Below are 72,089 nucleotides of genomic sequence, written 5' to 3' on the forward strand. Positions count from 1 at the left end.
GCCTCAGAAAAAAATATCGTGACATGACCCAATACTTTAGGTCACTAGGTTAGTTGTTAGAGCAGCAAATGTTTTGGGGTTTCTTCAGGTATTCTTTCTCAAAGTGCCATTGGACTTAATCTGTAAATCGATTCATACGTTATACCTAACTCATTTTGGTAAATCTTTTTATAACATTGTAATTTCTTCATATTTTTTTAATATTCTTCAGTTCAAAATTACACCCTTCTATTGTCTGACCCGTTAGCTCAATCGGTAGAGGGTGCGCCTTGAATGGTGAATGGTACTTGTTCGAATCTTGATATCTGCCCCCACTTTTATGTGAAGAAGGGTAAAGAAATGTTTTTGGATTTTGTCCCCATTTTACGAACGAACATTGTGATTTTTTTTAAATTTAATTTTAATTTTCTTATTTTTTTTTTGATAAATAGGCACTGCGAACAAACGGGAACAAAAACCGCTGACAAAATTTGCTCCACCTGCTACCTATAACGCGTGATATATTCCACTACATTTAACAGTTAAATGACCTTTGAAAAATAAAACGGCCTCAATAGCCCTAGAACTCTGGCCATAGTATCCGTTTTTACTTCCATTAGGTAGGCCTCAATGTTTCAAATTGTGTAACTACATTGCTTTATTCATTTATGCATTATAAATGATCAGCTAAAGGATCGAACCCAAGTAGATCAGACCATTGATCATATGTGACCGTACAGCACGAATGAGCCGTAAATGTCCTCAATTGTATTCTGAGTTACAGTGTAAAATGGGCATGAAGGTCGTATTCATAGGTACCTCAATTGGGTGCTACGTGTACCTCATTTAATGAGATACACGTAGCACCAAATTGAAATACCTATGAATATGACCTTCATGCCCATTTTACACTGTAACTCAGAATATTAATTGAGATATTTACGGCTCATTCGTGCTGTACGGTCACATATGTGACTGGACGCGGCGAATCAGCCGTAAAGTCGGCCCGGTCAATTTTGTTCTATTTCGTGTTTAGAAAATATATACCATAAGCTTTAAAATGGTATATCATTTGACTTCAAACGATATCCAAAAGCGGGGTTATGATTTGTTGAACTCTGTTCCTTAGACAAAATTGTATTTTTTATCGGTTCTACATGTGCCTCGTTTTCTACACTTCTGGTAATAAATATCCAACAGTCATAATTGGCGGTCATTTCAAATCATCCCCAAGTCAACGAGGTACAGAAATATCCTCTCATTGTTCATTGTTGATTATACATACCTAGACAAAAATACAATGCTTTGTTATCTACCACTTGAACAGGATTTAGCCAAAGCAAACAAAGACAAGAACTATTCTATAGAAATAGGTAGAAGCTTATTATCCTCTTCAGCAGTAGTATTATTGATTTATTTAAACAGCGTTTGATAAGATACTTGTCGCAACGAATTGATACACTTATGAATACGACCTTCACATACATTTTACACTTTAACTCAGAACACAATTTGCCGAGTTTACGGCTGATTCGCCGCGTCCACTCACATATAACTATCAGACCACGAAGTAGTTACGTAACTCCGTGATGGTATCGGAACCAAGCACTGTTTGTATGGCGATCATTACGATCACGCTATTTTGGTATGCCTTTTTGTGTACTGATTGTTTCGATCGTGGTTCATTACTTAAGCGCGTGATCCCGTTGACATAGTAACATTACGTAACTTCGATACCGGGCTTCGATACTGAATAGTTGTTGAGTGCACATAATATGGAAAGCCATTGGGGTATTGTGTGCCTCCCAAAGCGCCTTATAACATGATCTTGTTGTGTTGTGGAATCCTAGCCAGTATTCAATGATAGCTATAGAGGCCTTGCGTTTATCGATTGGCTCCAAACAAAGGATTTGAACCGATTTCTTCCTTGTAATCATGGCGCAGTGCAGTCCATTCAATCAAATGTTGTCATCAACCTATTTGATGGTAGTGCATTTTGTTATGTGTGTGAGACGAACTGTCGCGGTAGATGCAATCATGCTTTTTTTGAATGCATTTGAGTAGTCCGCCATATTTACGGGATGATACGTCATATGCACCGACTCTATTCCGTTGGTCGTTGTATGATTTTGTTCGTTCACTCATTCAAATTTTATTTATATCATTTGAAGACTGAGCCTATTATGATACATCCTCCGTGGAACAGTTTCAAACAAATATAGCTATGGATTATTGGGGCAGAGGTTATCTTTTGAATCCTCTTAGAGGGCTATCATTTTTTCGGAAGGGGGGGTCCCAAATTTACAAAAAGTCTGCGTCAATAAAATTGCGCACCCCTATTTCGGCAACAAAAATTTATGACCCCAAACCCCAACAATGTATTGAAATCAGTCCTTTTGAATAAAATAACACACTTTCTGTGGTCATCGTGAGTCTCCATACATTATGGTCATAAAACATTTTATGACCCCCTCCTATTATTCTTTCCAAGACTTTATGACCCCCGTATATTTGGGACCCCTCCCCCCTTTCGAATAAAATGATATACCTCTTATGACCACTGATGCATAGGAAAGGACACTCGCGCGAATTGAAAGACTTGTCGCACGCGACAGTTCGTCTCACACACATAACAAATGCCTATACAATCAAAGGTTCATTACAACATTTGATTGAATGGATTGAGTTACTCTAAAATGAAACGATAAAAACAAAGAATCATGAAAAAAGACACATACAAGATAAAATAATAAAATTATATAAACAATGTTAAAGATAAAATCAAGAAAATAGAGAATAAAATTTCCTCAAATTAGAAAAAAAAACATTGACAGACATCATAATCTGTCAGTAATTACTGCTTGAGATTCGAACCATCAATCTTCTACACAAGTTATCTTTATCCTCGCACGATAGTCTAATGCTCTGCTCACTGGGCCACAACGTATCAGGTGAATGATTACCGCATTATCATGAACAAGTTTGTTCGATCTTGTTCATAATTGTATGTGTCGATAGATTTCACCATTTAACTACACGTACCCTTAATGACCAGTGATAATAGTCGGCTTTTACAGGGATGGCGCTCTCTTATTTCCATGAACTCCTTAGCGCCATTAGGCGAACGTTTACGGTATTCGTCATTATTCCAAACATACTAACTTATTCAATTTTCCATGCCACGATCATTATTTCGAATATCGCCGTTATTTCAAATATTCCAACTTTCTCAATGCATTATAAATTTTATATAATGAAGGTTTATATTTGGTCCAAAGATGTTTTACTTTAGTAAAACCTAGATACGCTGATGCCTATATACTGATGCACGGCAGTGAACGTAACCGTTCCGGCTGAAATCCAGAAATGACGTCATTTGTTCTGGTGCTGCCACTTCCGGGTAACGCGGGAGAAGAACATGCCTTTTGCAAACAAAATGGCCGACTCGTCCCGGCCCCTTTCCAGCGAAAATACAGCTTATTTAGCCAATGTGAACATGGGGTCATCGGTTATAATATTTTCCTATCATATTGGACTAACACGTCAGCTACATGGTATTTCACGATATAACAGTAATAAAAAGAAAACTGCAAACGTTCGTTCGTCGGATGTTTGACGAAGTGACCAGCTCTAATGACGTCATGATGTAAACAACGTCCGGGTCGTTAATAATTAATTAGGTAAATCCAAATATGGAAACCTCCAAACCTATGCAAATTAGGTGTTCGACGAATCAAAATACGATCAGCCCACCTCCAAACTTATGCAAATGAGTTCAGGCGGTTACGTGAACATGTACAGTAGTTCGGCTCTTGTGTATACCGACCTCTGTGATTTGGTCTAATCATGCATACTCCTTCCTGTTTATACACTGTCTTACACCCATAATAATGAAAGATGGGAAATATTAACATTTGTGGAATAAGTAATTATTTCTGAAATATCTTAGTCCATTGATTTTCGTTTTTTTTTTCTTTTAGATACAAATAGTGGCCACATCACGTAACGAAATAAACGATCAGAACGAAGGCATTGGAATTGACAACATTGTGATACATGGTTTGTAAATATGATTTGTAAATAAACCGACCCTTTCTTCGGTACCTTTGATTTTTAAAATCCTTCAGTTCAGTATCATTGAAAGATCTAAAATCTCCACTCTCTCCATATCTATATTTTAATGACGGGCCAAGTAAAATGAATGACAAAGAACTCGCAGCCAGTTACAATTAGGGGAACACCTGGCTCTCTGTATGCCCTACCCTAAGTAGGTATGTTCACAAATCAAACTACATGCATGCATGATTGACCCCTCATTTTTTAAGTTTATTGATTCTCTTTTGAATGAAAACAATTTCAAAATTTTATGTACATACCTATACCCTGGTACAGAACTTTGAAGAAGAGAACTAGCTAGTGAACACCAAAGAGGCACTGACTCTGGCAACACACAAAAATCAGCAGTCGCTGAGCATGTGTTGCAAAACCAACACGACATTGACTGGGACAATACCAAGATTTTGGACATGAACACCAAGTGGTCTGAGGAAGTTCATGGAAGCTTGGCATATCCATTCCACTCCAGACAATTTCAATAGGGTCAAAGGAGTGGACATTCCTCCTGAATGGAATAGATTATTCAAAAGGGACCTCTGACCAAGTTAATTACCCTTTTTGTTTTCCACACTTCCTGTCAATCATTTTGACATCCCCTTCGTGACCCATTATATCAATCACTTTGACATACCCTATTGAAAGTTCCCCTATTGTATATGCTCCGAAGATTGCACTCGCTAGAGTTCCGAAAGCTCAGCTTCAAAATGCTTCTCCTCCTACATGTTACAGCCTACAATTACGTCACTTGCACATACAGGGTGTCCCAGAAAAAATTACCGAGTGAATATAATTGAACGTAAGTCGAGAAATACACACCAGAATCAAAAAAAATGTAGCGCATAGCCTATGTTATTGTGCATCACATACGAAATTTTTATTTGATTCGGTTGACTGGTTACGAAGAAATTAACGATTACACAAAGCGCGCATCAATGCAGTTCATTCCAAGTTTGATCAACAGGCGCTTTTTTCATACTAGCTCACCGCTTCCTAAAAGTTTGTGTATCTCATTAAATTTAGCCCACGTTATCTATTTTATAATCCGACGGTGTTATGTTATTCATGCTTTCACTGAAGATGAATAACAGTTTGTCACAGAAAACTTTGATTTCCGCAATTAGAAGCTTTCCAACTTTAATTCTTTAGGTTGTGCAAATATGTTATAATTTTAACTTTCCCAAGAACATTTGAGTCAAAAATGACAATAATCAAGTGCTTACAGCTTTACTTGTGATTTTTGATACCATGCAACAATAATGGGGTTTTTTTTAAGATTTAAACTTGGCATTAAAATTTCTTGGAAATATTCCAAAAACATTAATTTGTGTGAGAAATTTTTTAAGCAAGCTGGAATTCTTTATGCAATAATTCTTTATGCAACATTTATATCAACATTAATGAAAAAAAGATACCGAGCATCATCTTTAATATGCAAGCTTTCACTTTCAATATCGTGCAGGTTTTCAAATTTGAACAAAACCTAATTCAATGTTTTGCAAGAAACAGATTGTTTAAAAAGAACAAAAACGATTTCGCAGAACAAAATATGAAGCCCATTGACAGTTAATCACTAGTTCGTCGCATTGTGTTGAAGTGAATTGACGCATGCGTTATGTAATCTCTCATTTCTTCGCAATTAGTCAACCGATTCCAGTAAAATTGACGTATAAGATGCAGAATAAGATGGACTACACGCTGATATTTAGATTTTTGGATTCTGATGTCTATTTCTCGACTTACGATCAAATTCATTCGCCCGGTAATTTTTTCTGGGACACCCTGTATGTGTCGGCTATATCTAGTGCGCATAGGGTGTAAATAGAATTTGGGTCAAAGGTCATTAAGTGCGCATTTCTGGTATTTAAATACCTTTAAAATGCTCCTCTAATGCCACATATTACATAAATGACGTCACTTGCACATATTCATCGGCTATACCCAGTGCCTATAGCTTGTTTTGTACACAGAATCGAGGGTCAAAGGTCATTAAAAAGGGGTAAAATCTATAATGGGTATGGGGCTCAAACTCAGTGACAATAAATCACATGACCATGGGAACGTTTTCAAAGGCCATGCAGAGGCCAAATCTTAGAATTGCATTTGCTGGACATCTGTAGGGGTACGGGGCTCGAACTCAGTGCTGTAGCGACGGGAGGGGGGACAGAGGCGGCCACGTGCCCTGAGCGCCACGCTTAAGGAAGCGCCGAATCGACCAATTCAGCATCAATTCTGCGCCCCCTCGAACATGCCTAGGATAAATGTCAAAATGTTCGCGCGCTTCGCGCGCATTTCAGCACAAAATCATTTAAAGATCAATTTAAGACCGATATTCAACTTCATTATGAACAAAATAAATGAGTATAGGCCCTATTTGTGCACATTTTTGCGCGCTCCGCTCGTACTTTTTGGGGGAGGGGCCATTATGTATTGTTAGCCCTTAACGCCACGACCCCTAGCTACGCCACTGCTCAAACTCGTTGACAACAAACTTCATGACCAAGGGAACATTTCGAATCATTTTGCAGGGGTCAGGTGAAAGCTCATCTGGGGTCAAATCTGAGAAGAATTTCATAATCTGGACATCTGTATAGGTTATGGGGCTCAAACTTGGTCACAACAAACCTCATGACCAGGGGGACATGTTGGAACATTTTGCAGGGTTCAGGTCAAAGGTCATCTGGGCCAAATCTTAGACTTGGGTTATCTCGAACTCGGTGACAACAAACCTCGTGACCAGGGGAACGTTAAAGAACACCTTCCAAAGATCATCTTGGGTCAGATCTTAGACTTGTATTAAATCTTAGACTTGTATTATCTGGACATCTGTAAAGGGTACAGGTCCAGTCTCAAACTCGGTGACAACAAACCTCATGACCAGGGGGACATGTTAGAACATATTGCAGGGTTCAGGTCAAAGGTCATCTGGGCCAAATCTTAGAATTGCGATATCTGGACATCTGTAAGAAGTACGGGGCTTGACCAGGGGAACATTATGGAACACCTTGCTGGGGTCGGGTCAAAGGTCATCTTGGGTTAAATCTTAGACTTGTATTATCTGGACATCTGTAAAGGGTACGGGGTTCAAACTCGGTGATAACATACCTTGTGAACATGAGAACATTTTGAAACCATTTGCAGGGGTCAGGTCAAAGGTCATCTGGGGTCAAATCTTAGAATTGTATTTCCTGGACATCTGTAAGGAGTACGGGGCTCAAACTCGTGACAACAATCCTCATGACCAGGAGAATGTTTTTTGAACATTTTGTAAGGGTCAGATACCTCCAAAACACCAACACGCCCCAGCTAGGTTTGTGGTCCATGATCACCATTTGTAACTAGTGTCTAGAATTGTAACTTATTTGATGTTTAGTTTAAAAAAACCGTAACCAATAGAAGCCGATTTTGTATTTGAATTGTTTTTGAGTGATCTTGCATCCATGTAAACACCATGACTACCGCATCAAAAAGTCACTACGCTCTAAATTTTGCAACGGATAATGTAGTTGTGCAAATGGTTGAACCGATTGTTGCACTGTCTTGATGATACGTACTTTGTATAAATCAGTGAACATTACAATACAATATAAATCCAATTAAGCAGCCATATGTGCAATTGTCTTTTGGAAAAAGACTCGTAATTGGTGAAAGTAATTTCTTGGCTATTTATACTGCACTAACACATAATTGTCCCGAAAATACAAACTATACTTTCGGGACAACTATGTGTTTGTGCACTTTGTCACAAAAATACATGATGTAATTTGTATAAATTGTCTTTTACCAATCACGAGCTCTTTACCAAAAGACTACATGTGGCCATTTAATGATAATGATATTATATAAGCACTGCGTGTACACATGTTTATTCAAAGTACGCAGCATCAAGAGAGTTCAACAAACGGTTCAACTATTTGTTCACAGCTACATTAACCGTTGTAAAATTTAGAGTGTAGTCATTTTTTAGGCTTTACGGTAAATAAACAAAAAGGTAAGTTTGGTTTTGTGATAAAATAAACGAATGTTTCCTTTACAGGTGCGAACATTATTCAGCCTTCGACAGAAAGTATGAGAACATCCGATACATCAACTACCAAAACGACAACCACGCCTACAGCCAGCCAACCTCCGCATACAGCTACGACATCTCAACCGTCAAATAAATCACAAATACTCGGTAAGAAGCTTTCCTTCTTTTGTCAAATTTGATAATTTTCCACCCGTTTTCTTAGAATTTGTTTTCCATTTAAAAAAATGCAAAACTATTTCTTTGCCCAACAATATTCACTTATAATTAGTAACAACTGTCAAGAAATATTATAGCACATTATTCAACAATGCTCTGTTATTCTTTTTGCACGCTGAATTTGGCTGAATCCAATTATGTGTAAACTTTACATGTGTTTGTTTTATTTTTGTTGCAGCAATTTCATTAGGAATAGGAGCAGTCATTCTATTACTCCTTATTGTTCTCCTAGTTTACATATTCTATAATAAAAGTCGGTAAGTTACTTACTGTTTAAAAAACATGCAAATACAAACAACAGCAGATATGTGACTATTGGAGTCGCAAAATCGTCTAAAAAACTCGCGTTCAACTGGGCAAAGTCTAAACACTGCTTTACAATGCGTTAGGCATGATAGGAATTCTATGACTTGAAAGTATCTTATCATTAATCACATTCACATGCTTTTGTGGACGTAGCCAGGAATATTTATCCATTATACATGCATGTAAGTCAGTCATCATACATACACATTACATTCATTACCGCTTGCAAACTATCAAGTGAACTCGTTCAATGGAAACCACTTTCAAAGACATTCAAAGAAGGTGCTACCCTGATAGCATTAGGTTTAAAAGTTTCTTGGTTGAATTATGACGTATTTGTCTTTTCTGACAGGAAACGTACTACTAATAACAAGGAGAATCATGCGACGACAGCTTCAAAGGGACAAAACCATGGATACAGGAGCAAAATCGACACATCTTCGGGGAAACAAAACACAAATATGACTCACCATTTTGATCAACCTGAGAAAAGCAAGTGTCAAATTGTAGACGACACTAAAAGCGGTGATCAGAACGATCAAAAAGTGGTCGCGGAAATGACCAGTCCTGTTATTTATGCGATGCCAGAGAAGGATAAAGCAAAGACCGGAGATGGCAATCATGGCAATAAGGCATCCTTTTCAGAGCCAACTGTCACTATCCGAAACGGTGAAACGCAAAACGGTGCACATAAAAATAGGGATCCAGAAAAGACAGTGTCGGTTATTTATGCAATGCCAGAGAAAAATAAAGCAATTGAAGAAAATAGAGGTGACAATCAGATATTATCCCATTCCGAACCGACTGTCAAAATCCGAAACGGAGATACGCAAAACGATGCACATAAAAATGAAAATTGTGATCCTGAAAAGACAATGTCGGTTATTTATGCAATGCCAGAGAAGAAGAAGGGCGAAGAAAAAGATGGTGTTGACAACAGCGCCTTTGCTCATTCTAAGCCGATGAAAAATGCCTCAGAAGGATACGAGAGCGTGCAAGCAAATTCTGCATCTTCTAAAGCAATTGGTGATTCTCAAAAAAGTACCAATTATTTGTCAGAAAACGAGATGGCGCCTGAATATGCCTATGCTGCAGTGTCCGAAGATTATCGCGTCAACGAAGATGATTCCACTGTTCTTTATGAAGATGTTGAGCAATCTACTACACAAAATGCGTCGTGCGTCATATATCCACCAGGACCAGCTGATGATGGCCAGTCTGGATGGGTTGAAAACTCTATTTATTCTAGCAAATGACTGGTTTATATGATTTGTGCTTCAAAACGGATTCTACAAACCGTTTTACTGCCGGGTATAGGCATCAGATAGCAACGTATGCAGAGTGTTTTTGTCGGACCTGAGAGCACATCAGACACACCAAATTGTATTTCGAATACGAGGAATGTCGTTCCGATATCAAATAATTTATTTTTTAATTCGCAATTTAATATAAATTGTATGGCAAATTATTAAAAAGTGATATTTTTGATATTTTTGATATACCGTATAACAGTCCTCGAAGTAAACGTTATAAATAAATAAATAGTAATATCATTTTAATACATATTATGTATATAGCTAGGAGAAAAAGTCGTCCATCATTTAAAAATGTTGACCTTTCGTATTAAAGATAATTTCTTCTCCCAATACCATGAATACATTAGATTCAAAGAGTTTACATTGAGGATTGTCAAATGTCAAAATTATCATGTTTTAATAATTTGCCATAACATTTGTATAATATCGCGAATTTCAAAAATCCAAATTATTTGATATCAGAGGGACATTCCTCGTATTCAGAATACAATTTGATGTGTCTGTGATGTGCTCTCATGTCCCATACAAATTCTGTGTAAACGTTGCTATCCGATCCTCTGTGGCCAGTATGTTTACAGTATTATAGTCAGACGTTTATGTGTGCTTTTTTCCAGACGTTACGTTTTCGGGACTCCGTAACAAGTTTCAATGTACTCAATGAGTCCCCTTTTTACCATCTTCTACCCAATTGTCACCATTCTTTTCTGAGCGTTATACCTGATTTTTTTTAATTTCAAATGTATGCATTTATAAATTGATGTAAAACCAATAGCCATGATACCATTCACACACTCCCAACAGCATATATCCACCCGCACACACACCCCACACACTCAACACACCCCAAGACAAACAAGAAAATAAAGCAGATGATATAGATGATTTCTTCACATCTGCTCGTTTAAATAATATAAATTATTATGTTAAGTTTTTTGAGTCTCTTTTAGGTAATGACAATGGGAATTTGCGTATCATCCTTTAATAATAATAATAATAATAATAATAATAAAATGCATTTATAAAGCGCATAAAACTAAAAGGTCACTATGCGCTGAACAATTTAATTACACTTAACTTACACTACAAAAAGCATGAAAGAGCAAAATATAAAACAACAAACAAAATAAACGATAATGATTTTAAAACCAACAGCCTCAGGAAACGAGCAAATGACACAAGAGGAATGAAACAGTGGATTAAAAGCATTAACAGCATGACAAGATTAAAAAAAACATCAACAGTAATTTTAAAAACAGCAATTTTAGATTTAAAAAATTGGTAAGCAAATATATACAACCAATATAATAATATACACAATTAAAATCAAAAAAAAAAACAGGAGCTGCAACAGACAAGCGGAAGACATCGGCAAGTAGTTTAACTACTGTATTTAGTATATAGTATAGTATAGTATAGTATAGTATAGTATATAGTATACAAATATATACTGCCATGAGAGGTTCTGGTTAAAACTATGGGCCCGAGGTGAGATCAATAGTACTATTTTCCTGAGGGGCGCAGCCCCGAAGGAAAATAGTATTAATTGATCTCAATGAGGGACCATAGTTTTAACCAGAACTTCGAATAAAGGCAGTATATATTTGTTTTATATACTTCATTAATATGTTCTTTGTTCATTGATTGGTTAAAAGAAAATTATTTTACGTTTTGACTCTCCCGCTTCTATCCTGAGTGAACAGCACGGCTAATTTAAGCACAACCTACCCTTCAAAAAATCGAATAGCCTAAAATCGGGCTAACCAATTACAGCAGCGCGAAATGACGCTATGGCAGTTTCGCGTGCGTGAACTGTTCCGTCGCATCGAATGCGCGCACGCGGAAGGCATGGTCAAAAGTACTATTTACGGCTTGGAGGTACTATTTACGGCTCATCCGGGACATTGAAAATACTATTTACGGCTTAGAGGTACTATTTACGGATATAGGAGTACTGATGGTAGAACTATTTTTGGTCATGTGATCTACTTTTAACCAATCAATGAACAAGAATATATTAATGAAGTATATAATATAGTATAGTATAGTTTAGTATAGTATAGTATAGTATAGTATAGTATAGTATAGTATAGTATAGTATAGTACAGTACAGTACTGTACAGTATAGTATAGTATAGTATAGTATAGTATAGTATAGTATAGTATAGTATACAAATATTAACTGTCTATGAGTGTGATGGTCGAAATATAATCACGAGGTGAAAGATGGATTGGAACAATACATCTTTCACCGAGTGATTATATTTCGACCATTACACGAAGTCAAGACGTTAATAGAACATTGCCTCTGATTGGTCAATTACATGATATCTCCACTTTAATCACCAATCAGAATAGAGCTTTATAAATGATTCACCCTAATTTTTTGCATGGTGAAATTATTCTAACAATGTTACTGATTGGTCCAATTGATAATAAAACCTTCTTTTTGGCCAATCGGCAGGTAGTCCTCATGGGATTATAAATACACGAAAATGTAAGTTTCCGATGATAAAATTCTTTCAGGGATATTCTGTATATTAGTATCTTCTCTTTTCTTTTTCGCAAATATGTAAATCAAGATACTCTACCTAGTGCCATTACTTTCATGCTATAGTGCTAATTACGTCGTACTTGTGACTCGTAAATACGAGTATTCAGTAGGCCTTACTATATATATAATAGTATATAATTACATAATTATATAGATTGACACTCTTACTTCTCATTTAATGAGTAACCTTTTACGAGTAGAATTATACTCATCAGCATCATTCAAGCCATGGAAGTAATCATTCAAGCCAATTCTTTCACGAACCTCTGTAAGAAAGAAGGAAATGAGATTAAAAAAGATTGTCAAACCCATTTTATTTGATTCGTTCCTAAATTAACAAGATACATACTTGGTGCATACGCACCAATATGAACCTCGCGCCAATCGATCCGTGTTCAACGTATAAGTGACGTATATTTCATTGCTTAAGCATTGGAGAAATAGGTAACCTTGAAAATAGGGACCCAAATTTTATGATTTTTCTTATAACTTTAATACTGTTAGGTGTACGACCCCAGGTTTGTTTTATTGTATTTGAGCCCGATCGGACAAAGTTTGAAATTTGAACCCTCTGTGATGACCTTTGACCTCGGTTGACCTCAATTTTATTTCGGGCATGTATTCCCCTCGTATCAAGGATTCCACCTACCAAGTTTGGGCCTGATCGGACAAAGTTTGAAATTTGACCCCTCCATAATGACCTTTGACCACGGTTGACCTCAATTTTATCTCGGGCATATATTCCCCTCGTATCAAGGATTCCACCCACCAAGTTTGAGCCCGATCGGACAAAGTTTGAAATTTGACCCCTCCGTAATGACCTTTGACCTTGGTTGACCTCGATTTTATTTCGGGCATGTAATCCCCTCGTATCAAGGATTCCACCCACCAAGTTTGAGCCCGATCGGACAAAGTTTGAAATTTGACCCCTCCGTAATGACCTTTGACCTTAGTTGACCTCGATTTTATTTCGGGCATGTAATCCCCTCGTATCAAGGATTCCACCCACCAAGTTTGAGCCCGATCGGACAAAGTTTGAAATTTGACCCCTCCATAATGACCTTTGACCACGGTTGACCTCAATTGTATCTCGGGCATATATTCCCCTCGTATCAAGGATTCCACCCACCAAGTTTGAGCCCGATCGGACAAAGTTTGAAATTTGACCCCTCCGTAATGACCTTGGTTGACCTCGATTTTATTTCGGGCATGTAATCCCCTCGTATCAAGGATTCCACCCACCAAGTTTGAGCCCGATCGGACAAAGTTTGAAATTGGACCCTTCCGTAATGACCTTTGACCTCGCTTGACCTCAATTTTATTTCGGGCATATATTCCCCTCGTATCAAGGATTCCACTCACCAAATTTGAGCCCGATCGGACAAAGTTTTGAATTTGACCTCTCCGTAATGACCTTTGACCTCGCTTGACCTCAATTTTATTTCGGTCATATATTTCCCTCGTATCAAGGATTCCACCCACCAAATTTGAGCCCGATCGGACAAAGTTAGTGACGTATTATGTTGCTTAAGCTTTCCAGGAAGCTTTCCTTTAAAGGAATTTTATCAAACACCCCAATCAATTTGCCCATGACTATCACTGACGTGCAATTCAGCCTCTACACAGCAAACAAAAGTCATAGAACGTCTAAAATATACAAAAACTCTGAAAATACTCAAATTTCACGTTTATTATAATACACATTATCATCGTTTGAATATTTGTTTTGACGTACGTGTCATAAATATTTAAATGAAGGTAAATGTAATTTACTATATTCAGGCTTTCCCCATGTCCCCACGTTCGATTCAGAAGTAAACACTAATAGCTACCGGCGCGAGCAATTAAATGTAACACCTAATAACATACACATAACAAGTTCTTTTTTATGTTCAATCCCTCTCGGCATGCTAGGGGGCAGGGCAGCTAAAAATGATTTCCTTTCTGGGAACGTGAACTGCTGTTTGGAATATTTTCTGCGAGCATGGAGCCGGAGCGTGAGTATGAAGAAGTGGTGTCCAGGGGAGAAGCCCCAGCGGGGGTGCAGGCACGTCGCACACACTCAAGCAGTATACAGACTTTTTATTGTACGTACAATATTGTATGTACAATATGTACGTTATTTAATCTATTGCCATTCTATTTCCAGTACTGTTTAAGTTTTAACGAATGTTTGATGACGTAAAATCGATAATATATTTCTGCTAGATATTGTATGTAACATCGTCGGCAGAGTGCTACACTATCGTAAGTGCAGTTTGAACGGTTTTACAGGAGGAGCATTTTTGTGTTTAGCGTAGCCGTTTGTTTCCAAGTAGCCATAAAATTACATGGGAATGTAAAGCAATTTGATTTTAATAATATAAACTATATAAATGGTGTTAAAGTTAATAAATCGATGAATTATTTACTGATTTAGATGTCGTGCCACATACGATAGTGTTGCACTCAAAAAGAAATAAGTGTAGAGTGCAACACTATCGTATGTGCCACATACGATAGTGTTGCACTCAAATAGAAATAAGTGTAGAGAGTGCAACACTATCGTATGTGCCACATACGATAGTGTAGCATGCATTGCTAAATTATGATATGCGTAATATTGGCTCAAATATCCAATATTTTGTCATTTTATGTTTCTTAACAAGTGTTAATTTATTTTGGCACATAATATTTACAATAGCAAGACACCTTTTGCTGTAATGTTATCTCTCAAGATTTATTACTGAATCTAAAACTAAAAACACCGGATTTATCGTCTCTATTACCAGTCATGGGAGCTATGAACTTAGCCAGCATGATGACAACGCATACTGCCGTCAGCGTCACAGCCAGTGATGTGTTAGAGACTGTTTGGCACTTACGATGGTGTAGCATTCCGTGATTTTGCTGTTAAGGCCTAATAAAGTAGCGTATGTGGCACATACGATGGTCTTGCAGCAAAATGAAAAACAAAATTAGCGTGCAAGACTATCGTAAGTGGCACATACGATAGTCTTGCATACATTAATTAAAATTGCATTGCACTTACGATATTTTATTTTATTAATTAAAAAATAATTAAGCAATTTTGAAACTTAAAACCTGGTTTAAAATGTGCGTTTTTATATGGCCTTCCATAATTCGTCAAAATCTCATTTTGGCCAAAAATGTCACTTACGATAGTGTAGCACTCTGGCGACGACATATTATCGATTTTTCGTCATCAAACATTCGTTAGAACTTAAACATTACTGGAAATAGACTGGCAATAGATTGAATAACGTACATATTGTACATACAATATTGTACGTACAATACTCGGAGTCTGAAGCCCGCTTTACTGACACACGACTCGTGATGCCATATTGGTCTTTTCTTTCGGAAAACATACAAGTTATAATGATTTATAAGATTTGTGAGGTTTGTTTTTTAATATACCAGAGCTGCGCTGTATGATTTACAATCCGGTACTTTGAAAAACGGGAGTACAAGACATTATTTTTCAGATTGTTTGGCATTCTATAGAAGAACTATGATCTAAGACCGCATACAATCATTTATTATTTTTTGTTCTTGACTCTCGTCCCCTCCCTCATCAATTTCTGGGATTGCCCGCATGAGAGCTGTCAATCATTCAATATCAGTTTTCAACTCATGAAGGATGTTTCCTGCATCTATATTAATATTCAACAAGAAAGAATTTCTTATAGCAATATTTTAATTGCGATATGTTATTAAAAGTAATAAAACCCTGAAAATTACACCTTTTATAACCTAAAATCTCCCCCAAATCTCCTCAAATCTCCAGGCTCTTCATGATCGTGTAAAGGTCAGAGGTAAAAATCTGATTTAAATACTATCTGCTTGATGCCCTGAGAAGTTTATGAAAGAACTTCCGTTCCTGCCTCTTGGTCTTTCACGAATCTTGCATGAAATCCATTGATTTGAACCCGTGCACAGTATATCTTCATATCTGTATAATTATACTCTAAACGTGTATTTTATTAGAAATATAGACGTCACTACAAATATGATATTTACCTGATTACCCCCGTTGTTTACCCGGGTTTTTAAAGTCCGCTATCACGTGAAGGGTCGAAGGTTACGTCAAATTTTTTTTTTCTGAAATCACCAACTCTTCACATGTCGCACATGCGCCAGTTTTGACATTTATGTATATTGTTAGCTACGCTATCCCGTATATGAGCTCTGTGGATCGGAAGAGATGTTTCTGTGGCTCACTGTATTTAGTAATTCCTGTTGATTTTATATGCGTTCAAAATCGCTTTCCATCCACCCTCAAAAGTGATCAAAATCAATATTTTTTGTAACAACATTTCTAATACCCCAGACAGCCAATGAAAAACCTGCTTTTCTTGGGGATCCCAGCATACTGCCCGTAGACTCGCGCGCACATTCTCGGGAATCTCAGGTACATCAGTTAGGCTCTACCACATGTTACTTTCTGGGATCCCAACGGTCGTACGTCTGGTCTGGAGTTCATGTTGACGCAACAGCGTTACTTAGAGACTTACTTGAGTCATACGAAATTAAAATCAACATACGGCGGGGCACACCACACGGCATCTGTTTATTTTGTTTACATAACATTCCTAGCTGCCACTGGTGTTCAGTTTTATTTTATATCAGTTTAATTATCAAAGTTCGCAGAAAAATATTTTACGAGTGATAGTGTTCACAGAATATTTTCGGAGCAGAAAATGGTATTAAAGATTTAGGACGTTTTAAAAAAAATTTGGCCTATTGACCATGACCATGATGACCCGATCCAGCAATAAAGGTCAAGCCACACTGCAGCCTATTGACCATGACCATGATGACAAAATCAAGCAATAAAGGTCAAGCGCCATTGCAGCCTATAGACCATGACCATGATGACCTATCCAGCAATAAAGGTCAAGCCCCATTGCAACCTATTGACCATGACCATGATGACCTATCCAGCAATGAAGGTCAATCCCCATTGCAGTCTATTGACCATGACCATGATGACAAAATCAAGCAATAAAGGTCAAGCCCAATGCAGTCTATTGACCATGACCATGATAACCTTTTTAGCAATAAAGGTCAAGCCCCATTGCAACCTATTGACCATGACCATGATGACCTATCCAGCAATAAATGTAAAGCCCCATTGCAACCTATTGACCATGACCATGATGACCTATCCAGCAATGAAGGTCAATCCACATTGCAGCCTATTGACCGTAACCATGATGACAAAATCCAGCATTAAAGGTCAAGCCCCGTCGCAGCCTATTGACCATAACCATGATGACATAATCAAGCAATAAAGGTAGAGCCCCATTCCAGCCTATTGACCGTAACCATGGTGACAAAATCAAGCAATAAAGGTCCAGCCCCATTGCAGTTTATTGACCATGAGCATGATGACCTATCCAGCAATAAAGGTCAAGCCCCATTGCAACCTATTGACCATGACCATGGTGACCTATCCAGCAATGAAGGTCAATCCCCATTGCAGTCTATTGACCATGACCATGATGACAAAATCCAGCAATAAAGGTCAAGCCCCATTGCAACCTATTGACCATGACCATGATGACCTATCTAGCAATGAAGGTCAATCCCCATTGCAGTCTATTGACCATGACCATGATGACAAAATCAAGCAATAAAGGTCAATCCCCATTGCAGTCTATTGACCATGACCATGATAACCTTTTTAGCAATAAAGGTCAAGCCCCATTGCAACCTATTGACCATGACCATGATGACCTATCCAGCAATAAATGTCAAGCCCCATTGCAACCTATTGACCATGACCATGATGACCTATCCAGCAATGAAGGTCAATCCACATTGCAGCCTATTGACCGTATCCATGATGACAAAATCAAGCAATAAAGGTCAAGCCCCATTCCAGCCTATTGACCGTAACCATGGTGACAAAATCAAGCAATAAAGGTCAAGCCCCATTGCAGTCTATTGACCATGAGCATGATGACCTATCCAGCAATAAAGGTCAAGCCCCATTGCAACCTATTGACCATGACCATGATAACCTATCCAGCAATGAAGGTCAATCCCCATTGCAGTCTATTGACCATGACCATGATGACAAAATCCAGCAATAAAGGTCAAGCCCCATTGCAACCTATTGACCATGACCATGATGACCTATCGAGCAATAAAGGTCAAGTCCCATTGCAACCTATTGACCATGACCATGATGCCCTATACAGCAATGAAGGTCAATCCCCATTGCAGCCTATTGACCGTAACCATGATGACAAAATCCAGCATTAAAGGTCAAGCCCCGTTGCAGCCTATTGACCATAACCATGATGACATAATCAAGCAATAAAGGTCAAGTCCCATTGCAGCCTATTGACCATAACCAGGATGACAAAATCAAGCAATAAAGGTCAAGCCCCATTGCAGCCTATTGACCGTAACCATAATGACAAAATCAAGCAATAAAGGTCAAGCCCAATGCAGTCTATTGACCATGACCATGATAACCTATCCAGCAATAAAGGTCAAGCCCCATTGCAACCAAATTTACCATGACCATGATGACCTATCGAGCAATGAAGGTCAAGCTCCATTGCAACCTATTGACCATGACCATGATGACAAAATCAAGCAATAAAGGTCAAGCCCCATTGCAGTCTATTGACCATGACCATGATGACCTATCCAGCAATAAAGGTCAAGCCCCATTGCAACCTATTGACCGTAACCATGATGACAAAATCCAGCATTAAAGGTCAAGCCCCGTTGCAGCCTATTGACCATAACCATGATGACATAATCAAGCAATAAAGGTCAGGTCCCATTGCAGTCTATTGACCATAACCATGATGACAAAATCAAGCAATAAAGGTCAAGCCCCATTGCAGCCTATTGACCGTAACCATGATGACAAAATCAAGCAATAAAGGTCAAGCCCAATGCAGTCTATTGGCCATGACCATGATAACCTATCCAGCAATAAAGGTCAAGCCCCATTGCAACCTATTGACCATGACCATGATGACCTATCGAGCAATGAAGGTCAAGCTCCATTGCAACCTATTGACCATGACCATGATGACAAAATCAAGCAATAAAGGTCAAGCCCCATTGCAGTCTATTGACCATGACCATGATGACCTATCCAGCAATAAAGGTCAAGCCCCATTGCAACCTATTGACCGTAACCATGATGACAAAATCCAGCATTAAAGGTCAAGCCCCGTTGCAGCCTATTGACCATAACCATGATGACATAATCAAGCAATAAAGGTCAAGCCCCATTGCAGTCTATTGACCATGACCATGATGACCTATCCAGCAATGAAGGTCAAGCCCCATTGCAACCTATTGACCATGACCATGATGACCTATCCAGCAATGACGGCAATCCCCATTTCAGCCTATTGACCGTAGCCATGATGACAAAATCCAGCATTAAAGGTCAAGCCCCGTTGCAGCCTATTGACCATAACCATGATGACATAATCAAGCAATAAAGGTCAAGCCCCATTGCAGCCTATTGACCGTAACCATGAAGACAAAATCGAGCAATAAAGGTCAAGCCCCACTGCAGCCTATTGACCGTAACCATGACGACAAAATCAAGCAATAAAGGTCAAGCACCATTGCAGCCTATATTGACCGTAACCATGATGACAAAATCCAGCAATAAAGGTCAAGCCCCATTGCAACATATTGACCATGACCATGATGAAAAAATCCAGCATTAAAGGTCAAGCCCCATTGCAGCCTATTGACCGTAACCATGATGACAAAATCCAGCAATAAAGGTCAAGCCCAATTGCAACCTATTGACCATAACCATGATGATAAAATCAAGCAATAAAGGTCAAGCCCCATTGCAGCCTATTGCCCGTAACCATGATGACCTATCCAGCAATAAAAGTCAAGCCCCATTGCAACCTATTGACCATGACCATGATGACCTATCCAGCAATAAAGGTCAAGCCCCATTGCAACCTATTGACCATGACCATGATGACCTATCCAGCAATGAAGGTCAATCCCCATTGCAGCCTATTGACCGTAACCATGATGACAAAATCAAGCAATAAAGGTCAAGCCCCACTGCAGTCTATTGACCGTAACCATGATGACAAAATCAAGCAATAAAGGTCAAGCCCCATTGCAGTCTATTGACCATGACCATAATGACCTATCCAGCAATAAAGGTCAAGTCCCATTGCAACCTATTGACCATGACCATGATGACCTATCCAGCAATGAAGGTCAATCCCCATTGCAGTCTATTGACCATGACCATGATGACAAAATCCAGCATTAAAGGTCAAGCCCCGTTGCAGCCTATTGACCATAACCATGATGACATAATCAAGCAATAAAGGTCAAGCCCCACTGCAGCCTATTGACCGTAACCATGATGACAAAATCAAGCAATAAAGGTCAAGCACCATTGCAGCCTATATTGACCGTAACCATGATGACAAAATCCAGCAATAAAGGTCAAGCCCCATTGCAGCCTATTGACCGTAACCATGATGACCTATCCAGCAATAAAAGTCAAGCCCCATTGCAGCCTATTTACCATAACCATGATGACAAAATCAAGCAATAAAGGTCAAGCCCCATTGCAGCCTATTGACCATGACCATGATGACCTATCCAGCCATAAAGGTCAAGCCCCATTGCAACCTATTGACCATGACCATGATGACAAAATCAAGCAATAAAGGTCAAGCCCCATTGCAGCCTATTGACCATGACCATGATGACCTATCCAGCAATAAAGGTCAAGCCCCATTGCAACCTGTTGACCATGACCATGATGACAAAATCAATTAATAAAGGTCAAGCCCCATTGCAGTCTATTGACCATGACCATGATGACCTATCCAACAATAAAGGTTAAGCCCCATTGCAACCTATTGACCATGACCATGATGACCTATTCAGCAATGAAGGTCAATCCCCATTGCAGTCTATTGACCATGACCATGATGACAAAATCCAGCATTAAAGGTCAAGCCCCGTTGCAGCCTATTGACCATAACCATGATGACATAATCAAGCAATAAAGGTCAAGCCCCACTGCAGCCTATTGACCGTAACCATGATGACAAAATCAAGCAATAAAGGTCAAGCACCATTGCAGCCTATATTGACCGTAACCATGATGACAAAATCCAGCAATAAAGGTCAAGCCCCATTGCAGCCTATTGACCGTAACCATGATGACCTATCCAGCAATAAAAGTCAAGCCCCATTGCAGCCTATTTACCATAACCATGATGACAAAATCAAGCAATAAAGGTCAAGCCCCATTGCAGCCTATTGACCATGACCATGATGACAAAATCAAGCAATAAAGGTCAAGCCCCAATGCAGTCTACTGACCATGACCATGATGACCTATCCAGCAATAAAGGTCAATCCCTATTGCAACCTATTGATCATAACCATGATGACAAAATCAAGCAATAAAGGTCAAGCCCCATTGCAGCCTATATTGACCGTAATCATGATGACTTATCCAGCAATAAAAGTCAAGCCCCATTGCAGCCTATTGACCATGACCATGATGACCTATCCAGCAATGAAGGTCAATCCCTATTGCAGTCTATTGACCATGACCATGATGACAAAATCCAGCATTAAAGGTCAAGCCCCGTTGCAGCCTATTGACCATAACCAATCTCGCGATGTCAAAATTGTGTTACATGTCTCACCTTGGTTTTGGGACATCACGTTTGGCTATTCCGGTTGAAATCCATACACCCCTTACAGAAGACATAGGCCTAATCTTAATTTTCCTCGCAGGGAGTGTGAATTTCAAATGGGGTTATGTGAATGGGTGACTCCATTTGAAATCCATACTCCCTGTCATGTTTTCCATAGGGGGTATGGATTTCAACTGGAATAGCCCATTATAAATCTTGAGTATAAATCAGGTGTATTCCTAATACATTTGGATGCATTTCTGATACATTTGGGTGTAATCCTAATACATTTGGGTGCATTTCTGATACATTTGGGTGTATTCCTAATATATTTGGGTGCATTTCTGATACATTTGGGTGTATTCCTCATACATTTGTGTGTATTCCTAATACATTTGGGTGTCTTCCTAATACGATTGGGCTATTCCATTATAAATGACGAGTCTCACCTGCACACGTACCGCTGCCCAGCAGTTGTAACAAAGCTAATCCTTGACTACCACGCTCAAAATTACGCTCCTCAAATAGGCATCTGCAAAAATTAACAAAAAAGGTGGGAAAATCTGTAGCATAAATAACAGAAATCCTTCCTATTTTTAATGCCATATTATAACATTTGCTGAGGAGAACGCCCTCAATATTTTTCAAAATTCTGTTTTTTACACGATTATATTGTACTTTATTAAACCAAAATGCCCTGCAAAAATCAAGACCCTAGGTACTGTCTCATTTGGTTCCTTTAACATTTAGGTGTATTTTGGGTGTATTCATAATACATTTGGGCTATATTCCTAATACATTTAGGTGTATTCCTAATACATTTGGGTGTATTCTTAATACATTCGGGTGTAGTCCTAATACATTTGGGTGTATTCCTAATACATTTGGGTGTATTCCTAATACATTTGGGTGCATTTCTGAGATATGACATAAATGGCATTGTACTATGATAACCACAAAACTAAATCCTTCCGAATTTAGTGTACTACTTACTTACGCGAGTGTAGCTGTATGAACATGACTACCCTGGTGTATGAGGCATTGGGGAATAGTAAGGTATCATGGATCTGCTGCAGTTGCAACATGCCTAACTTCTTTTTGCTCCCTTGACTCCATTAATTTGTCAAACAGCTTTAGCAGTCTTGATGATGAAGCAGCTATACCAACACCTGTAGCTACGTCGTCACCTGCAGCAAGTACCAGTAAGCCCAAAGTAAACACAAGTGGCACTAAACAGAGGAAACCAGAATACCCAATAGAAACCATCTCAAAGTTGCCATTATCAACTTTCAGGGGATACGCAGCAAAAAGGCTGCACTTCAGGTCTTCCTGGATTTGAACCAACCTGACATCATCATTGGTACAGAGACGCATATTGACAACTCAGTGCTTTCAAGTGAACTACTCCTATCTTTAGGAAAGATATATCGCAATTGCCGTGAAGGTGGAGTCCTCAATGCACTTAAAGGAGATCTGGTTGGCTCTCACAGAAGTGACTTAGATACCAACTCAGAAGTCTTATGGATACAACTGGAAATTATGGGAGCAAATCTCCTTCTGATTGGCGCCTTTAATAGACCTCAGATTACTACACTTTCTGAGCATGAGTACTTAAATCAGCTCCACATCTCACTTGACAAAATAGACTCCTCTAAAGGACATCAAATATGGCTCGGAGGAGATCTTAACTTGCCTAGAATCAATTGAGATTCCATTTCAACCATACCAGGTGGTTACAAAATCTGGTTTGTCTAGAGAATTCATTGACATGATAAATAACAAAGGACTTGAGAAGATGGTTTTAAAGCCTACGCGAAATGATAATATTCTAGATTTGTTCCTTACAAAGCATCTCTCTCTCGTGGAAAAAACTACAGTGCTGCCGGGAATGAGTGACCACGACGGGATTCCGTTTGTCACAGTGAGTACAAAACCTCGTAAAATCAAACAGAAGCCGAGGAAGATCTTTCTGTACAGGAAGACCGATGTTACGAACATGAAGAGTGCCACTTCTAAGCTGTTCACATAATTGAACAATATGAAAACAATGATCAATCAGCTGACAGTTTATAGTCTATATTCAAGGCTGGGTTAACAGACGCTATGAACAAATCTATCCAAACAAAGACCATCACTAATGACAAGCAGTCGTCCTGGATAAACCAGGAAATAAAGAGACTTCATAAACGTAAGCAAAGAGCTTACAATCGCTACAGGAAATCAAACAAGCCTGAGGATAAAGAGAATTTCCAGTCACTTAGGAAAGAAACAACTAGGAAGACTAGGAAGCGTCACAGGGACTACGTCAAACAGACTTGTTCAGCTTCATCTAAGAGCTTCTGGAACTTCATCAAAAGCCTGAAGCAAGATGCGTTTGGCATAATTATGTTCTCTGAAGGACAAAGGTGGCTTAATTTCAGATAGCACACAGAAAGCCAAAGTTCTAAATGGTCAATTCAGGAAAGTGTTCACGCATGAAGATACCAGGAATATGCTATGAATGGTGATCCATTCCCATCCATGCCAGAACTGATCATCAACTCACATGGTGTTGAAGACCTCCTTGTCAAGTTAAAACCTAATAAGGCAGCCGGTCTTGACAACGGATACCTTCCTGCTCGCATATTGAAAGAATATGCAACTGAATTGGCTCCTGCTCTGACATGCATATTCCAAAGATCGCTAGACACTGGTTCCTTACCAGAAGATTGGAGATGTGCGAACATTAGACCGATATTCAAGAAAGGTGACAGGACGAAAGCATCAAACTACAGGCCAGTATCACTAACATCGATATGTAGTAAGTAGATGGAACATGATTTGCATTCTAACATAATGGACAACCTAGACAAGTACAATATTCTCTGTGAGGAACAGCATGGATTTCGCAGCGAATCGCAGTTAGTCCAGACTATCCATGACTTAGCCTCTTCTCTTGCCAACAGGAAACAAACAGACACAATAATCATGGACTTCTCTAAAGTATTTGACAAAGTGGCGCACAACCGGTTAATCAATCACTATGGCATTCGTGGAATCACACATAAATGGGTCTCATCCTTCCTGAGGGACCGCCAGCAAAGAGTTGTTGTGGATGGAAATCACTCTGAGTGGGTGCACGTAGACTTAGGAGTTCCTCAAGGCACTGTTCTGGGTCCTCTACTTTTTCTCCTGTTTATTAATGATTAACGGACAACATCTCATCATCGGTGCGACTCTTCGCAGATGATTGCGTGCTTTATAATACCATATCAAGAAACCAGAGGATGCAGATCTGTTGCAACAGGACTTGGACACTTTGAGTAATTGGGAAAAGACCTGGCAAATGGAGTTTAATGCGGACAAGTGCTTCGTCATGAAGGTTACACACTCTAAGATTCCATCAACCTAAAAAGACCACCTTGGCGGTACTACACTCCATGAAAAAAAAGTCATTACCAGTACCAGTGATTTGAGGTGGAATCAACATGTCAACAAGATCACAGCTTCTGCAAACCGCACCCTTGGTTTTCTACGGCGTAACATCTCCACATGCTCATGAAAAATCAAAAGCCAACGCATTTAACACTCTTGTTAGGCCACACTTAGAGTACAGCTCGGCTGTGTGGGATGCTTACACCGAAGACCAGATAAGCCAAATTGAAACCGTGCAGCGAAGAGGCGCTAGATTCGTGTACAACGACTATGTCTACGCCAGCAGCCCATCATCCATGATCGCAGTACTGAAATGGGACTCCCTCGCTCTACGAATGAAAGAACACCGCCTTAATGTCTTCTACAGCGCTACTCGCGGTCTCCTCTCCATTCCGGCAGGAAACATCTTACGCCCGACCACACGCACTTCAAGATCATCTCACAGTGATACATACCAGAGACTTCAACCCAAGAAAGACTGTTATAAATATTAATTTTTTCCTCGGACAATCACAGAACAACTTCCACAAAGCATCACATCCATCCAGGAACAGAAAGACTTCAAACAACAACTATACAAGCACCTAAGAAATTAATCATCATATCAATGCGCACTCACCGTCCTACTCGGCTTACTCCACCTGCAAGACTGCAAAATAGGAGTGTTGAGCAGTAACGATACAGATCCAGACTCACCAGGTATACTGGATGTGCCACAGTTTTGGGGTACCTTTTCTGCGATATTGGTATATCAATGAGCAGGGTTTGATTTACTTAAATATTGATTTACTTTATTAGCGAAAGCATTATTTAGGTGACTTCTTCCTGATATTATCATAATTATGTTTTCATTGTAAAATAGCTGAAATTTAAGTAATAGGTTGTCCATATGTCCAAAATCATGAAAATGGGAGCATTTTGCTTTGCTATACTAGGTTAATCGAACGCTGTCGACGGGTTGGTTTTCAGTGGAGATTGGGCAAAAGTGCCCTTAAAAGCACCCGATTAGGGCAATTTTGTGTGCTCATGCTCTGACTTACCTGTTAGCGAATTCACGGGGTCCCGTAGCACAGATCGGTTGGTAACGTTTATCGGTACATTCGTAGCGATTACTCACGCATGTTGCTCTATCGTTGATCACTTTACATTTAGTGTAAACCGAACACTTCACATCGGGATGTTCACACGCACCTGATAAGAGAGACATATCCACAACTTATAGTCCGGTATCTACGTGAAGTTAATGATGACTCCCCACAGGACTCTACCAAACCAACTTTTATGTCCTTTTATGGTCCTATAACACATTCAAGATGTTAACAAAAAATAATTCCCGGCACTCCGGCCATATTCAAGGTTAAAGGTCAACACAGTGGTCAAATTTCAAAGTTGCTCAAATCTGGTTAACAAGCCCACCAAATTATTCCGTTCATTGCAAGGATTCAGAAAAAGTATAGTTTGACCTACCTGCGACATACCGTTCTTGAATTATAAGCAAGAAGGTCAAATTTGGGGGACACAAAGATATAGGGATGATGACGCTGTGGACCAAACTAGTCAGAATTTTGCAAGCCAATTAACCGATATAGCTTGATACGCCCAATATATGAATAAACACACCTAATAATAAATTCGATCGCACGACTTCAAGAATATTGATTTGCCACATTTCCAATATGTCGGCGCTCTAATCAGACACAATAGAATAACAAACCCTGCAGTGCGTTGGTCACAAGTCCTTAATCATTTTATAATCCCCCCATTTTTGGTGTAAAAAATATGACTCCCCATATTTGGTATAAAAATGCTATGACCATCAGTATATTCATGACCCCACTTCCGAAGAAAATAACAGCCTCCCAAAGTAATTTTAGTAGGGGCTGGCAGAACGGGACGAGAACGAGAATCCCATCAGCTCCCAGCAAACATAAAACGTTTTGGACATTATTCGCAAAAGGTTGCCAGAAAAAATGTCGGGTTATATAAAGGGTATATTCAGGGTATAAAACGTTTTCATAACATTCAAAACGCTTTTTTTTAATTTACTGCAAAATATTACAACATAAAGCCATGATTCACAGAATAGATTCATCAGGTTTGTAGATATACAGATTAAATAAATTTCGTTTGCACAAAACCAGAAATTTACTCACGATTGACGGTTTCGTTAGACATCTTCAGAATGATGATGGTAGATCCTCACCACTTACGGTTTGCCGGATCCCGACCGTAGATGGTGTATCAGCCAGGAGAGGATCATAGACGTGACTTAAGAAGCCTCATCTCCCCACTTTTCTCAAAAAAAAGTTGAGATTTTTATACCACTGGAAACCTCTGACTACATGTTTATGTACCAAAACTTTCTTGCAGATTAATTTGTTTAGCAATCGTCAAATTTGAATTTCGTTCTGGTATACCAGACATATTTGACATATTTCACGACATATTTGACAAAAAATATATGTCAAAAAAAAACCCATTTTACAATAACATTTGATAACATTGTAAAAATGTTGTTGCTGTGTGTTTTCATAAAACCGATACTTAATGTTATTAAAACGTTTTTATCAAAACCATAACCAACAATATAACCCGATTAAAACTTTTTTAAACGTTTTGTGTTTGCTGGGATGTGACTTACATCTACATTTGCCGGGCCCATCCACTTCGTCTGAGGCGGCACAATACAAGCCTCCTTGACAGTCCCCATCGGTACCGCATTTTTCATCTTTCTTTTTTCCACAATAACAAGAGCATTGTTGGTGATCTAAGTGCACGATCAATGTTGTATCGACGACATAACGACCGGTGTCAGAGTCGATAGTGTCGGTTTTTTGTGGCGGTCGACATAATATCTCTTCACAATAAACGTTCTGTAATGATATACACCAGGCACAAAAAGAAACTCGTCAGTTATAGTCTTCCTTGCTGTTCAACAACCTGATAATTGTGGATTATTCTGAAATATACATTTTGTTAATTGGACTTTGCTTTCTCATTTCATACCCTGTTTGTGAAAATCAGGGGCTATTTTAACGTGCCTCCTGGTACGTTCGTGCAAGGAGAATATATACGGGCTTAAAATATTTCTATACTAGTTTCAGCCCGAAAAATGACTAGGAAATTAAAGAAGTTTCTCCACAAAGTAAGACTGATCTACTCGGGAAATCCTATATCCTATATTGTATAGTTTGTGGTGATCAGTCAAACATTCAATTGGTAGGGGAAATCAAGCAAATATTGCCTCACAACGCCTCTGGTAACACCTTTTCCTTCTATTTTTTCGGTCACTCGTGGGGGAAAGCCTCTGGTCGAGAAATTCCGCAACAGGCGTGGGGGCAGCTCCATCTATTGGACAATATTCGTCTAGCCCTCTTCTTTTGTTCCATTATCTATTGTATTTCTTTTGTTAAAAGTCTGGTCAACTGTCGATTATATCAAGTAATGTGGACGGGTCAAGATAATCTTGGTCAGGTCAAGATAACCTTGGTCAGGTCAAGATAATCTTGGTCAGGTCAAGATAATCTTGGTCAGGTCAAGATAATCTTGGTCAGGTCAAGATAATCTTGGTCAGTGCAAAATAATCTTGGTCAGGTCAATAAATTTTGAACAAGAGAATTACATGTTCGCATTTAGAAACACTGGCCACATTATTTGACTTTTTGGACATTTCAACAAACTTAAATTGCATCAAAGTACATTTTGAAGTGATCAAACTATAGAGGGCTCTAATTTTGATTTTATTTATTTTACACGATCAGCATATATTATTATGCAAGTTTAATGCATATTATATTTAAATGAACATGGTAAACAATATTTGTGTATATTGAATGACATCAAGAACACCTCTATTGAATAATGCAAATTAGTTTGTATTATGTCTTTTAACGTAAGCCTGCATAATTAGGACGAGGGTGTCAATCTACCTTTGTCCCCCCTCTCCCAACAAAACGCAGATTCCGACAAATTAGGTTACAAAACAAGAGCCATGCGGTCTTACATCAGTTCAACCAAGGATATTTTGTGCACCTAAAATGCTGTACATTACAGGCCACAAGACTAGATGTAGGAAACCTACAACAATCTGCGGCCTAACCCCAACCAAAATAGGTCGAGGAGGGTACCCAGGAATATGTGTTGATTTGGTTCAGGACATTTATTCTATAAGTATATTAAAGATAAATATCTATTCTATATGGTGTTAAAAGAGTTACCTTTATGTCTAGGTAAAACCCACCCACTTTGGTGATTTGGCCTTTGATCTATTTACATATTCATTATTAATATTATGAATTAATAAGGAATTAATAAAGCTCTCGAGTGGGATAGGACCCCAAGTGAATTGAATAGAATCTCCCGTAAAATCAATTGAACCAATTCTGTATTGATTTGATTAAATCACTTGCATTTGTCACTAGATAAGACTCATAGACTCGAACGCAGGACACTTGGGAAGAATATTACACTGTCTCGGGGTGTTTTTATTTTGGGAAAAACACTAAACTTTTACAAGATAATACACCAGCTTGGAAACTATTACATGTACAACAAATTCGTTTATTTTGGCTCGCCGTATATGTAAGATAAACGGTTCAAAACAGACCATTACCATAAATAATCGGTGTCTTGTTGAGGTATGGTTCGCATGTTAGTCGCTCGGAAGGCTCGACCCCTTCGGTGTCTCGCCTTCCGAGCGACTAACATGCTCACATATAGCCAAACAAAGGAAGTATTTCCTTTTGTTTCCTCTTGTTTTGGGAATTCTTTAATTGTTCATATTTTTGGAACTGGTTGTTCAATTTCCATGGGGTTGTTCAATTTTCAAAATGCAGCTTTGTAAATGCATTTTACTACCCTATAAGAAACTGAAAATTTAATATTTCCGAGTTCCGACTGATTTAGCTTGATCGCATCACATATTTATTTATTTACGATATATTAGTAGAGAGGGGTCCAGATCAGCTTGACCATAATTGTGATAATTATTTGAAAAAAAATGATTGTTTTTCATTAGCTAAATGCATGTGAAATCAGCCTGTTTAAACTCTATTAAAAATAAGTGCAATAGGTCAACGAATCAATATTCACGTAAGAACCAAATAGAACTTTCCCATTATTGAAACTTTGTATAAATGCCACACTTTGGCATTCACCTTTTGTGAAAAAAGACAGTGAACCCACTAACTTTTATGAGTCATTTTACGGCGATACAAATTTTAACTCTTTGTAGACGAGGCACCATGTAATTTGAATGAGAGCACACAATGCGAAATAAAGGCTCATACTGCAGTTACTGTCCATTTTTATGGCACTCCGACAAAACCTTAAAAAACCCATTGAGGGAAAAAAAACACATTGAGAAAGAAAAAAACTCCACCGAGAAAAAAAAAAAAATCACGTCGAGAAAGAAAAAACTCCACCGAGAAAAAAAAAAAAGCACACTGAGAAAGAAAAAACTCGATCGACAAAAAAAGACATTGAGAATGAAAAAAACTCCACTGAAAAAAAATGCACTGAAAAAAAAAAAAAACTCTTCAAGAATAAAAAAAATATCATCGCCATACACAGGCATGCAATTGATATAAAAACGACATCGAGAGAGAGAGAGAAAAACCTAACCGAAAATTAAAAAAAAACTCATCGAGTAAAAAAAAATCGCATCGAGAAATAGTCTCCTCCGCAGCCAGTTGGTTCGAGCTTAGGCAAGTTTGGCCTCCTACGCAGTTTGTATATGGAAGGAGCGACTAGAGACTAAGGCATTGACTAAAGCTCATCGACAAACACTTTCCCGAAGGATCCCAGCTCAACAAAATATACAACAGGAACACAGTTAAGGTAAGTTACAGCTGTCCAACGTAGCCAGCATTATCAAGTCTCACAACAAGAAGGTTTCATCCAAGAAAGAAGACCAGAAAGGAAAGACAGGTAAGTTATACAATTGCCGCAAGAATATAACATGTCCCCTACAAGGTAAGTGTCTGACCCCCAGCATCATCTACAAAGCTGAAGTGTAAGCAGCCAACGAGGACAACACCAAGGTCTACATCGGACTTACTGAACTGACCTTCAAGAAGCGTTATTATATCCACCAGCAGTCATTCAGGGACAAGAAGCACATGTACAGCACTGAATTATCACGGTATGTATGGGATCTAAAGAAGAAGGAGAAGAAATACACCATCGCATGGTCTATCGCCGCAAAAGCACGCGCTTATGACAATGTCACCAAACGCTGCGACTTATGTCTAACGGAGAAGCTATTCATCATCAACGGGGACAAAGGAAGACTACTCAACAGAAGATCGGAATTAGTATCAAAGTGCCGACACCAGAACAACTTCAACCTCGCAAATTTCACCAAAGATATTACGTAAGTATTTCTCTCACGTCTCATGTCGCCCTCTCATCATCATCAGTCTGAAACAGCTTGATTTTTGTTTCAATTGGCAGGGACGGGCTTCTCCAAAGGCGTTCCAGTTTCCAGAAAGCTGCCCAGGCTAGTGCTTTTCTTCTTTTTAGGTCTCCAACACTAGAGCCCATCTTGGAACCCAATACTTGAAGTCTGTGAAATGATTGATGGTACTACCATAGACTTCAAGTGCTGGTTGGGCGTTACAGTTTGCATTCATATATTCTATCTTAGGTTCGCTGATGACAAGGCCTAGATCTGCTGCTGCAGTTGCAGTCCTAGTAAGCTGTGACTGGGCCCGGGCTATGGGGTATCTTGGCAGGATACCTGCTTGACCGACGTGGGTAGGTAACAATTCCAGCATCAATTCCAGAAGTTGATTTCTTCAGAAGGTAGTCTACCAAGATAATGAGCAGGAATGGTGCCAACACATCACCCTGATGCACTCCAGCTGTTACTTGAAAAGGCTCTGAGATACTGCCATCTACCATAACGGCACTATTGGAGTCTTTGTAGAATACCTGGATGGCATTGACACAGCCTTTGGTATTCCATAATGCCGCAGCACTGAAAACATGACGGACCTGTTGATGGAGTCAAAGGCTTTTTTGAAGTCCACAAAAGTGACTGTTAAGGGAAGTTGGTACTCCTTGAAGCCTTCCATGATCCTCCTCAAAATGTGTATTTGTTGAGCACAGCTGCGACCCGATCTAAAGCCAGCCTGGTTGCTTCTCAGTAAAGGATCAATGTGAGGTCGGATCCTATTCAGAAGGATCTTGTTGTATATTTTTGGACATAAGCGAAATACCACGGTAGTTTGTCATGAGAGAGATGTCACCTTTCTTTGGTAGAGGAATGATTACATTCGTAACCCATTGACGTGGCGGTGTCAGCGTTGAGAATGCTTCCATACAGAATTCGAGAATTATATCAATCATGCTATTTCCTCCTCTCTGAAGTGCTTCAGCATTGTAGCACAGTCCAATGCTGCTGCCTTGTTGGTCTTCATGGCTGCTATTGCTTTGACTACTTCTTCACGAGTTGGGGGATCAGTGATAATAGGAAGCTCTTCAACAGCTGGTGCAGGAAGTTCTGAAGCTGCTGTGCCACTGTCGTTGTTAAGGAGTGAGCTAAAATATTCCTCCCATTCCTCAAGCAGTTCATGGTCACTGGTTGGAGCTGATCCATCTCTCTTTTTGACTTTCACCCCTTTCCTTGAGTTCTTCCCAGAAAGCGAGTGTATAATTTTCCAGGTGGTGGTATAATTCCCCATCTCGTCGGCCCGCTTAAGATCTTCCATCTGCTTATTGAGGGTAGCAAGCTCATCAGATTTATAAGAGTTGTTGAGGCCGGTGTTCAAGTTCCTCCATCTTTCTCTAGATTGACGAGACTTTGAAATGGAGTACCGCTTTTTGGCCTCATCCCTTTCAAGTTTAAGTCTGATGGTTGCATCTGACACCCAACTTGTTTTTTGTTGTTGTTTTTTTTTGGTTTTTTTAAGCTTATTTATTCCCTGTACTTAGGTCCGGTGGGGGAAAAACATACAAAATGACCAGCGGACTCCTTCACAAAAATTTCATGACAGCAGACTTTAAAATAATAGGTATAAAGATAAACATATTACTACCACTACCACGACCTATATACATGTACATTAGGGCCTACACTAACTTATTACACATGACTTTAGACGCTTCATTTAAATACATTGAATGCCCCTGCTGATCGACTACACATCAGAATGTATTAGCTGCCAGGTTCACATTTCTATAGTATTCTATAATGGTAATCGCTGCGTATACATGTAAGTATAAGTATAGGCCTATAAAGGGTTTTTTTTTCACAAATGTCCATTTATCTTTTATTTTAAGAAGGAGATTGGCATAGAAATAGCGGCGGTGGAAGGGGGTGGGGGAAGATTCTCCCCTGTGAGAAGTCTTGAGAGGTGATATGAGGGAGGAAAAGGGATTAGGGATATGGAGAATGAGGGGGCCTACAGGAAGGGAGAAAGTGGACAAATGAAGAGAAAGAAATAACGAGAAGTAAATAAAATAATAGAAAGATAGGGACATATTTATATTGGAATGACAGGGAGAGTGAGAGAGGACAAAAAGAAAAGAAAGAGGGGGAAGAAGGCAAGAGAGAGAAGGATAGCGAGGGAGTGATAAAGTTAGTGTAGGCCTAGGAAAGAATAAATACAGAGAAAGAAAATAAAGGAAAATAAATGTAATAATAATTATTATAAAACTTAACACATAACAGCACTAAGCAGCCGATGACATCAATACCGTTGTGCGTTACGTAATTAATAAGCCCAGTCAGATGTATTTCGCACCTGCCAAGCACAAGTCACCCAATTTCGAAAACTGGACGTTGAATGTACACTCTCATGAATATTGAATGGCAACATTTTCCAATATGTCAGCGCTCTAATCGGAAACAATAGAACAATAGACCCTGCAGAGCGTTGGTTTATTATATTAAATAATCTTTATTTCTCTTTATATCAACAGCCTGTTATTGCTCGCCTGTTCTGTTATTGCTCGCCTGTTCTGTCCTGTTCTGCTGTTGTTTGCTCGCCTGTTTGTTACCAATGGATCTGGGATAAGTTGCTCGATCGATCTCTGTTGGTCCGTTAGCCTGATATTCACTCCCGTGTCCTATTGCTGGCGCAGTAGCTCGTGTTCACTTGTTGTACTGCTGCCTTCCTTGACAGATTTTAACAGCCTGTTGTTGATTAGCACGTGTGATGGCTATTGGTTTTTGAAGATAATAGTAGACTGCCCATATCAAAAAAATTAGACCTTTCCGGATAACTTCCCGATAGTCACCGGGTAGACACCGGCAAATTTCACATGCAAAGTAGATAGGTAGCGGGTGACTACCCGATAAATTTTCGGGAAACCATAGTGGATACCTTTCAGGTAATAGGTACCGGATGACTACCCGATGACTTTTTTGGGAAACTAGCGGGTAACTACCCGGTGACTTTTTTGGGGAACTAGCGGATAACTACCCGATTACTTTTCGGGGACCTAGCGGATAACTTTTGGTGACAATATACCTGATGACCTTTTTGGAGACTTCCTGTTGACCTTTTGGGGAATGCAGAAATACAAATTCATGAGTATGCACAAATTTATTAGACAGTTAGTAAGCTTTTTATTTGAATTGTAGTTTTTGGAGAAATACAACTCTGTAGGCATGGCAGTTGAGCTTATAAAGTGCTATCTTGCAATAAGAAACTTGAAAGTGTACAATGTAATTGTAGTTATTGTACAAAAATATTCTTCTGATGTAATTTGGTTCACACCTTTATGAGGTGCATACCTTAATTAACGTACTAACCAAATTGTTATGATTATATACATGTATTACAGTACCTAAATGTGATGACATATCTTATAATTTTTATATCAAATATTATAATTTATTTACAACAAATAGCTTAACATAAAGCTTATATCATGTTAATTGACACATTAGCTGATGATTAGTAATTTAATTGACATTAATTAACTGTCAAAATCATGTATGATTTACTGGAAAACATATAAACTAAAACATTCAAATGTGTCATATAGGTACATGTATAAAGTCTGCATCAATATACAAATCATTTCATACAAATTTTCTTACCTGTATTATCATATGAAATCAAGCATTCAATGCTTTATAATTCCTACAGCATGTTCCAGATTAATTAGTAAACATCTTGTAATGTCCTACATGTAAATCCATACATTTTGGACCACAAATAACTTGTATATTCTGCACAAATATATTCCAACTGCCAACAGCTAGCTGCTCCATTTTGAATTAATTCAGTGACCTTTGACCATATACCCACCCACAATGCATTCTTAAGATGCTTTATGCTATTTTCAAGGTCAAATTAAAAGCGGATAACCACCGGGTAACTCCTGCAAGGAATCTATGTTTCTGGGAACCTTTTGGGTAACTCATTTGAAATATTTGAGTTTTTGGGAGACTTCCGGATGTCTACCCGAAAACTTTTGGATAACTTAATTAGGTATCCGCAAGGTATCCGCTAGCGGGCACTTTCGGATAACTCTGAAAAAGGTACCCGAAAGGTTTCTGATGACTACCGAATGGTCATCGGGTGGTCACCGGGAAACTTTTCTTTTTGCTATGGGTGAGAACCAGTAGAATGCTATAGTTATAGTAGTGCTAAGAATAAATAAGTACCAGTTGAAAGTAAGAACAAAGTATCACCGTAGATTTATTTGTGGTCCATCACAGACTCCTCCAGTGCGTAGCCGGATTCCAGCTCCGACAAACCCACCAATTAAACCACTTGCTACAGTACCTAGCCGCTCGGTGCCCCGCCGCCACATTACTCACTCGATCGCTCACATTCAAATAAGTAACAACATGGACAAAAAACAAAATCCGAATGTGTTTTTAAGCACCTTTTCGTGTCTCCGCATGCTAAATCGGCATCCCGGCTGGAAGATGCTGTGGGAAGGTGTGTATTAGACATCACATTCACGCGTTATATGGCAGTTTGACGTACGTGATGTATGGGTTATTCGTACAGTCTTTCAAGTAGATCGTCATACGCATTATTGTCGTGGCATTATAAAGTCTGCACAAAAAGTAACTCAGCTGTTATAAATACGCCTATAGATTCAGAACTAATAATTGTTTTCACAATATTTCAACATAAAAAGAAGGATGATTTATTTACGCGCATTTTGATACCCCATTTGTCCAATTTTGATCAATATTGACAATACAGCAGAGCCATTCCATGTCAACTCCAGGGATGTGCACCGCAGCACCTCTTTAATTTTTTTCTTTTTCTGTGTGGTAGTAGATATTAATGAGAAAGTAAAATCCTGAAAATTTGAGCTTCATACTCCATTTCGTTTTCCCGTGGCATCAATTTGAAATTTAGGGGTCAGCGTAAAAATGTGTCGCAACGCGAAAGACGATGTTTGGAGGTCCATAATGTATAAAGGGAACCCCCAACAACTTTGAAAAATATGCATCCTGTGGTACTTTTTTTTGAAACAGAAAAAAATTGAAGAGGTGCTGCTGCGGTGCACATCCCTGGAGTTGACATGGAATGGCTCAGCAGTGTTTTGAAAGAAACATACCATAATTTAAAAGTTGCAGTTATTTGTATTGATTTGAAGTAAGCGCGGAGATAATGGCGGTCTATACGTGTTTACAGTGCTGGCATTATAACCATAGATCGCTGTAAACTGCAACTTTTAAATTCGGGTATTTTTCTGTAAAAGCACTAAAGCCTGTGTTGATAATATTGAACGACATTTGACGAATGGGGTATCAAAATGCGTGTAAATAAATTATGCTTCTCTCCATGTTGAAATATTGTGAAAACAATTATTAGTTCTGAATCTATAGGCATATTTATAACAGCTGAGTTACTTTTTGTGCAGACTTTATATTGTAATTGTATACGTCAATTTGGATGAATTTGGTTCATATCTTATAAAGTTTGATTTTACACAGAAGGGGGACTGTGCAAATAAATATTAAATTATGAGCATAAAAAGGGGAAAAATAATATTCATAAAATAATAAGTAAATAAACAAATAAATAAATGGTTTATGTATAATTATAGTAGTTATGAGCTCTGGGGAAAGTAAAACGGGGGTTGGGGCAGCTGAAGGGGGAACATATAATATTAAAAAGATAAGAAGTTAGTAAATAAAAAAATAAAAAAATAAATAATAAATAAATAAATAAATAAATAAATAAATAAATAAATAAATAAATAAATAAATAAATAAATAAATAAATAAATAAATAAATAAATAAATGAAAATTAGTTATGTGTGTAGGGGGGGCTGTGCAATAATTATGAGTCCGGGGGTAACATTTGCCTGACCATCAATTCCTCCCCCCCCTCACATTTTCCCCCCTCCCCATGGCTCATAATGTTTGCACAACCCCTACATAAATAAATAAATATACAGGGGGCATAAATGATTAAATATATAAATAAATAAATTAGTCTCCTCTGCATATCATAATTATTGCACAGCCTCTATCTAAATAAATAAATGAATAAATATAAATAAATAAATTAGTCTCCTCCTCAGCCAGGTTTTTTCTGGGGGGTCGGCTACAGAAGAGACTATTTCTCGATGCATCTTTTTTAATGCTCGGTAAGGATTTTTTTTTCTCCTTTGATGTAGTTTTTTTTTCTCAATGGGGTTTTTTTAAAAGGTTTTGCAATATCCTATTTGTTCTCGATGAGGTTTTTTTTATTTTGCGATGATATTTTTTATTCTTGAAGAGTTTTCTGTTTTTCTCAGTGCGAGTTTTTTTTCTTTCTCAATGTCTTTTTTATTTTCTCTCGATGGAGTTTTTTTCTTTCTCAGTGTGCTTTTTTTTTCTCGGTGGAATTTTTTTTCTCAATGTGTATTTTTTTTTCTCGATGGAGTTTTTTTTTCTCAATGTGTTTTTTTTTCTCAATGGGTTGTTTTTTAGGTTTTGTAAACTCTGGCATGCCATACATTTTCCTATACACAATACACAGTGCTCTCACCATTGACATGTGACCTGTAAAAACTGTGTATGTTAGAGGTATAGGGCATTGCCGTTAACGTCAACGCCACTGTGTAAAAACTAACCCGCCAATATTTTTGTACCCTCTGAAATTCTAGAAAATATTGTTTTGTAACATATCCTAAATTTTTAGCTAATTTAGATGTTTGAAAATATTCGCACTTTTGTGTTTTAGTAAGGAAAGGCACGGCATGGCCTGCAAAATTCCCTGTGAAAATCGAATGCAACTTTTAGTGACTATCACTCACTTGTGGACCGCTCTCTTCCGAAGGGCATTAAAGCTAAACCATACGGACATTTTTTGTACTTGCTTTCAATCAAGAATAATGTATACATTACATGTAGGCTATCCACTGAGTAGGTGGGGCATCTGCAAATGGTCGTGCCTCCCTGATACATAAATGGCAGATAACAGCAAAAACAACTCCCAAATCTCCCAAATCTGTCCATAACTCAGTGGAGTGAGTCAGGGGGTTTCCAGTGGATATAATTGATTGGCAAGTTCCATATTTGGGCATAAGTGCAGCCAACCATTCAATGGGGTGGATAGACTAGACTTTATCGATTGATTTTGCTGGAGTTATTTCCTGTTAACCAGGTCTAAGTACTGCAAAGGTCGAATCATGTTTGCTGTATAGCATAACTGCACCATGTTTAACTTAAATCAAGGGTGATTTTTGCGTTCTTTCAATTCCCTTTTTCGTTCAAACCAACTTTCTAATATTACTGAAGTCCTTCATACCTCACCCAACTTCAGCTTTTGTAATTCAGGTCGATCCTTCATGTAATTATTTCGTGTAATCTAATCCTAACTCTAACCCTAATCCTAACCCTAACCCTAATCCTAATCCTAATCATAACCCTAATCATAACCCTAACCCTAATCCTAACCCTAATCCTAACCCTAAACTAACTCTAACTCTAACCCTAACCCTAACCCTAATTTCGTGTAAAATTACATGAAGGAATAACCGTAATTGATATCACTTCAATTTGCGCTGCACGTATTCCTTTCGACATTTGAAAAACCCGCCCATACATTTGTAGAGAATGTACATTTTTATGTAAGGGTAAATATAAAATAACAACAAATAAAAGTAATGTTTCCTCTACTTATACAAGACAAGGGACAATAAACTTTGGGTGCTACATTCTACTTCAGTGCTAATGAGGTTAAGAAAATGGCAGTTGTTCCAAATGTACCTTTATACGTAGAGTGTGCTGACATTCAAAATTTAGATGTCTCGTGGACAAGCATTAAAATTGGGTATCGTTGTAAATTATTGTGTTATAACAACAGAACGGAAAGTGCTAATTACTTCGTTTTTTTCAAAAAACGGCCACTAACGAATATATCATGTGTTTTAAATCCTAAAAGTTCAATATGGTCATAAAATAAAGATGCATGATTCTTTGCACTATTGCACTTTTTTTACTCACCCTGTATATTACTTGTAGAAAATAAATACCCTGTTTATGGACAGAACATCTTAGTGTTTTAAGTTGAGCACTATTACAATAGACATTTAGTTCATGAAGAGTGTGTTTAATATTTTGAAATGAAATTTGTATGCAACTATTTTATGCAATTTGTCGACAACTTAATTATGCACATTTGCATCACTTAAGTTGCAGAAATCTTATACATTTTGAGAACTTTACGCTACTGTGCGACAGGTTCAGAGATAGTAGGGACACGGTGCATTTCATTCAACATTTAATAAAGAGGTTCTGCTTTTATGGAGTTATCAAAAATGATAATTCAATTAAATGGAATGACATTCTAAATGAAACCTACCCTTCTAAGTAAATCAAAAGGATTTTTTTAATTATTATTAGGCCTACATTTTACAGATATTAATTTCATGCAATTGTAGGCACCTGTGTGCATTTTATGCATTTTTGTAGAGTTTGTATTCGTTTTTGCATATCAATACCATCAATACCATAAACTTAATGACATTAATGACCCTAGTGTGTACTTTCATGGAGCTGTAGGTTATTAAAAATAATGACAAGTCAATTAAATGAATTAGTGAAATACATTAGTGAAACAGACATGTATCAATTTTCAACTTTAGTGCATATCATTAGATTGATAAACTTTACTCCGAGGACTGTTAAATGTCAAAAAAAAAAAAAATAATTTGTCATAAAATTAGTATTATATCGCAAATTTCAAAAATTCAAAAGCTATTCCTCGTATTCAGAATGCAATTTGATATGTCTGAATGATGTACTCTCAGCTCTCAGCCTTAACGTCAAATATCAGTCAACAGTGGACTTCGGGTATATATATACACTACGCAAAAAAAGTTTCTTTATGGTTTGGAAATTTACCCACTATTAAAATCTAGCGACTAATTGTGTACGTTTGCTAAATAATCGTATGCGGGTGATTGTCCTGCGCATTTTGACACCTCAATCACTACTCTACGACAATCCTGAGAAAGGATATGAATGTTTAAGTAACACGAGGTCGAAAAATCAAAATTGCAAAAAGGCCTATTCAAGTTTTCAACATAAAAGAACACAAAAAACAACAAACATGCAGATAACAGTTTTTGTTTAACTGCTGAGCACATTTCAGGCATTATACTGCCGCTTCCAACTTCACTTTCTTTACCAGTCTTTCCATACTTTGTGTGTCCACCGTTGGCTTCCCTTGCAGCAGCTACGCGGCGTCTCATGCTCCTAATGAGGCGTCGAATGTTACCTTGCTCAACAACCCCGTTCCATTCGTTGATAACGATGCGACGCAATCCCACCAGAGTTGTATCTGCCTTTATCTTCTTCTTGACTCGTCTCTTGTGCTGATCCCAAAGGTTCTCCAAGGGGTTGAGATCAGGGCTGCTGGAGGGCCACTCAAGTGTCTCAATTCCTTCTGCTTCCAGGAATGCAGCTGTAATCATGACCTGTTTTGAATCCCTTTTCTAAATCCATCTCTCAAAACGTAAATGTCTTAGTACCCACTCACCTTTGTCTTTGATCATTCATCTGCACAATAAGCAAAGGATTATCTAACATGCATCCCTATCTAACATGCATCAATTAAAATGCTTTAAATTAAAATTGAAAAGGCGGGAATAATGAAACCGTCTTGGATCAGTGAATCAGCTCTAAAACCATTGAATAGGCTTCTTTGCAATTTTCATTTTTTGACCTCGTGTTACTTAAACATTCATATCTTTTCTCAGGAGTGACGTAGGGTAGTGTTTGAGGTGTCAAAATGCGCAGGACAATCTCCCGCATGCGATTATTTAGCAAACGTACAAAATTGGTTGCTAGATTTTAATAGTGGGTAAATTTCCTAACCATAAAGAAACTTTTTTTGCGTAGTTTAAATGCGCATATATAAATGCGCACGTGACATCTACAAGTCGCCATACCGTGTTCAACGATGTAAGGTACCCGGATGTGCACAAATTCCACACGCAAAAGTATAGGCGAAAATGACAGGTTACAAGGAAAATTGGCTTTGCAAAATAGTGGCATTGATTGCAAAGGGCAAAATAATTTGACCCGAAACATAAACTCTTTATTTGGATTTTCCATTACGGAAAAAAAAATTATGACGGAAAAGCTAGATATAGCTGATTTAAAAAGTTATATTTCATTATTTCCGTGCTAAATGGGCGTGGCAATTGGCCATATTGATGACGAAATGTGATTCTTACTGGCATTAAGGTCAGAACTGGGTAGCTGCCGATGATGTTATTTGATAATGTTTGCACGTAGGGAACTTAGGGGCTGTCATTTTCTTCGGAAGGAAGGGGTCATGGATTTATTTATTTGGGAGTCAAGATAAGTATCCCCCCCCCCCCGTAGTGCCGCCAATGAACATAACTCTGACCCTAATTATACCCGCATGCGAAGCATGGACGGGTATATTGCCATCCTTGGGTTTCATCTCCATCTCCTTATACCCACCCGCATGCAGCGCATGCAGGGTATCTTCCCATCCTGTGGTTTCTTCTCCTCCTCCTCCTCCTCCTCCTCCTCCTCCTTCTTCTCCTATCAAACACATCATTCTGTCAAGGCTAGCGCTAAAACTACAAGGGCCCCAGGGCCCATATGTGGTACACTTATGGGCCCTACCCCGTAGATGTGCCTTTTGTCCATCTCGGCCCCAGAGGTCAAAGGTCACGGGCCCCAGGGGCCCAAATGTAAAAACACAAACCATGCCGATTCTCATCAGATGAAGCAGCCTCAGGGCCATAAGTTGGTACACTGATAGTCCCAAGGGTACTCTATAAACACAAGTATACATGAGCCCCATATGTTATATATTATGGGCCCCAGGGCCCCAAATGTTAAAAATATGGGGCAACAGATTGACAAGCCTAGCTCTAAAGCTACAAGGGCACTAGGGCTCATATATTGCACATGTATAAGCCCTAAATTGTAGATGTGCCTTTTGCCCATTTTGGCCCCAGATGTACAAGGCTAGAGGCCCCAGGGGCCCAAAGGTTAAAACAAAGGGCCGGCCGTTTCTCAGCAAATAAAGTAGCTACAGGGGTCAAATTTGGTACACAGATAGGTTTACAGTATGATATTGTCATATGTACATATGTACCCCATATGTCACATAATATGGGCCCCTGGGCCCCAAACGCGAAAACATAGGGCCGGTCGTTACTCTGTAAATAAAGCAGCTTTAGGGCTCAGAGTTAGTACACAGATTGCACCTGAAAATCACATTGTTATATGTACATGTGAGCCCCATATATTACATTATATGGGCCCCAGGGCCCCAAACGCTAAAACGTAGGGCCGGCCGTTACTCTGTAAATAAAGCAGCTTTAGGGCTCAGAGTTAGTACACAGATTGCACCTGAAAATCACATTGTTATATGTACATGTGAGCCCCATACATTACATTATATGGGCCCCAGGGCCCCAAACGCTAAAACATAGGGCCGGCCGTTACTCAGTAAATAAAGCAGCTACAGTGCCTAGCTTGAGTCTACTGATAGCACTAGAGAATTAAACTTCAACATATGTCCATGGGCCTCATAAGTCAAATATTATGGGCCTCATGGCCCCAAATGTTAAAACAAAGGGCCGGCCGTTTCTCATCAAATAAAGCAGCTTCGGGCTCAGAATTTGTACACAGTAGCACCTGAGAATTATATTGTTATTAACACCCACATACCCCCTCCCCACCCTACACACGTAGGACTAAACAGACATATCCGTATTATAATTATTAATATAATAATTGGAAATACCAGCGTGAAGCGTTAAGGCTGTTCCAGCTAAATTACATACCCATTGGCTGTTCTATTTAATTTACATACTCCCTCTGAAATGGTCCCAAAATAGGCTGTTCCGTTTAATTTACATACTCCCTCTAAAATGGCTGGTCCATTCAATTTACATACTCCCTCTGGAATAGTTTTCCCCTAATCACATTGCATAGCCTCACTGTGAATAAGAGAGACTGACAACAGCAATCTATGGAGAGACAACTCCCCTGGCAGGGGACTTTTTACAAGTTCTTTATTTTAAGTGCTACGAGAGTGCAACCTGCATTAAATTAAAGCTTGTGACTTGGACTTTCAATTTTTTTTTTTTTTTCCACCCAATTGGGCGACTTTTTACAATGTCTATATTTTAAGTCCTCGGCAATTTGTACACAGATAGCACCTGAGAATTATATTGTTACTAACACCCACGCACGCACCCATCCACCCCACACACGTAGGACTAAACAGACAGATCGTATTATATCATAATTGGAAATACCAGCGTGAAGCGTTAAGGCTGTTCCAGTTAAATTACATACCCATTGGCTGTTCCATTTAATTTACATACTCCCTCTGAAATGGCCCCCAAAAAGGCTGTTCCGTTTAATTTACATACTCCCTCTGAAATGGCTGTTCCATTTAATTTACATACTACCTGAGTAAGAGAGACTGACAACAGCAACCTATGGAGAGTAAGAGAGACGACTCCCCTGGCCGGGGACTTTTTACAATTTCTTTATTTTAAGTGCTACGACAGTGCAACCTACATTCAATTAAAGCTTGTGACTTGGACTTTCACTTTTTACACATTTTCTGCCCAATTGGGAGACTTTTTACAATTTCTTTATTTTTAAAAGTCCTCAGCAAATAAGGACTGTAAGTTTGGGTACACCGATAACATGCGGGTATAGCCGTATTTGTGTACAAATATATAGCCTTCTAGTTATACCCGCATGCGAAGCATGGACGGGTATATTTATACCCGCATGCAATAGCATGCAGGGTATCTTCCCATCCTGTGGTTTCTTCTCCTTCTTCTTTTCCTCCTTCTCCATCAAACACATCATTCTGTCAAGGCTAGCGCTAAAACTACAAAGGCCCTGGGGCCCATATGTGGTACACTTATGTGCCTTACCCCGTAGAAGTGCCTTTTGCCCATCTTGGCCCCAGAGGTCAAAGGTCACGGGCCCCAGGGGCCCAAATGTGAAAATACAAAGCACGTCATTTCTCATCAAATGAAGCAGCCTCAGGGCCCTGAGTTGGTACACTGATAGCCCTAGGGGTACTCTATATTTACAAATATAAAAGAGCCCCATGTGTTATATATTATGGGCCCCAGGGGCCCAAATGTTAAATTATGGTGCAACAGATTGACAAGCCTAGCTCTAAATGTACAAGATCACTAGGGCTCATATGTGGCATATGTATGGGCCCTAAGTTGTAGATGTGCCTTTTGCCCATTTTGGCCCCAGATGTACAAGGCTGGGGGCCCTAGGGGCCCAAATGTTAAAACAAAGGGCCGGCCGTTTCTCAGCAAATAAAGTAGCTACAGGGTTCAGATTTAGTACACAGATAGGTCTTTAGTATTATATTGTCATAGGTATATATAATCCCCAAATGTCACATAATATGGGCCCCAGGGCCCCAAACGCTAAAACATAGGGCCGGCCGTTACTCAGTAAATAAAGTAGCTACAGTGGCCAGCTTGAGTCTACTGAAAGCACTTGAGAATCATACTTCAACATATGTACATGAGCCCCATAAGTCATATATATTGGGCCCCAGGGCCCCAAATGTTAAAACAAAGGGCCGGTCGTTTCTCAGCAAATAAAGTAGCTACAGGGTTCAGATTTGGTACACAGATAGGTCTTTAGTATTATATTGTCATAGGTATATATAATCCCTGTATGTCACATAATATGGGCCCCAGGGCCCCAAACGCTAAAACATAGGGCCGGCTGTTACTCAGTAAATAAAGTAGCTACAGTGGCCAGCTTGAGTCTACTGATAGCACTTGAGAATCATACTTCAGCATATGTACATGAGCCCCATAAGTCATATATATTGGGCCCCAGGGCCCCAAATGTTAAAACAAAGGGCCGGTCGTTTCTCAGCAAATAAAGTAGCTACAGGGTTCAGATTTGGTACACAGATAGGTCTTTAGTATTATATTGTCAAAGGTATATATAATCCCCATATGTCACATAATATGGGCCCCAGGGCCCCAAACGCTAATACATAGGGCCGGCCGTTACTCAGTAAATAAAGTAGCTACAGTGGCCAGCTTGAGCCTACTGATAGCACTAGAAAATTATACATCAACATAATTATGTGCATAGGTCTCATAAGTCAAATATTATGGGCCCCAGGGCCCCAATTGTTAAAACAAAGGGCGGGCCGTTTCTCATCAAAGAAAGCAGCTTCCGGGCTCAGAATTTGTACACAGATAGCGCCTGAGAATAATATTGTTACTAACACCCACACACCCATCCACCCCACACATGTAGGACTAAACAAACAGATCGTATTATATCATAATTGAAAATACCAGCGTGAAGCGTTAAGGCTGTTCCAGTTAAATTACATACCCATTGGCTGTTCCATTTAATTTACATACTCCCTCTGAAATGCCCCCAAAAAGGCTGTTCCATTTAATTTACATACTCCCTCTGAAATGGCTGTTCTATTTAATTTACATACTCCCTCTGGAATGGTTTCCCCCTGAATCATATTGCATAGCCTCACTGTGAGTAAGAGAGACTGACAACAGCAACCTATGGAGAGTAAGAGAGACGACTCCCCTGGGAGGGACTTTTTACAATTTCTTTATTTTAAGTGCTACGACAGTGCAACCTACATTCAATTAAAGCTTGTGACTTGGACTTTCACTTTTTACACATGCAATTTCTTTATTTTAAGTCCTCTGCAAATAAGGACTATAAGTTTGGGTACACCGATAACATGCGGGTATAGCCGTATTTGTGTACAAATATATAGCCTTCTAGTGTTATCCTGTGGTTTCTTCTCCTCCTCCTCCTTCTCCTTCTCCATCAAACACATCATTCTGTCAAGGCTAGCGCTAAAACTACAAAGGCCCTGGGGCCCATATGTGGTACACTTATGGGCCCTACCCCGTAGAAGTGCCTTTTGCCCATCTTGGCCCCAGAGGTCAAAGGTCACGGGCCCCAGGGGAACAAAAATAAAAACACAAACCATGCCGTTTCTCATCAGATGAAGCAGCCTCAGGGCCCTGAGTTGGTACACTGATAGCCCCAGGGTACTCTATAAATACAAGTATACATGAGCCCCATATGTTATATATTATGGGCCCCAGGGCCCCAAATGTTAAAAAAATATGGGGCAACAGATTGACAAGCCTAGCTCTAAAGCTACAAGGGCACTAGGGCTCATATGTTGCACATGTATAAGCCCTAAATTGTAGATGTGCCTTTTGCCCATTTTTTGGCCCCAGATGTACAAGGCTAGAGGCCCCAGGGGCCCAAATGTTAAAACAAAGGGCCGGCCGTTACTCAGCAAATAAAGTAGCTGCAGGGCTCAGATTTGGTACACAGATAGGTTTTCAGTATTATATTGTTATATGTATATATGTACCCCATATGTCACATAATATGGGCCCCTGGGCCCCAAACGCTAAAACATAGGGCCGGTCGTTACTCTGTAAATAAAGCAGCTTTAGGGCTTAGAGTTAGTACACAGATTGCACCTGAAAATCACATTGTTATATGTACATGTGAGCGCCAAATATTACATTATATGGGCCCTAGGGCCCTAAACGCTAAAACATAAGGCCGGCCGTTACTCTGTAAATAAAGCAGCTTTAGGGCTCAGAGTTAGTACACAGATTGCACCTGAAAATCACATTGATATATGCACATGTGAGCCCCATATATTACATTATATGGGCCCCAGGGCCCCAAACGCTAAAACATAGGGCCGGCCGTTACTCCGTAAATAAAGCAGCTACAGTGCCCAGCTTGAGTCTACTGATAGCACTAGAGAATTAAACTTTAACATATGTCCATGGGCCTCGTAAGTCAAATATTATGGGCCCCATGGCCCCAAATGTTAAAACAAAGGGCCGGCCGTTTCTCATCAAATAAAGCAGCTTCCGGGCTCAGAATTTGTACACAGTAGCACCTGAGAATTATATTGTTATTAACACCCACATACCCCCTCCCCACCGTACACACGTTGAACTAAACAGACATATCCGTATTATAATTATTAATATAATAATTGGAAATACCAGCGTGAAGCGTTAAGACTGTTCCAGTTAAATTACATACCCATTGGCTGTTCTATTTAATTTACATACTCCCTCTGAAATGGTCCCAAAATAGGCTGTTCCGTTTAATATACATACTCCCTCTAAAATGGCTGTTCCATTTAATTTACATACTCCCTCTGGAATAGTTTTCCCCTAATCATATTGCATAGCCTCACTGTGAATAAGAGAGACTGACAACAGCAATCTATGGAGAGACAACTCCCCTGGCAGGGACTTTTTACAAGTTCTTTAAAAGTGCTACGAGAGTGCAACCTGCATTAAATTAAAGCTTGTGACTTGGACTTTCAATTTTTACACATTTTCCACCCAATTGGGCGACTTTTTACAATTGCTATATTTTAAGTCCTCAGCAATTTGTACACAGATAGCACCTGAGAATTATATTGTTACTAACACCCACGCACGCACCCCTCCACCCCACACACGTAGGACTAAACAGACAGATCGTATTATATCATAATTGGAAATACCAGCGTGAAGCGTTAAGGCTGTTCCAGTTAAATTACATACCCATTGGCTGTTCCATTTAATTTACATACTCCTCTGAAATGGCCCCAAAAAGGCTGTTCCGTTTAATTTACATACTCCCTCTGAAATGGCTGTTCCATTTAATTTACATACTACCTGAGTAAGAGAGACTGACAACAGCAACCTATGGAGAGTAAGAGAGACGACTCCCCTGGGAGGGGACTTTTTACAATTTCTTTATTTAAAGTGCTACGACAGTGCAACATACATTCAATTAAAGCTAGTGACTTGGACTTTCACTTTTTACACATACAATTTCTTTATTTTAAGTCCTCAGCAAATAAGGACTGTAAGTTTGGGTACACCGATAACATGCGGGTATAGCCGTATTTGTGTACAAATATATAGCCTTCTAGTTCTCCTCCTTCTTCTATCAAACACATCATTCTGTCAAGGCTAGCGCTAAAACTACAAGGGCCCCAGGGCCCATATGTAGTACACTTATGGGCCATACCCCACAGATGTGCCTTTTGCCCATCTCGGCCCCAGAGGTCAAAGGTCACGGGCCCCAGGGGCCCAAATGTAAAAACACAAACCATGCCGTTTCTCATCAGATGAAGCAGCCTCAGGGCCCTGAGTTGGTACACTGATAGCCCCAGGGGTACTCTATATATACAAGTTTACATGAACCGCATATGTCATATATTATGGGCCCCAGGGCCCCAAATGTTAGAATAAGGGGCAACAGATTGACACGGCTAGCTCTAAAACTATAAGGGCACTAGGGCTCATATGTGGTACATGTATGAGCCCTAAGTTTTCAATGTGCCTTTTGCCCATTTTGGGCCCAGATGTTAAAGGTTAGGGGCCCCAGAGGCCCAAATGTTAAAACAAAGGGCCGGCCATTTCTCAGCAAATAAAATAGTTACAGGGTTCAGATTTGGTACACTAATAGGTCTTAAGCATTATACTACTATATGTATATATGAGCCCCATGTGTCACATAATATGGGCCCCAGGGCCCCAAACGCTAAAACATAGGGCCGGCCGTTACTATGTAAATAAAGCAGCTACAATGCCCAGCTTGAGTCTACTGATAGAACTAGAGAATCATACTTCAACATATGTACATGAGTTTCATAAGTAAAATATTATGGGCCCCAGGGCCCCAAATGTTAAAACAAAGGGCCGACCGTTTCTCATCAAATATAGCAGCTTTAGGGCTCAGTGTTTGTACACAGATTGCACCTGAAAATTATATTGTTAGATGTACATGTGAGCCCCATATATCACATTATATGGGCCCCAGGGCCCCAAACGCTAAATCATAGGGCCGGCCGTTACTCAGTTAATAAAGCAGCTACAGGGTTCATATTTGATACACTAAACGGTCTTCAGCATTATATTGTTATATGTGTATATGAGCTCCATGTGTAACACAATATGGGCCTCAGGGCCCCAAACCCTAAAACATAGGGCCGGCCGTTACTCAGTAAATAAAGAAGCTACAATGCCCAGCTTTAGCCTACTGATAGAACTATAGAATTATACTTCAACATATGTACATGAGCCTCATAAGTCAAATACAATGGGAATGGGCCCCAGGGCCCCAAATGTTAAAACAAAGGGCCAGCCGTTTCTCATCATATAAAGCAGCTTTAGGGCTCAGAGTTTGTACACAGATTGCACCTGAAAATTACATTGTTATATGTACATCTGAGCCCCATATATCACATAATATGGGCCCCAGGGCCCCAAGCGCTAAAACACAGGGCCGGCCATTACTCGGTAAATAAAGCAGCTACAGTGCCCAGCTTGAGTCGCTTGATAGCACTAGAGAATTATACTTCAACGTACATGGACCTCATAACTCAAATATAATGAGCCCTAGGGCCTCAAATGTTAAAACAAAGGGCCGGCCGTTTCTCATCAAATAAAGTAGCTTCCGGGCTCAGAATTTGTGCACAGATAGCACCTGAGAATTATATATATTGTTACTAACACCCACACCCCCACCCCACACACATAGGACTAAACAGACAGATCCGTATTATAATATAATAATTGGAAATACCAGCGTGAAGCGTTAAGGCTGTTCCAGTTAAATTACATATCCATTGGCTGTTCCATTCAATTTACATACTCCCTCTGAAATGGCCCCAAAATAGGCTGTTCCGTTTAATTTACATACTCCCTCTGGAATGGCTGTTCCATTTAATTTACATACTCCCTCTGGAATAGTTTTCCCTAATCATATTGCATAGCCTCACTGTGAATAAGAGAGACTGACAACAGCAACATATGGAGAGTAAGAGAGACGCCTCCCCTGGGAGGGGACTTTTTACCATTTCTTTATTTTAAGTGCTACGACAGTGCAACCTACATTCAATTAAAGCTTGTGACTTGGACTTTCACTGTTTACACATTTTCTGCCCAATTGGGCGACTTTTTACAATTTCTTTATTTTAAGTCCTCAGCAAATAAGAACTGTAAGTTTGGGTACACCGATAACATGCGGGTATAGCCGTATTTGTGTACAAATATATAGCCTTCTAGTTTTAACTCTAATTATAACGTAAATTGAGGAAACTATAACTTTAGCCCTTTTCGGCATAATGACCCTCTTAAACTAATAGGCTAGATGTCCCCGCCCGACCTCATCAACTCTAACTTACTCATTCGCTCGCAAATGGACAAAAAAACAAATTCAAAATGTGTTTTTAAGCACCTTTTGTGTCCCCATGCTAAATCGGTAATCTGTACACCCTTTGTCAACCTTTGACGTACAATTTAGAGTATAAACACGTAGATGACTGTACATGAGCTAATCAACCCGGCTGGAAGACTCGTATACTATACATCACGCTCATACGTCATATATGACAATTTGACGTACAATCACGTATGTGATCCATGCTTTGAAGTTTATTCAGCTAGAAAGTTAGATCCGTCATACACATTATTGTCATGGTATTATATTGTAATTGTATACGTCAATTTTGTTCAGTTTGATTCAACCGGCTTATAAAGTTTTACTTTACACGGAAGGGGAAAGTTAGCAAAAAAACAATTAATTTATGAGTGTAAAAGGGGGAGGGGTGGTTTTGAGGGAAGGGGGGGACAAATAATATTTATAAAATTATAAGTAAGGCGAGAAAGAGAGAAACCCTGTTCGACGGGCGAACGGACCTTTCAAGTAGGGTCGGTCGGTCGGTTGGTATTTTAAAAAAAAAATTAAATAACCTAAAAAATCACAAAAATCTGTAAATAAATTTCAATTTGAGAAAATACAAAAAAAAAATTGTCCTGAAATTTCCGAAATTTGGGGTCGGCATTCATTTGTACAGGAAAAATTTGTTTCCAAATTTGTTCAAAATAGAACAGGGTTTTCGTTTTTCGTCGAATAAATAAATAAATAAATAAATAAATAAATAAATAAATAAATAAATAAATAAATAAATAAATAAATAAATAAAAATACATAAATAAACATTAGTTATGTTTGTACATGGGGGTGCTGTGCAATAATCATGATCCTTTGATATCCATGATTTATCCTTGCAAATTTATAGCATCGAACCTCCAGCCAATGTTCCTTGCCAGTGCTAGCCACGAAACAAGGTCACAACTGTAGCCACTCCTTCAATGATCGCCATTTCAGTGATTGACAGTGATGTAATGCAAATATGGCGCTGGCCATCTGGTCACGTGCGCATTTATATATGCGCATTTATATATACAACCGAAGTCTACTGGTCAATGAAATGCGTGATTTTAACGCGTGATTTGTAAACGTTTACAGAACTCGAGGGGAAGCAACCCCTCTTCCAGCAACCCCGTCCTCTCAAGCTTGTCTCCGCTACTGCAGAGCTGGCCTCGGTACTTACAGAGAGTAGTTATTCTTGAGAGGGCACTCACCTCATTTGCATGGCAAAATTACCCGTCTCCTCTGCAGCCAATTTGGTTTCGCTCCATCGAAATCAAGCTGGTCACGGAGGAGACTAATTTCCTTCGTGTTTGTTCATTTGTGTATGGAGAGCCCTTCTTGGAGTCCGTTTGGACTCAGGCTACGCTCTCAGCTAGAGTCCGACGCTGCATTGTACTAGAAACACCTTCTCTGTGAACTCGCTAGAGCAAGGAAAATAAAAACTGGTTTCATTACTATCTGTTTTTGAGCTTTTTTGCAGGTCTGCGACCATGGTGTTACCACAACTGTCTTTGCGTCATTAACATGTGCTGGAGTCTAGCACAGGTCAACCAAAGTCCCGGATTTTAATAAGACAATAATGATTGACACACACACCAGGAAGTTTCTCATCCAAAAGAATGAGAAAATTTAAATTCTCACCATTTTGGCCGTTTCTCATCAAAATGTCCGTTTTCTCATCCAAAACTTCCTTTAATGTATTAAGTTAGCTTAGGCCTATTGATCCTAAATTTGCTGGTAGGGTAAAACTCGTTTTAGGGGGTGTTTAAAAAGTTGGCCACACATGCGTATAGGCCTACATTATCATACTTGAGTGCCCCCTCCCCCACCCCCGTGAAATTTGAGACTCATTTGGTCACCGTCCTAAGCGTCCTTGCCCACACGAGTCGCCCAGGAGTAGGCCCTACCCGGCATTATTAATTATTAGTGGTTAGCCTCCCTAAATACAGTCGCGTATCGTGTTGTCAATTATCGTTACTTGTGTCCATGGATATGACCCCATGTATAAGTAGGCCCCTAGTCTTCATAGAATTCACACAGTCTATGCCATGTCATTTACGGATACAAAGAGGATAATAATGTTGAGGGCGCCCACAAAATCTTACACCGTCTTACACAATGTTCCAAGGCAAAGTTCAGTTTAATATTTACTCATCGTAAAAATACAGACGTTTTATTATGTGATGATGTTGTCTGGATGGGTGGACAGTTGTCACACTGTGGAAAAACAACAACCGGGAATCCGCATTCATTTACAAATAGCATTAAATTAGTATCACATAGTGGCCTCCGTGCAGTGGAAAACCTTAATTCTTTCATCAAAACGAAATGAAAATGACAAAAAAACCGGATCCACCTGTACGCCTATAAAATGGGCACAGAAATTTGTCTCAAATATGAATGAATTTTAAGAAACATACGGGATATGATGAACCAATGACCTGACGCCATGATAGTAGGATCTATTAGGCGTTTTATATACAATGTATATACCGTGTTGTCATAATTCCAATATTTGACATAATATATAACGAGTAATATTTAGTATTGTAAATATGCAGTTCATATGCACAAACGAACACTGATCTTTATGATATTCAGGTTGTTGTACATCTCATATAACATGTCATATAGGAGGTCATATGTGTTGACCTTCTCCTATTGTATTTGTTCATCTGTGTATGGAGAGGATTAGCGCCATTAAAACTCCATCAGTATTTGGGCGTAGTTCAGTGAACTCACCAGATTGCTATTCCAAGTACTTTGATAAATACAGATAATATGTATTAATGGGTCGAGGCGATTGCATTGAAAACTAACTAATAAATTATTCATAACAGTTACGTAATCAATCGATAGTGCGGACACTTTTCATTTACAAACCACCAAAATTCGTAATCTTTTAGCGTTGGAAAAGAAACCACGTGAATAGAGTGTCATCCCCCTGGTACTTATTAGTCGGATATAAAAAATTGTCGTTTCTAGGCTATGTATGAAACAGAAATTCATAAAGAAAGCACGTACCTGAATCAAGTTGTTTTGATAATGATTTATGCTTGTAATGTGTAAACATATAACTTGTGGTTGAACGGAATTTTTGTGTTGGTACGATGAAGGATAAAGTACAGGTTTTTGTCACTTTTTAGGAATCAAATTAAACGCTGATGGAAGGTGATGGAATTATTACAAGTTAGTCGCTTTTTCGGTTACAGCGTTCACCGTAAGTGCTGTTTCATGTGTAGTTCAGCTGCATGTAGGCTTACCTAGGTAAGAGACTGCCATAAAGTCAAAGGTCACTATAGTTGGGATACGCTAAGTACTGTAACGATCCCACTTTGTCAGGATAGCGACGAGATATCACACCACTGAAGCGAAATATCCGTCAAATTTCTCATGCAGAATTAGTTTATATCAGTGCCGAACTTATACTGGGAATCATTAGCTCATAATCATATTGATTCAGCAGATTGAGCAGAAGCGTCTGGCGGGAATTGTTGAAGTGCTGTGAGAATTGTTAATAACCTAAATAGTTCGATTTGCGTGGTAGGCCTATACCGGCCGTGTATAATTCGAATTGCGTATAGTGCAAGATGATGGTAATAATAAATCTAGAAAAAATGCCACATGGAACACCTAGATATCGGTGTGTTTCTGAATCTTGCACAGCAACATCTATCTTTCATTGGCTGATTTGTTGGTCATAAGGGACGCACCATTAGACTTCAAGGTGGGGGTTTAGGAAGTTTAAAAAAAGCATTCCCCACCAACACTAAAAACAAAACAAAAACTTTCCCCACTTAATTGTGTATAAATGCATGAAATTAACAAAAAACTTGCCGCTGGAACTTTTCCCCGACTCCAATTCCCCAACCCCTCCTTTGAAGTTTAATGATGCGTCCCTAATATTTCCCATGTCTCGGACATCTTGAGATGCTTTCCTTGCCACGCTTACGTAACCTCCACAGCGACAGTTACTTGATTGGCTGATTTGGGGGTCAATACATTCACTCCGCCCGAAGGTATGGACATCACAGTGATTCCTTTACAATGTACCATTGCCGATAACTCATCCAAGTTGGTGCCATCAATTCACCTACACTTTTCATAACATTCCAGAAATATTTGTTTTATTATATGCAATTGCTAGAGTTCCAGAATTGAACATTTTTATACTTTCCAATAGTGATCTACGTTTGTTACTTATATTTTTTATAATTGACAGTATGTCTTTCTATACTCAAAACATTTACACACAACAACAACTAATTGTGCTGTGGCAAAAATATAACAAACACAAGCCCTAAATAAAATAGGCGAATACTATCACACAACACCAAATTGCAATGATGTATGCACGTACTGCTAAAGATTGACGTCAGAAGTCAACACATCTATACGTTGCTATGATTTTTTGTAATAATTACCCTATGCCACTATGATATACCATGTCTCCAAACAATACAACTTATAGTTCTGTATCTTCTTGTAACTTTTGTATAAACTTTTTATGTACATTATTTTTGTACCTTTTATCACTTTATATGTAGGCCTACCAAGTGCCATCTATATGTGTCATATTAATAAATATCATGTTATCAATAAAAACTTAAAACCAAGCAATGCTTGTCTGTAACTTCATTTCATGTGTATTCGCGTCAACTCGGAATAATCCTTTTCACCATGATTACCACCAATCAACCAGTACTTCCCAACATCCAAAATCTCCCTATTTTGCTAGCTCTTGATCAGAGCCCTCGCAGTACCTTAGAAGATCCAGAGATCCCCAAGTAAAATAAACCCAAGCAAGTGACTAGTATTATTAAAGAAAATGTATATAGGTCAATCCATTCTGTAAAAAATTAATACCACTCCCATGCAGCACCCAGCAGTACATATATTTGTACAGAGCTTGCTGAAGGCAAGCTTCACTAATAGGCAAGTCACCAACAAGTAAAGTAGGACCACTATGCAGTAAAAGATCACTGTCTACTTGAGATATTGGTCTACCCCACACACCAACCGCGAAAGTCCACTGACCGACGCGCCAGCTGGTCTTAAATCTAGTGTCAGAGAGCATATGGCATGGTTTTTTCATTTTTTCTTTCAATTGGATGGAAAATAGGTTGTCTTTGGAGCAAAGCTATATTTTGCCAGCCAACAATATCACATAATTATCAGAGATTTATACCCTATATGTTTAATTGCAAGCATCCAACCAAAACCAATCAATTAGATGTACATACTTGAATCACAATTGTCATTTTAAAACCATGTCTCACCTGTCAAATGTTACACATTACAAGCATCTTTCAGAAGGATTATTTTTAAGATTAAAATCTTCACATGAAATCATTCCTGTCCCGGTACATCCCTTTTTAAAGGGTTTTTTATTCGCTCAGGTACACCTGAGTGAATATATACATCCAGTTGAGACCTTGGAATTAAAAATCAACCTTTGAACCTAAGTAGCTCCGAGTCAGGCTTCTTCTGCAAATGCTTTTGCTTTGTCTTCACTAAAAATATTTTATAGGATAATATTTTATAGGATAATGCCTGGTAATGGAAATGCAGACTATAAATGCTACCTACTAAATTAACCTCACTCTCTATGACATAGTTCATAATAAATTATATATGCAGCAGTGAGATCTCTAACTTGAGGTGGGGATAGAATATTAGCCTCATTTCCCATGAAATTATTTATAAAACTGTGTTCTGTAGCCCATAGTGAAGGTGTTTTTTTTTACCTGGGGATGATAATAAGTTTCAATAATTATAGGTGTTGACAGATTGATAGTGGTCTGAAAGTTCAAGTTGGTAAATTGCATACTACTCATGAATTTCATTAGATCAGATTTTGTTATGGACATGCCAGCCAGCTAGGTCAGTGTGCATGGCCAATACAATACCAAATGCCCATGAACTTCTTAAATTTGCATTGAGAGGTAAGTAGGCTTGTTCTGACTGTATATGGATTTGATATATTCAGCCCAGCATAACAACATTATTAACTACATGAATTTTTAAGGCCAAATGTTTATATCTTTTCCAATTTTTGCACACAGTATTTGGTGCATTACCTGAATAGGTATAGTTTCATAGACCAACTTTTACTTTTCCTCTCTAGTTGAAAGTAAGTGGCCACTAATGAGGTTCTCAGCACTAACCAAAACAGGTCCAGTTTTATACCTTTAACTGTTACCCTCTTTTAATTTGAAGTCCAGTGCATAATGAATATCATCAAAATATTGTTTTCCTGATTATTCTTCTGGATATTATATTCATACATATTCTAACTGTATTCTAATTCAATGTTCCCTGTCGCAATTCCGGAATTACGACAGTTCCTATAATTTGACGCGCCAACTAGCTCCAACTCTAAATGTAAAATTCAAAATAGTATGTGGAAGCCATGCAGCCCCGTGAAATACATATTACGGTTATTTCTTCATGTAATTTTACAAGTTAAAAAACGTAAATATTAATATTAAAGTTAAGGTTAGTTAAGGGTTAGGATTAGGATTAGGTTTAGGGTTAGGAGTATAGTTAGGATTAGGGTTAGGATTAGCTTACACGAAATAATTACATCAAGGATCGACCGCTAGTCCTCGCGTATAGGCTATGTACAGTGGCGTACCGTGGCCGCCCCAACCCCGGGGGCTGAAGAAGAAACAATTTTGCCGCCCCTTCCTTAACAGTCCGAAAAGGTTGACCCAACTTTTTTCACGGTCATTTGAAAAAGTGAAGAGCAAAAAAAAAGGATTTTAGGCGCTAGTGTCCCAAAAGCAACCTTTTTTACAAATTTTTTATGCTTTTTCAATTTTTGCCGCCCTTTTTTCTTTGCTAATTCGTTTTGCCGCCCCTTCGTTTTTGCTGCCCTGTTTTTGCCACCTTCTTCTTCCGCCGCCCTTCGTTTTTGCCGCCCCTACTTTGACCACGGGGCTGGCGCCCCAAAGCCCCCCCAAAAAAAAAAAAAATACGCGCATGATGTACACAAGCGACGTCAAGCATGTAGACCTTTGTATTCTAGTACGCTTTATACTTTGTAAAAGGAATCTGGCAAAACATTTTTGGAAAGAGTGAAATAGTGATTTTCAAATCAATAAAAATAGGGTGGGATATATTATGACGTTCCAAACAAGTTTTTAAAAAACTGAAAATAATTCTTATGCACGCAGTATCGTTTTGGCGGGAAATTTTTTAACAATATTTTCTCTTTTAAAATAACAAAGATCAATATTTGAAAGTATAGGGTCTATATTTTTGGAAATGAAATGATGAAAGGAATCAACGGTATCTTCAAAATTTGAAGAAAAAAATCACAAATTTTAGAAAAAGATCCAAAAACGCTTACACTTTTAAATGATAAAATTACATATTATTGTTCTAGAGTCAAAATTCTAGTTACTACGGTACTTTTTAAAATATGTGAAATATGGCTATTTTTCAAAATAAGGACCGAAATTGGTCAACATTTGCATATTTTTCATATTTACCAATTTGATATTTTTGGCCATAAAACAAATCTGGGGACCCGATTTAAGAAAATAAGAGAGTAGTAACTCTACTTCTGTATCTAGATTCATAATATGTTACTTCTTGGAAATGTAATAGTATAACTAGAGCTTTATGGTGGACTTAATATTTTGACCTTCTAGTGGAATGCCTGCAGTGTAATTCCTTTCACCATTCCCTTTCCAAAAATGCCACAGAACCAATAGTTGGATTGTATTTTATTTTATTTTATTTTTTAAATAATTTGGAGCTTGTCGTCTGCACAGCAGTCGACACCCGTAATACTTACATGGCACTCAGGAAGTTCGAAAAAGTTTTGTTCGGAAGACCGTACTACACCCGACAGCATTGATGAAATCAAAACAATTGCCACATACATCATGTACATGCTGCCAAAGTTGTCTCCGCGTCAGTTAAGTTCGAAAAATAGAGAGTTCGAAAATTGAGATTATTCCTTATTGATATAAAGTATTGATAAAATCCACTTAGAATGTACGTAGGTCCAAGTTTCTTGAGGTATGGATAAATATATAAAATACTTGACTCAACTTGGAATGTTTAAATTTCGACCACGTCATTCGTCAACCTACAAAAGATGAAATGATATAAAATCATGGAGGTGGGAAAGCAGCGACTAATTCGTTGTCTCCTTCACAGCCGGTTTTAGTCCTTCCTATTGTATGTTCGGGATTGAGTCGGGCACATTATGTAGTCTGGGCCTGAGCGGAGACTAGATTTTCGATGTATGCGACGTGGCGATTTATTTCCTTTCATTTAACACAGGCACAACATACAGATGAGCAATGGTTTTTGTGGTTGTGGTTGGCAGCGGTTTCGGATTAGGATGTATAGGTGCGCCATGGCTACAGAGCTCTGTAGCCATGGCGCCTATGTTCAAGGGTATTAGGTTTGGCAGACAACGGTGGCCGATCATTTAAAAGGGGTGACCAACGCAGTGAAGAGTCTATTGTTCTATTGTGTCCGATTTGAGCGCTGACATATTGGAAAATGTTGCCAATCAATATTAACGAAGTCGTGCGATCGACACAACTGTTCAATTGGGCGACTTTATTGTTAGGTGCTTTTATTCATATATTGGGTGTATCGAGCTGTATCGGTTGGTCCGCAATTATATTTAATATAGTATTATAGGCCTACAGGTATGATTTGCTTTGCTTTATTGATTGATTCAGAAATAGTATGGCTATATGCTTCTCGCGTTATCAGCAAATGTATCACATTTGAGGTCCAGGGTAGACTCCTATATACGCGATGCTCATGTAAAATACTATGGTAGTAGGCCTATACATAATAAAACACGATGTGGACCGCGGCTAATGTCCTTAAACATACTACAGTAGGAGTGATATCATAATTACTTCAAATCCTTATATGTAGACCTATTGGCAAACAATGTAGACAACTTACTTGTGTAGATTCTTATATCCGCCACACAGAGCGCACACTTTGCCTAGATGCTGCTGAACTGTCCGTAGTGAAATGGTAGAGCAAAGCGTGTTCACTGAGTATAATCAAATGAGCGCCCAAACCAATTTGGGCGCTGCAATAGGTTTGTATTGTAGGTGAACCTCTGTTTTGTGTGCATGCAACAACTCACGCACACCCTTGGGATGGACTAGTACAAAAGGTAACTCTCGTTCGTATAGGCGCTATTACGTGACTTTCGTTTCATCACTTATTGACAGTAGCCTGCCTATTATAGCGTTAATACGCTGGTCAGGTCAGTTACCGATTTAATGGCGGAAGCCCTTTGTCTCGAACAAAAGGTACCTCTCGATGAATAGCGTGTCGGGAACTCCAATTGGCACAAAGGAACAATAAGCGTTACATAATCTATTTCCTCTCCTTCCTATATAAACTCCCTATTGGTTTAGGATATGGATTGTCTTCAAACTTACATACAATATCAAATATCGTCCCCTTTATGCATCTATGTGAGAAAACGAGAATATTTTCAGCGTAAATGTGAATAATTAGCACAACCAGCAAGCCAATCATTGCGTGAATTGCATTATGATCCGGCATCCAGAAACATGCAGCACCGTTGCCGTATTCCCGTCGCCATACCACTACGCCCGTCATTATTGACAATATATCTCATTACCTAGCTGGGGGTTTTTCAACCCCCCGAGCTAGGTACTGTTTTGCTATCCGATCTTTAACGAGCTAGGTACTGTTTTGCTATCCGATCTTTCTTTCTTTCTTCTTTCTGGCAATAAAGGTCATAAGAGGTCACTTCAAGGTCACTGCTGGACTTCACAGCCTTCTGAGGATGCAATATATCTAGTTCTTACCTAGCTGGGGGGTTTTCAACCCCCCGAGCTAGGTACTGTTTTGCTATCCGATCTTTCTTCTTTCTTTCTTCTTTCTGGCAATAAATTTCAAAATGCTTCTACTCCTACATGTTACACCCTACAATTACGTAACTTGCACATATGTATTGCGCTATATCCAGTGCCCATAGTGTCTAAACAGAATTGGGGTCAAAGGTCATTAAGGGGCATTTCCGGTATTTAACCAAATATCTTCAAAACGCTTCTTCTGCCACATATTATATAGTACAATGATGTCATTTGCATATATCCATCGGCTATACCACACGCCTATAACTTGCATACAGAATTGGGGTCAAAGGTCATTAAGGGGGTAAAATTTTACAATTGCATTATCTGGACATATGTAAGGGGTATGGGGCTCAAACTCGGTGACAACAAATCTCATGACCAGGGGAACATTTTGCAGGGGTCAGGTCAAAGGTCATGTAGAGGTCAAATTTTAAAAATGCATTTCCTGGACATCTGTAAGGGGTACATGGCTCAAACTCGGTGACAGCAAACTTAATGATCTGGGGAACATTTTGGAACACTTTGCAGGGGTCAGGTCAAAGGTTACCTGGGGTCAAATCTTATAATTTCATTTTCTAGATATCTGCAAGGGGTATGGGGCTCAAGCTCAGTGACAACAAATCTCATGACCAGGGAAACATTTTGCAGGGTCAGTTCAAAGGTCATCTGGGGTCAAATCTTAAAATGGCAATTCCTGGACATCTGTAAGGAGTACGGGACTCAAACTCGGTGACAACAAACCTCATAACCAGGGGAACATTTTTGGAACATTTTGCAGGGGTCAGATACCTCCAAAACACCAACATGCCCCCAGCTAGGTTTGTGGTCTAAGACCACCATTTGCCACTAGTTCTTTCTTTCTTTCTTTCTGGCAATAAATTTCAAAATGCTTCTACTCCTACATGTTACACCCTACAATTACGTAACTTGCACATATGTATTGTCTATATGCAGTGCCCATAGTATCTAAACAGAATTGGGGTCAAAGCTCATTAAGGGGGCATTTCCGGTATTTAACCAAATATCTTTTTCTTTCTTCTTTCTGGCAATAAATTTGAAAATGCTTCTCCTCCTACATGTTACACCCTACAATTACGTAACTTGCACATGTGTATTGGCTATATCCAGCGCCCATAGGGTCTAAACAGAATTGGGGTAAATGGTCATTAAGGGGGCATTTCCTGTATTTAACCAAATACCTTCAAAATGCTTCTTCTGCCACATATTATAAAGTACAATGATGTCATTTGCATATATGCATCGACTATACCCCACGCCTAGAACTTGCATACAGAATTGGGGTCAAAGGTCATTAAAGGGGCAAAATCTTACAATTGCATTATCTGGACATCTGTAAGGGGTATGGGGCTCAAATTCGGTGACAACAAATCTCATGACCAGGGGAACAATTTGCACGGGTCAGGTTAAAGGTCATGCAGAGGTCAAATTTTAGAAATGAATTTCCTGGACATCTGTAAGGGGTACGGGGCTCAGACTTGGTGACAAACTTAATGATCAGGGGGACATTTTGGAACACTTTGCAGGAGTCAGGTCAAAGGTTATCTGGGGTCAAATTTTATAATTTCATTTTCTGGATATCTGTAAGAATTATGGGGCCCAAACTCTGTGACAACATATCTCATGATCAGGGGAACATTTTGCAGGGGTCAGGTCAAAGGTCATGCAGAGGTCAAATCTTATAAATGTATTTTCTGGACATCTGTAAGGGGTACGGGGCTCAAACTTGGTGACAACAAACTTGATGACCAGGGGAACATATTTGGAACATTTTGCAGGGGTCAGGTCAAAGGTCATCTGGGGTCAAATATCAAAATTGCATTTTCTGGACATCTGTAAGGAAAACGGGACTCAAACTCGGTGACAACAAATCTCATGACCAGGGGAACATTTTTGGAACATTTTGCAGGGGTCAGATACCTCCAGTCCTCCACAACACCAACACGCCCCAGCTAGGTTTGTGGTCTATGACCACCATTTGCCACTAGTTAGTCCAGCCGAACGGCGGCTGGACTCCTGTTTTTCAGCTGTTTCTTCTTCTTCTTTCTTTCTTTCTTTCTGTCAACATTTGACATAATTGGCTCTAGCTCCCTAATTATTTGACCGATTATAACCAAACTTGGGCAAAGGCTCCACTACCCCAGCCTTTACATTTGGTCAAATGTCACGCATGAGTAATTTTGGCTAAAAATGCGATTTTTACCAAAAATGCTTCTTCTTTTACAGATTACATGGTAGCGCAATGAGACTTGGTCATCGGCATGGACTATAGTTGGGGTCTATGGGGTAAACACAGATTTGGGGTCAAAGGTCATTAAGGGGATTTTTTCTGCACATAGCCAAATACTTTCAAAATGCTTCGTTTCCTACAGATTACATAGTACAGAGATGAGATTGACACATATGCACTGACATTAGCTGGTGTCTATAGGGTAAACACGGATTTTGAGTTCAAGGTCATTAAGGGGTAAAATAGGGTTGATTACTGAACATCACCTTAAAGTTCACTTTATCCTGCATATTAAGTGCTGTGATCATCAGAATAATGCCAAATCAGATTTGGCTTGAACATGGGGAGGGGTCTCTTTTGGGGTCAAAAGGGGTAAAATTTTGAAATTTGCCCAATTCAAATGAAAATTAGTATCCGTATTCAAAATATGATGGAGGTCATTTCAAGGTCACCAGAGGTCAACCAAAGGTCAAAATGGGTCAAATTCCAAAATTCGTCCAATCTAAATCTAAATTAGAATATGTAATATTGATATGATTTAAAACAAAATGGAGGTCATTTCAAGGTCATCAGAGGTCAACAAAGGTCAAATTATTTTATTAGGTAGATTGTTATCAAACGTAATGCCAACATTTTTTACGAAAAGCCAAATCTTTTCAAGGTCATAAGAGGTCACTTCAAGGTCACGGCTGGACTTCGCAGCCTTCTGAGGATGCAATATATCTAGTTCTTCTTTCTTTCTTTCTTTCTGGCAATAAATTTCAAAATGCTTCTACTCCTACATGTTACACCCTACAATTACGTAACTTGCACATATGTATTGGCTATATCCAGTGCCCATAGTGTCTAAACAGAATTGGGGTCAAAGGTCATTTAAGGGGCATGGAACTTCGGTCATATTTTATTTGAAATATAACTGGATGTTAGGGTCTGCATGCATGTTATACATAGTATGATGATATACAGACACTGACCTTTCCCTAAAACTAGTAAGCAGCAACTTGTGTATCACACCCATCATGAGTTCGAAGCCCTTTGTTGTATTTTATTGTTAAACATGAATAGCGTTATTACTTTTGAATGAGCGGCAGCACACATATTTTGTTTGAGGATAGCTGGATCTATCTCCTTTTCCTCACATCTTCTCTGGTAGTACAAAGCTGTCTTTTATCTAGTGTTTAGACAATGTTTACTCAACCATTGCTATCAATGGATGTTGCCATTTTTGACGACTTCTAACTTTTGGTAAGCCCAAAATGAATCAATAAAATCGTGTATAAGATATTTGCGGGGAGTATTTGGGCGCGATTACAAAAATTTAGAAAATAAATGGGCACTTTTGGGTTGAGTATCTATAGATTCTATAGAATTTAACAATGATATATTTTCGATGGTAATATATTTTCACTTTCAAAGTTTGTAGTTTTCATAATTGCAATTTCTGAATATTATATAAAAAGCACGAATAAGTCTATAAATGTAAGAGTATCGGATCATTTTGAATGTTAATAAATGCGAAACGCCGGCGGTAGACACCAGTGATATCAGAGATTGCCGCGATTCTTGCAGTAGCTTTTATGAATAGAATACAATAGTGGATACAATAGCGGATACAATAGCGGAACAATAGAGCTCTCTTACGGGTAAATAAACCTCGTCGTGTTTTGCTAAATTTCACTTCTTCTTTTTCATGAACTAACCGTTATTTCATTAAGTAACCGTTATTTTTAAAACTTGGCAAAAAATCGACCGATATTTTTAATTTTGTAGGTAATATTCCCATGTACTAGTATAATCATGCTAAGTTTGAAGAAGCTACTATTTACAAAACCAAAGTTGCAAAAGCGGAGGTAAAACTTATTGAATGACCCTCGTATATTGTATTTTCCAAACAAAACAATAATTAACAGAATAATTAAATAACAGAATATAGTATTTTTCAAATAATTATAACAACATTTAATGATAAAGAAAATATTACTAGCAACAAAAAACTAAGTATTGATAACAATAGATAAGAGTGAGGAAGTACAAAGTTTATTGTTACCGTGAATAAGTTGTGAAGTTGATGGCATCATTGTGTGGTGTTTTAATAGCAATACAAGGAAGTAGACAATTTTGCATCATTATATCATGGCGGTGACATTTGCTTTGGTGCTTCTTTTTGCATTTTCAGCGACAGGTAAACTTATTTTTCTTTATTTTAGATATTATTCATTTTTATGAAAAATAATAAATATATCATTTTGAAATTAAATTCTAAACCAAACGTTAAAAAAAAACAATAGAAAGCAGGCTCAATTTTATTTATAGTAAAAAACTATAAGATAAATATATTAATCCCCACAACTGATTGAAAGCTTTACGCCAAACCAGAAACACTTAAAATAGGATTGACCATAATGAAAAGTTATTCCTGTAGCTTCAAAAAGGGAATAGCCTCTTGATACAGATCTCACTCTCGCTGATGCCAGATGGAGTATCGTCTGAAAATTCCGAGGTAGGAATACCCTTTTTGTGTTCTGATCAAATGTTTTTTAAGACACCAATCCATTGACTTTGTGCGGATGTATATTGTATATGGCATTGGCAAAAACGGTGCAAAACCAAAAGCTTTCAGGTGTGATAAACAAAACCACGATCCACGACTGTTGGTTACCGTTTTCAGAAACTGCTGCCCAAATTTGCGAGCATCCGTGTATTTGGGAAGATGAATCAAGTGAATTTGAAAATATTATCGACGAGACGTATGCCGGAATATGGAACGCATCTTGCGACAATGAACTTGGTATTGATACTGGCTCCAAGAAGAGAAACGGAGGTACGTGAGCTCCTTTCTGAATTTCTAATTACTTTGCTTTCAGTTTGTAGCTCACTATGAACGTAATCATCAAATGGCATCGTCAAAGGTAAAGGAGGTATGTGTACTGTTTTCTGTAGCATTTTATCCCCTTTGCCAATTACTTTGCTTTCAGCTTGTAGCTCAATATAAATAGAACTGGTCGAATATTACCTGAACAAAATTGTTTGTCTAGGGTGTTTCTAAGAGATTGGTATCGGAGCTATACTGCGCCAAAAAAAGGATCCTTACACTTGGAAAAAAATCCCAATTTTAAAACTAAGCCATATTTGGGTAAATGCAAGGAGCAAAGTTCCAGGCATTTGATTGGACGAATGTCCAGTTCTAATAGTGACAAACTGGCCTATTCAAAAATCCACAGATTATACATCTGGTTTGAGATGTGGTGAATGGCTAATTTATGCGCGTCTTTAATTTAAAACAAAAGGAACAAAAGTAAACTGAAATAACAAATAAAATGAACGTTATGAAAAGTTGAAAAGTACAGAGAAGAAAAAGCTGAAACCGAAGCTTACTGCTTTAAATAATGCTCCATTGAAGAAAATGTATTGTCTCTTTCTTGCGCTTGTTGGAATCTTTTGGCCTCGTATAGTATTTATTTTTTCCTACTCTTAAGCCATTGTATCCTACTCTGAAGCCATGCTATCTGTGTTAATCAACCTCCGTTCCTATATCCTGTTGTGTATCATCCTATTGAAGGTTTGGCAAATATCGGCGATGGACTAACACAACGGTAGTATCTCCTTGGTTCAGGTCTCTTGCTTAGGTCAGGTCATCGTCTTTCCTTCTGCAAGAGCTCTCTTTGTCGTTTTATATTATTCATGGCTGAAAGTGGGATAGCACGTGGTGGATCTCTCCTTCTATATCTGTGAAGGAGCTTCCTGCCGGGAAGATATTTGAAAGGGGATTTGCCATTTGGTCTAATACCATTTGGTCTAATATCCAGTTCGTCTACATCCATTTCGTCTAAACCAATTAGGTCTATAACCACTACGTCCACTAATCATTTGGTCCTTTAACCATTTGGTCTAATAACCATTAGGTCCGATAACCATTTAGTCTAATAATCAATAAGTCTAAAACCATTTAGTCTAACAACCATTTAGTCTAATACCCATTTGGTCTATAACCAATAGGTCTAATAGCCATTTGGTCTAATACCCATTTGGTCTACAAACCATTTAGTCTTACAAGCATTTAGTTTAATAATAAATAGACAAAATGGTATTAGACTAACCGGTTATTAGACCATGCGAGTATTAGACCTAACGGTTATTAGACCAAACGGTTATTAGACCAAATGGTTATTTAAGAAATATTAGACCAAATGGTTATTAGACTATATGGTTAGTAGACATACTGGTTATTAGACCAAACAATATTAGACTAAATGGCCATTAGACTATATGATTATTAGACTAAGTGGCAATTAGCCTTTCTGGTAATAGACCAATTGAATATAGACTAAACAGGAATTAGACAAAATGGTATTAGACCAACTGGCAATAGACCATTTGAAATGATGAAACCAGTTGCTAACCCGCTCCTACTGAGTATTCTGTTTCAGCTGGCCTTTAATCGAAAACAGTCTCCATGCTTGCAGTTGTCATGTGCCATTTCAACTTCTTTGAGATTCTACTCCGTTGCTTGGTTATAAGCTTATTTGACTGATTTTGGCTGATTAAAAAAGTCAAAATGGCCGCCATGCTGTGAGAGTGTACCGTATAGAGCTCTCGAGAACCACCGGGGATTAACCTGTTTTTATGGATAGTTTACTCTATTTGCCAACTACATCGTTTGTATAATTTCGTCTACATCACTTTGACACCATTCACGAAGCAGAACTCTTATTTTATGACTTTCACTGCACATGTTTTTGATTTCTAATTTGAAATTACATGTTTCCCGCTACACGGGGCCTGGCTATAGTCGACGACAACAACGCACCGTGCATCAACGCACAACAGTATATAATGGCCGGCTCGGTGGATTTGGATAAACTGTATACAATGCTTACAAAACTGGACATTGATATGAATAAACGATTTGACGGTCTTTCACGCCAGCTGAATGATGTACAAGATGAAATCAAGACCATCAAACATGATGTGGCGGAATTAGAAAGTGGACTGAAATATACGGATGAAGAGGTGACTGAGTTGAAGGATAATACTGTGCCTAACCTCAAAAAGAATTGATGGAGAAGATAGAGGAGTTACAGAAGAGTCGACTTGAAAGTGAACTATACAGCAAGAAGGCTAATTTGCTCTTCTTTAATGTTCCTGAAGTAACCGATGATGAGGACACCGAGGACGTCCTGAGGGATGTTCTATCAAAGACCAAGATCCCCAATTACCAAGGGATCATGTTTGTTAATGTCCATCGTTTACCAACCAAAGCGACTACCAATCAGAGCAAACCGATTATTGCAAAGTTTGTCAGAATGAGAGATCGGGACTTGGTTCTGGACACCATAACCAAATCTGATGTCCACATGAAAGGTAAAAAGATCATCGCGGTCCCCACCTTCCTGTTTCAATGCAGATGGAGAGAAAACGGCTGATGCCTATTCGCAAACAACTAAAAGCAGAGGGGAAAAACGCCAAGATTCGTGTGAGCGGTACCAAGGTACTCATTTATGTAAATAATGCTGTTTGGAATGAGAAGTGACTCATTTAATTATCATTTGACTTTTGCTGAACTATTTTGTTTTTGACACTTGGAACTGAACTGTTATTGTTGTGATTGGCAAGATTTCATCTTGTCATCGTATTTATTCTTCGCTGTACTTTGTTAAATAATCTTTGCATGTCATTTCTGCCGGACCTCGCCACGCCGTTAACTTATTTGATCAATCAACCCGTGTTGATAATTTTCCATTGATTTCGCTATTTGGACACTTGGAACTGCATAATGACTTTTTACTGATTTTTTGTGTCTGGACTATAGCTTTTGCTGGTACCGTAAAGTTACTTTCTTAATATGTTTCTAATAATTAAAAAATTATAGTGTTTATTCATCGATCTATTATTAGCTCGATGGTTTGTTTATTATTATTCATATATTATGCTCTGTAATTATATTTGTTGTCGTAGTGTATACGTCACAGCTCAGTTAATGGTCCACGCCTTGTCTGCTCACCTGTTGGCGACCCATTGGCTTTGTGTTGTGTTCATTTTGTTCATGGTTCGTGAGCACTGTTGTTCGTGAGTAGACCAGTTAACTTGGTTTTCGATCGATTTTGACGTCTCACTACGACGGCAAAGAGTTATACAATCTTTTTTTTTTTTTTTTTTTTCATTCATGTTTTTATTTATTGAAGATGATTCCACATTTCACAGCTGCCATAGTTCGATTGGTACCTCTTTTGCTTGGTCTCAATGCCCTTTTCGCTGTTTAGCTATCCCATCCATTCACTGGTTTTTATCAGTGCATCTGTTTGTGGGACCATAGAGTTATTAATTGTAGCTCGATGGTTGGGACCATCTTCTTTTTTACCATGTTGTTTATTACACTGCTTATCCATGGATCAGTTAATGCACTCCTCTCTCTATTTAAATCCCCTTTTAAATTATTTTTATTAATTTAATTTGTTTATACTTTATATTATATACTATTATTATTTTAATATTAATTTTTTTTTCTAACTCAAGACATGATATATTGTGTGCTCCAGTTCTATTCGTTCATGGTTGAGCTTTGTTGAGTCAGCGGGTGAATCCTTTTCTCCTATTCACCATTGCTCCTTCTGCTCGCTCTTCGCTCAGTTTGTGAAAACGATATGTTCATGTCGTAACCTATTTCTTATTTTAGATTTCTAATCTCATTAATTTCTTTTTCCCATTTAATCTGATGCGTTGGATTGAACTTCAATTGAATTGTTTAATTTATTTAACTCATCCATTTATCATTTAGTTATTGGTTAATTGGTTGATTATTAATTAATTGATTGATTAATTGATTGATTGATTAATTGATTAATTAATTGATTAGTTAATTAATTGATTAATTTATTTATTCATTTATCCAAATAATTTGATTTTGTATTTATTAATTTTCTGTTTATATTATCTATTTTTCCTTTTACATGATTTTGTTTTTCCTGGTGGTTTTGCCGGGGCTCTCTATGGCTTTCATGTTTTGTGGCCTTACTGTTTTAATTTTTCATACCCCTTTTGTTTAGTGTAATTTTTGTGTATTTTCGTGTTGACGTTGGTTTGTATGGCAAATTGTAATAAATGTTTCAAGAATATTGTTCATGAAAATGTTAAGATAACTTGTAAATACTGTAATTGTTTCTATCATAAAAGATGTGTTTATGGTAATACTGGTGTTAATAACTGGATGTGTTTTAGTTGTACCGGTAATTTATTTCCATTCAATCACATTCTTGATGATAATGAATTTAAATTTAATCTTTTTTATTTTAATAACTCCATTGAATATAATAAGCTGCTAAGTTTGAAACTGAATCCTTTCTTATATGATGATATTGTTGATAATGCTATGCCAAAGAATCTGTTTAAACCCAACTGTGTTAACTCTTGTAACTATTACTTTGATAATTCACTGGATATTGATGCATCGTTTAGTGACAGTTTTTCAATTTTACATTTAAATTCTCGTAGTTTTAACAAAAACCGTGACTACATAGAAATTTTCTTATCCAATTTGAAACACACTTTTTCTGTAATTGCAATGTCAGAAACCTGGTTTAAGGAGGATCAATCTAATTTAATCGATATTCCCAATTATAATTTAATTAGTGTACCACGGAAAAACAGAAAAAGTGGTGGTGCTTCTTTGTATATTCACAATTCGCTTTCTTTTAAATTAAGAAAGGATCTTGATTTAGTTCAGCATGACTCTTCTGTTAATGTCATTGATCACTCCGAGTCTATCTTCATTGAAATTTTGAATTCAAAGTGTAAGAATATCATTATTGGTAATGTTTATCGTGCTCATAGAACTGATGTTGATTTATTTAACTCTGATTTAAGCCGTTGTCTTGATGTTATTGCTAATGAAAACAAACATTGTTATATTTCGGGTGATTTTAACTTAGACCTTTTACAGCACGAGACTGATTCAAAAATTCAGAATTTCCTCACAAGTTTCTTTGATCATAATATGTTTCCGCTTATAGATCGCCCCACCAGGATTACGTCACATTCTGCCACAATTCTTGATAATATCTTCACTAATGTCTTTGATAAGAAAATTAAGTCTGGTATATGTGTGTCTGATATCACGGATCATTATCCTATTTTTCAATTTACTGATTCTATTTCATTGAAATATAATTTTGTTGGATCCACTCATGGTCGTTCATTTACTCAACGTAATATGCATTCTTTTACAAATCACCTGGAATTAACAAATTGGAATCATGTTCTTAATGAGGAATCTGTTAGCCAAGCGTATAAGTTATTTATTGATAAACTGTCTGTATTATATAATCGTTGTTTTCCCATTAGGGATAAACAAGTGAAGCAAAGTTACAATCGTATTCCTCATAAACCATGGATCACAACTGCTATTTTAACATCCATCAAACGTAAGGACAAGCTGTATCGTAAATTCAAATCTTCTCCAACAGATGCTAATAAGCGTTTACTAGTAAATTATAGAAATACTCTTACCAGTCTAATTCGTAATTCTAAGAAAATGTATTATTGTAATCTACTCAGTGACCACAAGCATGATCTCAAACAAACCTGGAAAATTTTAAATGATCTTTTAGGAAGGAAGCGTAAGCAACCTTTTCCAGATTGTTTTAATAT

The sequence above is a fragment of the Amphiura filiformis genome, chromosome 12 (genome assembly GCF_039555335.1).
Source record: "Amphiura filiformis chromosome 12, Afil_fr2py, whole genome shotgun sequence".
Lineage (NCBI taxonomy): Eukaryota > Metazoa > Echinodermata > Ophiuroidea > Amphilepidida > Amphiuridae > Amphiura > Amphiura filiformis.